Source organism: Oncorhynchus masou, chromosome 9 (assembly GCF_036934945.1).
Source record: "Oncorhynchus masou masou isolate Uvic2021 chromosome 9, UVic_Omas_1.1, whole genome shotgun sequence".
NCBI lineage: Eukaryota > Metazoa > Chordata > Actinopteri > Salmoniformes > Salmonidae > Oncorhynchus > Oncorhynchus masou.
Window position 1 is genome coordinate 15,799,534 of NC_088220.1, and position 66,877 is coordinate 15,866,410.

At 45.1% G+C, this 66,877-nt stretch overlaps 4 protein-coding genes across 8 annotated transcripts in view; 1 reads left to right on the top strand and 3 right to left on the bottom strand.

The window, feature by feature from the left end:
- The first annotated feature begins 10,497 nt into the window (after window positions 1-10,497).
- Window positions 10,498-12,438, top strand: LOC135545562 (insulin-like). Its single transcript, XM_064973254.1, has 2 exons — window positions 10,498-10,693; window positions 12,287-12,438. The coding sequence occupies exons 1-2, from the start codon at window positions 10,498-10,500 to the stop codon at window positions 12,436-12,438; spliced, it is 348 nt and encodes a 115-aa protein (XP_064829326.1).
- Window positions 12,439-12,960: 522 nt separating this feature from the next.
- On the bottom strand, window positions 12,961-32,955 carry hmmr (hyaluronan-mediated motility receptor (RHAMM)). 4 transcript variants are annotated; one of them, XM_064973253.1, is made up of 22 exons: window positions 32,812-32,955; window positions 32,338-32,442; window positions 30,679-30,764; window positions 25,655-25,732; window positions 22,797-22,985; window positions 22,347-22,433; window positions 20,962-21,073; window positions 20,629-20,694; window positions 20,460-20,533; window positions 18,765-18,838; window positions 18,235-18,602; window positions 17,857-17,993; window positions 17,561-17,775; window positions 16,896-17,000; window positions 16,160-16,372; window positions 15,561-16,071; window positions 15,459-15,518; window positions 15,319-15,416; window positions 14,985-15,051; window positions 14,589-14,765; window positions 14,131-14,266; window positions 12,961-13,518 (listed from the first exon to the last, which is right to left on the bottom strand). In XM_064973253.1, the coding sequence occupies exons 1-22, from the start codon at window positions 32,855-32,857 to the stop codon at window positions 13,505-13,507; spliced, it is 3,018 nt and encodes a 1,005-aa protein (XP_064829325.1). In that variant the 5' UTR covers window positions 32,858-32,955; the 3' UTR covers window positions 12,961-13,504. The 4 variants fall into 4 exon arrangements, with proteins under 4 accessions (XP_064829325.1, XP_064829324.1, XP_064829323.1 ...); XM_064973252.1 differs by having other exon boundaries at window positions 15,319-15,518; XM_064973251.1 differs by having other exon boundaries at window positions 15,459-16,071.
- Window positions 32,956-33,506: 551 nt separating this feature from the next.
- Window positions 33,507-60,602, bottom strand: LOC135545563 (cytoplasmic FMR1-interacting protein 2-like). Of its 2 annotated transcripts, none has more exons than XM_064973256.1 (22): window positions 60,502-60,602; window positions 60,070-60,158; window positions 57,883-58,120; window positions 57,522-57,674; window positions 57,252-57,391; window positions 56,725-56,872; window positions 56,411-56,564; window positions 54,530-54,686; window positions 54,227-54,323; window positions 54,041-54,117; window positions 53,824-53,932; window positions 52,414-52,533; window positions 51,881-52,080; window positions 51,568-51,655; window positions 51,303-51,446; window positions 45,050-45,140; window positions 44,067-44,197; window positions 38,198-38,270; window positions 37,997-38,091; window positions 37,530-37,768; window positions 36,191-36,338; window positions 33,507-35,636 (listed from the first exon to the last, which is right to left on the bottom strand). In XM_064973256.1, exons 1-22 carry the CDS (start codon window positions 60,580-60,582, stop codon window positions 35,469-35,471), a joined length of 2,940 nt encoding a protein of 979 aa, XP_064829328.1. In that variant the 5' UTR covers window positions 60,583-60,602; the 3' UTR covers window positions 33,507-35,468. The 2 variants fall into 2 exon arrangements, with proteins under 2 accessions (XP_064829328.1, XP_064829327.1); XM_064973255.1 differs by having other exon boundaries at window positions 44,064-44,197.
- A 1,931-nt stretch (window positions 60,603-62,533) lies between these two features.
- Window positions 62,534-66,877, bottom strand: part of LOC135544955 (cytoplasmic FMR1-interacting protein 2-like) — a 29,140-nt gene continuing 24,796 nt past the window's right edge. Inside the window, exons 4-8 of the mRNA XM_064972643.1 lie at window positions 66,682-66,759; window positions 63,399-63,500; window positions 62,994-63,175; window positions 62,622-62,718; window positions 62,534-62,551 (exon numbers count right to left, since the gene is read on the bottom strand). Of these exons, the coding sequence (XP_064828715.1) occupies window positions 62,534-62,551; window positions 62,622-62,718; window positions 62,994-63,175; window positions 63,399-63,500; window positions 66,682-66,759 (477 nt within the window). The remainder of the gene's footprint in view (window positions 62,552-62,621; window positions 62,719-62,993; window positions 63,176-63,398; window positions 63,501-66,681; window positions 66,760-66,877) is intronic.

Here is a 66,877-nt window from a genome sequence, read left to right on the forward strand (position 1 = left end):
GGAGACTCCCAGTTAGATTGCAAATGTTCCTTTTTTCCAAAAATATTATTTTTGTAGGCGAAATAGCTCCCGTTTGTTCATCATGCTTGGCTGAGAAATCGACCTAAAATGCTACAACTATAACGGCAAACTTTTTTCAAAATTTGCTCCATAATATCGACAGAAACACGGCAAACGTTGTTTAGGATCCATCCTCAAGGTGTTTTTAACAAATATATTCGATAATATATCCGTCGAAACAGTTGGTTTCTCATAAGAAGCGATTGGAAAAATGGCTACCTCAGTATTTTACACAAGGTTTTCTGCGGGAGACACCATGTGACCACATGCCATTTATGGTCCCTTACAGCCATTCTTCAAGGGAAATGCCTAAAAAGACGTCACAATGCTGTAGACACCTTGGTGAAAACGTGGAAAACGTAAGCTCATTCGTAGCTCATTCAAAGCCATATAAGGAGTCATTGGCATGAGGCGGTTTCAAAAAATGCGGCACTTCCTGGTTGGATTTTTATCTGGGTTTCTGTTTGCCTGTAACATCAGTTCTGTGGCACTCACAGACAATATCTTTGCAGTTTTGGAAACGTCAGAGTGTCTTCTTTCCAAAGTTGTTAAAATAGCGCCCCCTAAATCAAACTGGTTAAAGAACCACTCTTGTGGTGCCCCAAATCCTAATGAGTTAATTGTTACATGATTAATTTAACAATTAACAATTAAACATAGTTATTTGATTAGATAAATAACAGTCATCAGATTAATGTAAGTAAAGTCACAACAATCACAGCATCTCTTCCTGTCTCTTTGAACACACACCATCTCTTCCTGTCTTCTTTGAACACACACCATCTCTTCCTGTCTCTTTGAACACACACCATCTCTTCCTTTGTCTCAACACACACCATCTCTTCCTGTCTCTTTGAACACACACCATCTCTTCCTGTCTCTTTGAACACACACCATCTCTTCCTGTCTGAACACACACCATCTCTTCCTGTCTGAACACACACCACCTCTTCCTGTGTCTCAACACACACCATCTCTTCCTGTGTCTCAACACACACCATCTCTTCCTGTCTCTTTGAACACACACCATCTCTTCCTGTCTCTTTGAACACACACCATCTCTTCCTGTGTCTGAACACACACCATCTCTTCCTGTCTCTTGAATACACACCATCTTTTCCTGTCTGAACACACACCATCTCTTCCTGTCTCTTGAATACACACCATCTCTTACTGTCTCTTGAATACACACCATCTCTTCCTGTCTCTTGAATACACACCAACTCTTCCTGTCTCTTTGAACACACACCATCTCTTCCTGTCTGAACACAGACCATCTCTTCCTGTCTCAATACACACCTTATCTTCCTATCTCTTGAATACACACCATCTCTCCCTGTCTCTTTGAACACACACCATCTCTTCCTGTCTTTTTGAACACACACCATCTCTCCCTGTCTCTTTGAACACACACCATCTCTTCCTTTGTCTCAACACAGACCATCTCTTCCTGTCTCTCTGAACACACACCATCTCTTCCTGTCTCTTTGAATACACACCATCTCTTCCCTGTCTCTTTGAACACACACCATCTCTCCCTGTCTCTTTGAACACACACCATCTCTTCCTGTCTCTTTGAACACACACCATCTCTCCCTGTCTCTTTGAACACACACCATCTCTCCCTGTCTCTTTGAACACACACAATCTCTTCCTGTCTCTTTGAACACACCATCTCTCCCTGTCTCTTTGAACACACACCATCTCTTCCTGTCTCTCTGAACACACACCATCTCTTCCTGTCTCTCTGAACACACACCATCTCTTCCTGTCTCTTTGAATACACACCATCTCTTCCTGTCTCTTTGAACACACACCATCTCTTCCTGTCTCTTTGAATACACACCATCTCTTCCTGTGTCTGAACACACACCATCTCTTCCTGTCTCTTGAACACACACAATTTCTTCCTGTGTCTCAACACACACCATCTCTTCCTGTCTCTTTGAACACACACCATCTCTTCCTGTCTCTTTGAACACACACCATCTCTTCCTGTCTCTTTGAACACACACACCATCTCTTCCTGTCTCTTTGAACACACACATCATCTTTTCCTGACTCTTTGAACACACACCATATCTTCCTGTCTGAACACAGACCATCTCTTCCTGTCTCAATACACACCTTATCTTCCTGTCTCTTGCACACACACCATCTCTTCCTGTCTCTTGACTACACACCATCTCTTCCTGTCTCCTGAATACACACCATCTCTTCCTGTCTCTTTGAACACACACCATCTCTTCCTGTCTCCTGAATACACACCATCTCTCCCTGTCTCTTTGAACACACACCATCTCTTCCTGTGTCTCAACACACACCATCTCTTCCTGTGTCTCAACACACACCATCTCTTCCTGTCTCTTGAACACACACCATCTCTGCCTGTCTCTTTGAACACACACCATCTCTGCCTGTCTCTTGAACACACACCATCTCTTCCTGTCTCCTGAATACACACCATCTCTTCCTGTCTCTTTGAATACACACCATCTCTTCCTGTCTCTCTGAACACACACTCTCTCTTTCTTCACTATGAAGAACAACAACTCAAATGAGGGGCACTTTGTGGGCAGATTAAGGACTTCCCAGCTGACTGAACTCCATGTTCCCCCTGTTATCTGCTCAGACAGAGGAGAAGAAAAGAGACAGAGGAGAAGAAAAGAGACAGAACTCCATGTTGCCCCTGTTATCTGCTCAGACAGAGGAAGAAAGAGACAGAACTCCATGTTTCCCCTGTTATCTGCTCAGACAGAGAAGAAAAGAGACAGAACTCCATGTTGCCCCTGTTATCTGCTCAGACAGAGAAGAAAAGAGACAGAACTCCATGTTGCCCCTGTTATCTGCTCAGACAGAGAAGAAAAGAGACAGAACTCCATGTTGCCCCTGTTATCTGCTCAGACAGAGAAGAAAAGAGACAGAACTCCATGTTGCCCCTGTTATCTACTCAGACAGAGGAGAAGAAAAGAGACAGAACTCCATGTTCCCCCTGTTATCTGCTCAGACAGAGGAGAAAAGGGAGAGAAACAGACATTACACAACCCCCACCTTAAAGGCCTGACCAACTTTCCTCCCAACTTCTGTCTGAATGTCTCCGTCTCTTTGTCTGGGTGTCGTTCTGTATTTAATGTACATGTGTCTGTATGTGGTGTACATGTAGGTGTGTTTGAATCTAGAGTGAGGGTGTGTGTGTGTATGTGGTGTACATGTAGGTGTGTTTGAATCTAGAGTGAGGGTGTGTGTGTGTATGTGGTGTGCATGTAGGTGTGTTTGAAGCTAGAGTGAGGGTGTGTGTCTGTCTGAGCCTCTTTCAACACTTGCCAGCATCGGATCCCTCCTTGGTTCCACATTTTACACTCTACCTCTCACTCTGCCAAGGTGCTTTGTCACTGTCTTCCTCCTCCTCCTCTTTTATCCCTCTCTCTAAGAGGCTTGCCTTTCATTATTCCGTTTTATCAGCCACGGGCATACTCATAGCTTGTCCTTCCACAGACGCAATGTATATCCATGCAGTACCTCTCATCGTCCACTAGTGGTCAGTAATTACACTCCATGTAATAGGCATCTACTGTCATAAATACAGATTGCAGTCAAAGCCAAATTCCCTAGCACAGTGGTTATCCCCTGGAGGATCCCCAGCCATGCCAGGTATTTGATCTATTCCAGAGGTAGCACACATTACTCAACTTGTCATCAAGACCTTGACTAGGTGACTAAGGTGAGCTACGTCGGAAAATGTATAACGTCTGGGGGTCCGTGAGGAGAGGTTTAAAAACCACTGCCCTAGGGGCCATTGTAGTAGGTCTACACTACACTAGACCTACACTAGACTACACTACAGACCTACACTACACTACACCTGCCTGTCTATTGTAGACCTACACTACACTACACCTACCTGTCTATTGTAGACCTACACTATACTATACCTACCTGTCTATTGTGACCTACACTACACTACACCTACCTTTCTATTGTGTGTTTGAATCACCTACCTGTCTATTGTAGGCCTACACTACACTACAACTACCTGTCTATTGTAGACCTACACTACACTACATCTACCTGTCTATTGTAGACCTACACTATACTACACCTACCTGCCTATTGTAGGCCTACACTACACTACACTACCTGTATATTGTAGACCTACACTATACTACACCTACCTGTCTATTGTAGGCCTACACTACACTAACCTGTCTATTGTAGACCTACACCACACCTCACTACACCTACCTGTCTATTGTAGTCCTACACTACACCTACCTGTCTATTGTAGACCTACACTATACTATACCTACCTGTCTATTGTAGGCCTACACTACACTACACCTACCTGTCTATTGTAGGCCTACACTACACTACACTACACCTACCTGTCTATTGTAGGCCTGTACATGTACCTGTGTTTGAATACATCTACATGTCTATTGTAGACCTGTACACTACACCTACCTGTCTATTGAAGACCTACACTACACTACACCTACCTGTCTTTGTAACCTCACTACACTACACCTACCTGTCTATTGTAGACCTACACTATACTATACCTACCTGTCTATTGTAGGCATACACTAAGCTACACCTACCTGTCTATTGTAGTAGGTCTACACTACACTACACCTACCTGTCTATTGTAGGCCTACACTATTCTACAACTACCTGTCTATTGTAGACCTACACTACACTACACCTACCTGTCTATTGTAGACCTACAATATACTACACCTACCTGTCTATTGTAGACATACACTACACCTACCTGTCTATTGTAGGCCTACACTATACTACAACTACCTGTCTATTGTAGAACAACACTACACTACACCTACCTGTCTTTTGTAGACCTACACTATACTACACCTACCTGTCTATTGTGACTTTGTCACCTACCTGTCTATTGTAGGCCTACACTCACTACCCCACCTGTCTATTTATCACTATACTACACCTACCTGTCTATTGTAGGCCTACACTACACCTACCTGTCTATTGTAGACCTACTCCACACCTCACTACACCTACCTGCCTATTGTAGGCCTACACTACACCTACCTGCCTATTGTAGGCCTACACTACACCTACCTGTTTATTGTAGGCATACACTATACTACACCTACCTGTCTATTGTAGTACTACACTACACTACACCGACCTGTCTAGTGTAGACCTACACCATACTATACTACACCTACCTGTCTATTGTAGGCCTACACTACACTATACCTACCTGTCTATTGTAGACCTACACTACACTACACCTACCTGTCTATTGTGGTCACTAATAACACACCACCTGTCTATTGTAGGCCTGCACTACACTACACCTACCTGTCATAACCGATACAGTCTATTGTAGACCTACACTACACTACACCTACCTGTCTATTGAAGACCTACACTACACTACACCTACCTGTCTATTGTAGACCTACACTACACTACACCTACCTGTCTATTGTAGACCTACACTATACTATACCTACCTGTCTATTGTAGGCATACACTAAGCTACACCTACCTGTCTATTGTAGTAGGTCTACACTACACTACACCTACCTGTCTATTGTAGGCCTACACTATTCTACAACAACCTGTCTATTGTAGACCTACACTACACTACACCTACCTGTCTATTGTAGACCTACACTATACTACACCTACCTGTCTATTGTAGACCTACACTACACCTACCTGTCTATTGTAGGCCTTCACTACACTACACCTACCTGTCTATTGTAGACCTACACCATACTACACTACACCTACCTGTATATTGTTGGCCTACACTACACTATACCTAACTGTCTATTGTAGACCTACACTACACTACACCTACCTGTCTATTGTAGACCTACACTATACTACACCTACCTGTCTATTGTAGGCCTACACTACACTACACCTAACTGTCTATTGCAGACCTACACTACACTACACTACACCTACCTGTCTATTGAAGACCTACACTACACTACACCTACCTGTCTATTGTAGACCTACACTACACTACACCTGCCTGTCTATTGTAGACCTACACTACACTACACCTACCTGTCTATTGTAGACCTACACTATACTATACCTACCTGTCTATTGTAGACCTACACTACACTACACCTACCTTTCTATTGTAGTAGGTCTACACTACACTACACCTACCTGTCTATTGTAGGCCTACACTACACTACAACTATCTGTCTATTGTAGACCTACACTACACTACACCTACCTGTCTATTGTAGACCTACACTATACTACACATACCTTACTATTGTAGGCCTACACTACACCTACCTGTCTATTGTAGACCTACACCACACCTCACTACACTAACCTGTCTATTGTAGTCCTACACTATACCTACCTGTCTATTGTAGGCCTACACTACACTACACCGACTTGTCTATTGTAGTAGGTCTACACTACACTACACCTACCTGTCTATTGTAGACCTACACTACACTACACCTACCTGTCTATTGTAGACCTACACTATACTACACCTACCTGTCTATTGTAGACGTACACTACACTACACCTACCTGTCTATTGTAGGCCTACACTACACTACACCTACCTGTCTATTGTAGACCTACACTATACTACACCTACCTGTCTATTGTAGACCTACTCCACACCTCACTACACCTACCTGCCTATTGTAGGCCTACACTACACCTACCTGTCTATTGCATACCTACACTATACTACACCTACCTGTCTATTGTAGACCTACACTACACTACACCTACATGTCTATTGTAGACCTACACTACACTACACCTACCTGTCTATTGTAGGCCTACACTACACTACACCTACCTGTCTATTGTAGACCTACACTATACTACACCTACCTGTCTATTGCAGACCTACACTATACTACACCTACCTGTCTATTGTAGACCTACACTACACTACACCTACCTGTCTATTGTAGACCTACACTACACTACACCTACCTGTCTATTGTAGACCTACACTATACTACACCTACCTGTCTATTGTATACCTACACTATACTATACCTACCTGTCTATTGTAGACCTACACTATACTACACCTACCTGTCTATTGTAGACCTACACTACACTACACCTACCTGTCTATTGTAGACCTACACTACACTACACCTACCTGTCTATTGTAGACCTACACTATACTACACCTACCTGTCTATTGTATACCTACACTATACTATACCTACCTGTCTATTGTAGACCTACACTATACTACACCTACCTGTCTATTGTAGACCTACACTACACTACACCTACCTGTCTATTGTAGACCTACACTACACTACACCTACCTGTCTATTGTAGACCTACACTATACTACACCTACCTGTCTATTGTATACCTACACTATACTATACCTACCTGTTTATTGTAGACCTACACTATACTACACCTACCTGTCTATTGTATACCTACACTATACTATACCTACCTGTCTATTGTAGACCTACACTATACTACACCTACCTGTCTATTGTAGACCTACACTATACTACACCTACCTGTCTATTGTATACCTACACTATACTACACCTACCTGTCTATTGTAGAACTACACTACACTATACTACCTGTCTATTGTAGACCTACACTACCACCTACCTGTCTATTGTAGACCTACACTATCTATTGTAGACCTACAGACACCTACCTACACTACACTACACCTACCTGTCTATTGTAGACCTACACTATACTACACCTACCTGTCTATTGTATACCTACACTATACTATACCTACCTGTCTATTGTAGACCTACACTACACTACACCTACCTGTCTATTGTAGACCTACACTATACTACACCTACCTGTCTATTGTATACCTACACTATACTATACCTACCTGTCTATTGTAGACCTACACTATACTACACCTACCTGTCTATTGTAGACCTAGACTATACTACACCTACCTGTCTATTGCAGACCTACACTATACTATACCTACCTGTCTATTGTAGACCTATGTACAGTGTAGATATGTCTCTAGCTTATTGCCCATTTCAGCTTATATCCACTATGTTCATCCTGTGCAAATGACACAAACTTAACTTCTCCTGTAGATCTCTATTGGCTAATGTCCACTGAGAATTTACCCTGGTGTTTTACCAAAAAGGCTCAGATGTTTCCGCACACATGGCCCGGTTCGTGACTCAATAGGCCATGGTCTAAGCGGACCTGCTGTCTTCAGGCCAAGGTGAGGACAATTGGGAATTTTCGGCCGGCCTGTCCATAACAATAACTAACTGTGAACATTGGTTAACACCTTCTACGGCTAACACCTTCTACGGTTAACACCTTCTCACAAAACTGGAGATGATTCAGAGGTTGCTGATTCTGCTCTTCACAAGTGTTAACGCTTACACCTGGAGACACTCAGGTGTTGCTATGCAAAAAGCCCTTAAAAGGCCAGATAGATCTCCCAGTACCTCTTCTAGCAGCTCAACGGCAGCTCAACAGCAGCTCAAAGGGTTTAATGACAGTCAGAAAAATAGCTTTTTCCGCTGATGCTGTCAAACAAAGACCTGGCTGACAGGAAGAGAGGTAGGTATAAAGGACAGAGAGGAGGAAGGTCACGTGTGGCAGAGGCAGGTGTAAAGGACAGAGGAGGAAGGTCACGTGTGGCAGAGGCAGGTGTAAAGGACAGAGAGGAGGAAGGTCACGTGTGGCAGAGGCAGGTGTAAACGACAGAGAGGAGGAAGGTCACGTGTGCTCTACCTGACTGGTAGGTATAAAGGACAGAGAGGAGGAAGGTCACGTGTGGCAGAGGCAGGTGTAAAGGACAGAGGAGGAAGGTCACGTGTGGCAGAGGCAGGTGTAAACGACAGAGAGGAGGAAGGTCACGTGTGCTCTACCTGACTGGTAGGTATAAAGGACAGAGAGGAGGAAGGTCACGTGTGGCAGAGGCAGGTGTAAAGGACAGAGAGGAGGAAGGTCACGTGTGGCAGAGGCAGGTATAAAGGACAGAGAGGAGGAAGGTCACGTGTGGCAGAGGCAGGTATAAAGGACAGAAAGGAGGAAGGTCACGTGTGGCAGAGGCAGGTATAAAGGACAGAGAGGAGGAAGGTCACTTGTGCTCTACCTTGCTGACACGTCACCACCTGCTCTTCTATTTATTTAACTAGGCAAGTTAGATAACAACAAATTCTTACAATGACAGCCTACTGTGGAACAGTGGGTTAACTGCCTTGTTCAGAAGAACAGATTTTTACCTTGTCAGATCAGGGATTTGATCAAGCAACCTTCTGGTTACTGGTCCAACACGCTAACCACTAGGCAACCTGCTCTTCTCACCTCAGCTGGCTGTCTGTTTCAGGTAAGTGGATACATAACAGGGTTGGGCTCAATTACATTTTCATTCCAGTCAATTCAGGATGAACACTGAAATTCCAATTCCAATTGTCTTCCATGCAAAAATTATAATTTGGAAATTAATTTTGGTTTACTTTCGGAATTGATGAATTGAAATGGAATTGACCCCATCCCTGGTTCATAACCTACGGTTTCCTTACGTTTCACTGTCTGTCTGTCTGTCTGTCTGTCTGTCTGTCTGTCTGTCTGTCTGTCTGTCTGTCTGTCTGCCTGCCTGTCTGTCTGCCTGCCTGTCTGTCTGCCTGCCTGTCTGTCACAGAGTATTTATACAGTGTATCCTGATCCTAATCCTGGATTAATCCAGAAAACAAGGAAGGGTTAGATGATGAGCTGATTAGTTGAATCAGGTGTGTTGGTGCTTGAGCTGGAACTAAACCATGCACATCCTTCCTGTCACTGTGATATGGGCATGGACTCCCTCTCTTTCTCCATGTACTCTCACCCAGCTCTCTTTCTGTTTAATGGCTGTGATACTGTGGTCTCTGTCTCCCTCCAGATCTCATATGGCTGTGGTAGTATGGTCTCTGTCTCCCTCCAGATCTCATATGGCTGTGACTATGGTCTCTCTCTCCTTCCAGATCTCATATGGCTGTGATAGTGGTCTCTGTCTCCCTCCAGATCTCATATGGCTGTGATAGTGGTCTCTCTCTCCCTCCAAATCTCATATGGCTGTGATACTGTGGTCTCTCTCTCCCTCCAGATCTCATATGGCTGTGATAGTGGTCTCTCTCTCCCTCCAGATCTCATATGGCTGTGGTAGTGGTCTCTGTCTCCCTCCAGATCTCATATGGCTGTGATAGTGGTCTCTGTCTCCCTCCAGATCTCATATGGCTGTGGTACTATGGTCTCTCTCTCCCTCCAGATCTCATATGGCTGTGATAGTGGTCTCTCTCTCCCTCCAATCTCATATGGCTGTGGTACTATGGTCTCTCTCCCTCCAGATCTCATATGGCTGTGATAGTGGTCTCTCTCTCCCTCCAAATCTCATATGGCTGTGATACTGTGGTCTCTCTCTCCCTCCAGATCTCATATGGCTGTGGTAGTATGGGCCCTGTCTCTTCTGTTACTGTTGGTCCTGTCTTCCCCGGGGGTCTGCTCAGCTCCCAGTGCCCAGCACCTGTGTGGCTCACACCTGGTGGATGCCCTCTACCTGGTCTGTGGGGAACAAGGGTTCTTTTATAACCCCCACAGAATCCCCAGAGACCTACTCCTGCAACACCTTATAGGTGAGACTGAGAACAGGGGGTGATTTGAAGGCTGGCACTATATTCAATATATTTTAAATATGTGATGCTCTTTTATTACAAGCCGACACATTTTGAGAGAGGGTATGTTGTTGAAGGTATATATCTGGATTTTGGCAATGAGAACCTTTATCTACATCCTCAGAGTGGATACCATTTATGTCTGTGTCCAGTATTAAGGAAGTTAGTTAGTTTCTCGAGACAATGCTAAATAGTGTTAGCAAAACAACTGGAAGCCTATGGGTATATGCTAGCATAATTACCTGTAACGTTGAAGTCTGTAGTCCCCCTCTCCCAACCCTCTCTATTCAATTCAATTCAAATGGGCTTTATTGGCATGGGGAACATATGTTTACATTGTCAAAGCAAGTGAAATAGATAAACTAAACTGAAATAAACAATCAAAAATGAACAGTAAACAGGACACACAAGTTTCAAAGGAATAGACAGATTTCAAATGTCATATTATGGCTATGTAGTGTTATAATGATGTGGAAATAGTTTATGTACAAAACAAATATGGGTTGTATTTACAGTGTTTGTTCTTCACTGGTTGCCATTTTCTTGTGGCAAAACACACTGTGGTATTCAACCAATAGATATGGGGGATTCTCAAAATGGGATGTTTTCAAATTCTTTGTGGATCTGTGTAATCTGAGGGAAATATGTGTCTCTAATATGGTCATACATTTGGCAGGTTAGGAAGTGCAACTCAGTTTCCACCTCATGTTTAGGAAGATCAGCTGCTTCCACCTCATTTTGTGGGCAGCGGGCACATAGCCTGTCTTCTCTTGAGAGCCAGTTCTGCCTGCCTCAACAGCAAGGCCATATCTTATCCATATCGTCTGGATTTGGATAATTAGCTGAGTTATTTATAGTTTTTTGTGTGCTCTAGGGCAACGGTGTCTAGATGGAATTTGTATTTGTTGTCCTAGCAACTGAACCTTTTTTGGAACACCATTATTTTTTGTCTTACTGACATTTACTGTCAGGGCCCAGGTTTGACAGAAGGTGCAGCTGTAGGTCCTCCTTGGTTGAAGGACAGAAGCACCAGGTCATCAGCAAACATTAAATATTTCTCTTCAGTCAGTCTCTCTCTGCCATCTGTGAAGAGGGTATACCTTCTCTTGAAGTTTGTCATATACTGTAGCTATCCCCACTGATCTTTTGCTGAGACCGTTCCTAACTACTGACTTTGTGAGATATCAGATTTTAAGACTCGTGAATTCTCCAGATTCCTCATTACATTCTCTCCCAGAGCATGATCTAAGTGGATCTATCACCTCAGTTAAACCCCGTGCTCAGACATCCCATTGCTATGTCTGAAGATAACTTTACTTCAGAGGTAGGAAGCTGAGCTACACCTGTCAGATCTCTCATCTGAAGGACGTGGAGCCTTAAACAAGACTAAACAGATTGTGAAGCTCTGATAACACGCTCATTCAGTCTGTTAAACAGCCAACATTCTAACTGGTATTTTGCGTGAGTGAAGGAGTTTGCTGATCTGCCTTACTTCACAGCTTTTGGGAACTCTCCCCCTCTACATCCCTCCATTTCTCACCCTCTACTTTAAAGGGTTCCTGTCTAGGAAGAGCAGACAGGGTTGGAGGGTGAAGCAGGAACATCCATGGAAGGACCATGAAGACCAGAAGGTGAAAAGAGGCATTGTGGAACAGTGCTGTCATAAGCCATGCAGCTTCAGCCACCTGCAGAGCTACTGCGACTGACTGGAGTCTACTACTCAGTCTACACTCGATTGATAAGAGCACAGACTAGCCTCAAGAGCTACTGGTGGAAGGACATGTCAATGTTGTATAAAACTAAATGTCAAGGGGGACTACAGAAAAAATAAAACATGTGTATGACCAGTAACAGACTGTTGGTATGTTGAAGACAGTGGGTCTTTGTTCCAGTTATGAAGGAAAAGGAAGGAGATAGAAATCATGCTCTCAACTGGCTACAGCAGAATGTGGCTGTTGGGTGTCAGGAGACAGAGGTTTCTGCCCATGTGAATTTACAAACACACCCCATTAAACATGGGGAATATAAATAATATCTAACCATGCCTGATATCAGAATATTTAAGATGGCTCAGGTCTAAATCTGTGGTGTCTGATCAAACGAGTACAGGAGTTCACAGGTATGGGACATTTAACACAACCCATTTCTTTGTGAATGAACAGGCCCGTGTCAGACATGGTATAACAGTAATGTCAACAGGCGTGTATAGAATGACCCCACATCAAAAACACACTCCCTACATTTATTTAGAACAAATCATCCGCTTCTCTCAGTGTGAAGGAAGAGAGAACATGTGGGGCTTTATTTACAAGAGTCAGACTGTTGGAAGGAAGTAAAAAGGTAAACCAGTGAAAAGAGAGAAGTTACATTCCCATCTTCTGGAAATCATGTCTAATCAAACAAAATGTACATTAATACAGCTAAACATGTACAGTGTATTTGCATTATACACAACTGTATGTTATGTTGAACAAAACAAAACATTTTGTGCTTAATATGAATGCTGTAGCAAAAGAATGACGACATGTTTCATGCCGATACTGACAGAATTGCTCTATAGGATGGAAGGAAAGGCCTTTGTAATCCTGTATATGTTTTAGCAGAAACAAACACCCCCCTTGTAGATTCAGCAAGTAGCTTTTCAGAGCATTTGGTATCAAATGACAATTAAATATTACGCAAGACCATGACATCCTCTTGACTCAACAGGAGGCGTCCGGTTCACCCAGGACAGTTGGTGCTTCCTATGAGGGTCTGTCCATTGTTTAACTTTCAACAGCGGTTTCCTAAAAGAGACAGGATTAGAGTTACATGTATTTAATCCTCTGATGAGGGGTACATTTCAGGTTTAAAAAAAGCTTCTGAAGTTTGCAATTTCGACTCAAATTTCAGACTTGATTTTCCCTAACAAAAAAATGTATCAGCCCCAACAAAAATGTCCATTAATTATAATCCACATTTCCCATTGCTGCAGGATTATTTTCCTGCTATAGCAATCTAGCTCAAATTAAGACCCGACATCTGTAGCTAGCTATCTTGAAGCTAGATATACCCTACGCAAACAGGCATTAGTGGACATTTGTCAGTTCTTGGGCAGATTCATCTAGAAAAAGCATTCATAAAATACATGAACACTTCACACATGAGCCAAAAACAGCTGTGTCTGTCACAGGTTGGGCCAAATTGTTGTAAATTCACTACGTGAGCATAGATCAAGACAGGCAGAGTAGAGGTGATGCCATTGAAAGACAACCTAAGCCAACTGCCATGCAGCCAATGTGATTGATATTCATCAGGATATTTTCTGTCAGACAATGTTCATGTGACGGTTTATAGGTCTTTAAAAGTCTGCCAAATGCTGTCAATTACTCGCGAAAAGAACGCTGGTGTGTACTCACCCTGTCTGAGAGGTGCGGCAGCAGGCTGCTCGTTCTCCTTGCTGTCCAGGTGGTTCAAGGCTTTAATGGGGTCAACCCTGCGTTGGGGCTGGCCTCCCTTCTGACGAGACACCTGGGCACGCAGCTTAGACAGCTCCTACACACACACACACACACACTTTAAATATATATAAATATATCCCATTTAGCAGACGCTTTTGTCCAGACAGCTCCTACACACACACACACACACTTTACAATCATGTCAGACTGTAGTACACCCAAAAGCTTTTACCAACACCATTCCCTTCATGGATTTAAAAGAAGTGGATATATGAAAACAATGGCGAAACTTCTACTCTATAATTTAGTGGTAACTAAAGTGTGTGTGTTGCTATAATCATATTTTGTTAACTCCAATCAATATAGCCCATGCTTATACAGTATTTATATCTGTAAACCAGACGGAGGCATCTGACCTGTTTGAGGGAGACGTTCTCATCTTTGAGCTTCACCACGTGTCTGATCTTCTGTTTCTGGTTCTGGTGACCCAGCAGACGAGCGTAGGCGTCCGCGAGCCGGGTCAGCTCCTCCTGGTTTGCCCCATTCTCATTCAGTAGCGCGTCCCGTTCTGCAGCAAACCCATTCAGCTGCTCCTGCAGGGCCAGACCAACCGGAGGAAGAGATGGGGGAACATAGAATTTGAAACAGTAGAATGGGCTCTCCCCCATTTAAGTCAATGATGGGTGTACCCCTTCTATTCATATGGGGAAATATACATGACCATTGGCAGCAACACAGAAGAAAACATCTAAAGAGGAACTACATTTCCCATAATGCGGCAGTGGTGACCCCTTGCCTCTGCTGTGACTGACCTGGAAGGGCTTGACCTTAGTGTAGAGCTCCTCGTACTGTCTCCTCCAGTGTTCTGTCTCTGCATCACTGAGAGAGGAAAGGACAGAGTTGGAACAGTGTATTGAGAGCCTATCCTTTGGTGTTATAATACCATTGTCTTCTACTTGATGATCTGGCCGCGTATTCATAAGGTCTCAGAGTAGGGTGCGGCTCCAGGCTCAGTTCCCCTGTCCATGCAATTGCATTTATTCATTCATCTGAAAGGGGAAACTGATCCAAGAACAGCACTCAGACAGTTCATGAATACAGGCCCTGATCTTCACAGCCCAGCAAGTGATTCCTGGTCCTCCTCACCTCTTGTCCCGAGTTGCCACCAGCTGTCTCTGGAAGTCTCTTCTCTGTTCATCTATCTCCCACTGGAGAGTCACCTTCTCCTGGACAACTGGGTGCACCTGGCTCTGGAGAGAAACCACCTCCTTGACCACCGGGTGCACCTGGCTCTGGAGAGAAACCACCTCCTTGACCACCACATCCACCTGGCTCTGGAGAGTCACCTTCTCCTGGACAACTGGGTGCACCTGGCTCTGGAGAGAAACCTTCTCTTCCATCAGTTCTACCTGGCTCTGGAGACCAGCTCTCTGTTCTTCTGCCTTCATCAGTCGGTTGTGTATTAGTTCTACCTGGTCCTGAAGGCCCCGTTTGTCTATTTCAAACATCTCCACTACCGTTTTCAGTTCATCCCTCTCTTTCTCTACCTCCATGTGGTTCTCTAGACAGGGCAGATCTTTCTTTACCTGATCCTCCATATTCTCCAACTGGTTGTGAAGGCTCAGTTTCTCCTTTTCCACCTCTCCTACCAAGCACTGAAGAGCTAGCTTCTCCTCCTCTAACACCTCCACCTGTCTCTCTAGCCTCCCCACCTCCTCTGACATCCATTGCTTCAAGTCTCTCCTCTGCACCTCCCTCTCTCCTTTCTCCTGCTCCAGTAGCCTTTGAACCTCCTCTTTCTCCATCCTCTCCTCCTGCAGCTGTCTCTGCACCTCCTCCTCAGCCCTCTTCATCTCCTCATCTCTCTGAGCTAGACGAGTCTGTGCCGCCAACAGCATTCTAGAGGGGAGGTGGGGGACCGAGAGAAGGGAGAGCGTCAGAGGTTGCACATTCAATCACCAAATATTGAGAAGCCTTATGAGCTCACCTTGCATACTCCGCTCTTGCTTTCTCCTGAGCCTGCTGGTCAGCTAGATGTTTCTCCTGCTCCCCCTCCATCTCCTCCCTCACTTTCTTCACCTCCACCTCTTTACGCTGATTCACTCTCTCCACCTCTTCTTTCATCTGCTTCGTCACCCTCTCCACCTCTTCCTCCAGCGCTCTACCCCTCTCCTCTGCTCCCTTCAGGGCCTGCCTGGAGCTGGTGGAACAAAATACACATTTTGAAGTCTTAAAGCCGATTTAGGCTTGATCCGGGGATGTGGTGTAGAGGCTCCGTACGACAATTGCAGAGCCTCCGGAGGCCAAATCAAGCTCCGTACTGCAAGGCCATGCATCTCCCGCCTAATAAATTGCAATGCAGAGAGCTCCATATATCTCCGCATTGGCGGTAGGTGGGGGCAGTACGTCCTGTATAAACACAAACTCACTTACTCCAAGACAACAGCTCTACGAAGCGCAAGAAGTTAAGACTGCCCTGAACTGTCATTAACGCTGTACTGACACCGCAGAACCTAATTGACCATAAATCAGCTTTTACAGAGCCATGACTGCTAATACTTTAACCCAAAGTTAAAGGGACAGTTCACTTAAAATTAAGTTTCAGATGTTTTCATCCATCAAAAGTTAAGTTTAGTGAAACAAGAATGAAAGTGGTTTTTTTTTTTCTTTGTGAAAGGGTCCCTTTAAACACATTAATATTGGACAACAGGTCAACTCCGTACCTCTCCAGTTCAGTGGCCAGGTCTCCTATCTTGCTGAGGGAGATGGTGTGTTCCTCCTGCAGGCTCCTCATGGTAGAGTGTACCACCTGCACGTCACTGCTCCTCCTGGATGGAGACAACACACAACGCTGAAAGGAACAGTTTGAGCAAAGGGGAGGTGCAGAATTCCTAATCTTTGTCACATAACAGGGCTCGACATTAACACTTGTCCGCTTCCCCAGGTTAAGAAAAAACATTTTGTCAGGGAAGCAGAATATAGATTTAAGTTGCCCGAATGGACAAGTAAAAAAATTAAATCGCGATATCAAAAATATACTCTGATTATTGGATCAGATTGTCTCCCAATTTCTGTAGACTGCGTCAGAGTAGAATTGTATTGCATTGACAGGCACAAGCTGTCTTCATCAATCCCCGGGGGCGCCGGTCGTCTTCATCAATCCCCGGGGGCGCCGGTCGGCTTCATCAATCCCCCGGGGCGCCGGTCGTCTTCATCAATCCCACTGGCCGGGATGGCCTTGTCCCACAGTCGTCGATTCAGCTAAACCTGTAGCTAAACTCCACGGCAACTCCAGCCAACCAACTTCTCTTATTTGAAACACTATTTCAAAGGATGTTAAAAACATTAATTTTCAGTTTTCAGTTCCGCGTTAAACCTCCAGACTCACCTGTCTAGCAGTGCTCTGGTCTCAGTCAGCTCTCTCTCCAACTCGCTCTTCTCCTGTTGGAGACCCTGTAGGGCCTCCCCTCTCCGCTCATCCTGCAACTCCAGAACCGACAGCACTCCTAGAGCCTCCTCCAACTCATCCTCCAACTGTTTCCTTTCCTCCTCCGTCTCCTCCCTCACCCTCTCCAGCACTGAGGCCAGGGAGGCTGCATGCTCCTGGGGAGAACGAGAGGAGAGTCAGATGTAGGATTTTAATGGGTGCCATATTGGATTCAAGTCATTCCCAACACCACTAACCTTTTCCTGCTTCAGCTCCTCAGCCAGGGAGGTGTGTGTCAGCTCCAGCTGCTCCTGCACCACCTCCTCACTCCTCCTGTTCTCCCGCAGGAGGCTCAGTTCTGCCTTCAGCTCCTCCACTCTCCCCTGGCTACTAACTAAAGACAGATACAGACACTTGATATAGAGCCCACACAGATAAGAGCAACCTAGAAACAATACCCCAAAACCTGACCATTCAGGAAAACTGGAAAAGGGTAAGATCAGAAATTCCTGATAAATCTGCTTAAGATAAACTCCCATTATAGACATTCTTTCAGATCTACAAGGAACCATCAAGAGTCTAGTACTTAAGGGTATGTCAGTAATATAAATTAGGGACTAGGATTGTTTGTGTACCGCTCTCCTCCTCCAGGACCTTGCACTTCTCTTCCAGGTGAGCTACTTTCTCATCCAGCTCCTCCCCTGTCCTCCTCAGCACCTCTTGCAGCCGCACTAGCTCCGCCTCTTGCTGCCGCACTGCAATCTGGGAGTCAGACACTTCCTGGTTGGCCCGTTGCATCTGTACCTCCATCTCTCCCAATGCCTTCTGGGAGGACATCAGCTCCGCCTCTCGCCGCTCCAGAAGCTTCTCCGTCTCCTGCAAAGCATCACGGGAAGCCTGCAGGTCCTGCTGACCTTTCTCTGACTCCTCCTCCTTCTGACGGAGAATGTTCTGAGAGTTTTCGAGCTCCGCGGTGCACTGCTCAAGTTTCTGCTCAAGATGGCTGAGAGAAAAGGACATGGTGTGAGATCAGCTGTTGTTTTGCATGTCAACCAAGACAACTTGGAAACTGATGTCATCAATTTCAATGTGGACAGAAAAATAAACCCTGAATTTCAATGATTCTGAAAGAAGTTGTTCAGGGAGGACATGTGCATTAGCTCACCCCAGTTTCTGCTGCTGAGACTCAGAGATGCTGTTCACCATCTCCATCTTCCCATGAAGCTTCATACGCAGATCCTAAGGAGACACAATAGCATGTTATAACAGCCTCAATTATAACTATTTTCTGTCTACGTTGAAAACCCGATGTAAGCATGATCATGGACCAGTCAAGTAGTTCCTCCATACACATTTCTTCCCTCAGTAAGAAGTATGTTTAACAGGCTCCCGAGTGGCGCAGCATCTGTGTTATAAGCGTCACTACAGACCCTTGTTCGATCCCGGGCTCACAACCGGCCGTGATCAGAAGTCCCATAGGGCAGTGCACAATTGGCCCAGCGTCATCCGGGTTAGGGGAGGGTTTGGCCATCATTGTAAAATAAGAATATGTTCTTAACCGACTTGCATAGTTAAATAAAGGTTAAATAAATGTTTTAAAATGTTAGTATTTCATCTCCTGTTCCCTCCCTCCACACAGCTTTAAGCATCAACCTCTCCTTCCTTCTATCCCTCCCTTAAGCTCTCCCCTCCCCAAAAATTGGAAACATTCCCTTTGAGATTTTTTTTTTACCATTCCTCTCCCTTATCGAATGGTTTGTCCTGTCTGAACTAGTTTCATTTGACTTGCTTTGTGTGTGTGTGTCTCTCCTTACATGTTTCTTCCCTCAGTGACCAGTATATTAGTACCTGGATGTGTGTCTCCTTACATGTTTCTTCCCTCAGTGACCAGTATATTAGTTCCTGGATGTGTGTCTCCTTACATGTTTCTTCCCTCAGTGACCAGTATATTAGTACCTGGATGTGTGTCTCTCCTTACATGTTTCTTCCCTCAGTGACCAGTATTTAGTTCTTCCTTCCCTCAGTGACCAGTATATTAGTTCCTGGATGTGTGTCTCCTTACATGTTTCTTCCCTCAGTGACCAGTATATTAGTTCCTGGATGTGTGTCTCTCCTTACATGTTTCTTCCCTCAGTGACCAGTATATTAGTTCCTGGATGTGTGTCTCTCCTTACATGTTTCTTCCCTCAGTGACCAGTATATTAGTACCTGGATGTGTGTCTCCTTACATGTTTCTTCCCTCAGTGACCAGTATATTAGTTCCTGGATGTGTGTCTCCTTACATGTTTCTTCCCTCAGTGACCAGTATATTAGTTCCTGGATGTGTGTCTCCTTACATGTTTCTTCCCTCAGTGACCAGTATATTAGTTCCTGGATGTGTGTCTCCTTACATGTTTCTTCCCTCAGTGACCAGTATATTAGTTCCTGGATGTGTGTCTCTCCTTACATGTTTCTTCCCTCAGTGACCAGTATATTAGTTCCTGGATGTGTGTCTCCTTACATGTTTCTTCCCTCAGTGACCAGTATATTAGTTCCTGGATGTGTGTCTCTCCTTACATGTTTCTTCCCTCAGTGACCAGTATATTAGTTCCTGGATGTGTGTCTCCTTACATGTTTCTTCCCTCAGTGACCAGTATATTAGTTCCTGGATGTGTGTCTCCTTACATGTTTCTTCCCTCAGTGACCAGTATATTAGTACCTGGATGTTTGTCTCCTTACATGTTTCTTCCCTCAGTGACCAGTATATTAGTACCTGGATGTTTGTCTCCTTACATGTTTCTTCCCTCAGTGACCAGTATATTAGTTCCTGGATGTGTGTCTCCTTACATGTTTCTTCCCTCAGTGACCAGTATATTAGTACCTGGATGTGGTCGTTGGCTTTGTCCAGGTAACCCTGAAGAACATTGACCTCCTCTCTCAGCTCCTGGATCACAGCTGAGAAACAGGGATACAGCACATGGTTAGAATCATGCCATCTAAAGGAGGAATTATACAGAGGATGGGAGAATGGACATAAACACACAACTTACCGTGCAGCGTATCCATATCATTCTCCAGCTCCTCGTTCTGGACTTTGGTGTCATGGTGGAGGTCCTCTGAAAACCAAACATTACATTATTTTTTATTTTTTTTGTCCAACTAAGCCAGGTACTGTATTAGGGGTAAAGTGTCAACACAGACTTGTTTGACTATTTTAATGCATCTCTTAATTTTAAATTGTGTTAATCTTTCTCACCTTTATTAGTTTAGGACTTTGAACTAGATTTTGTTGGTAATAAATGTCCTGTATAAAAAACATTTAATTGATTGATAAGCACTAGGCAGGTTAACGATGAGGTGTCAGTGAGGTCAGGTGGTCTCACCCAGGTCCTTGTTCCTCTCCCTCAGGGAGGTGAGTGTCGCTCTGGCTGCCTCCAGGTCTGTCTCCAGCAACTTCACCTGGCCCTCTGTACTGATCTGGAGGAAACTCAGCTCCTGATAGGACAACAACTGTCAGTCACTCAACCATCCATACTACACCTGCAGGAAACTCAGCTCCTGAACAAAAACACAATATCAGCACACACATTAATAATTTAGAGAGGAGTGTAAGGCAAACACCACTAGATAGACAGGATAGTAAATGGTGTGTGAACAGGGCCACATTCAGTCACCAAACCTTGCAGATAGAAATGTGATGAATAGAGCCAAACCTTGCAGATAGAAATGTGATGAATAGAGCTGTCATGACATTGGCCTGGGGGTAGGTTTATGACAGTCATAAATACATCTTCCCCCCCTTTTCCTCTCTACCCCACTGATGTTACATTTGTAAAAACCTTGGTTAACAGAGATTCTGGGAACATCAGGTGGTGGGAGGAAATTAACTATATTCTGGTAATCCGACCAATTGAACATATGTGGTGGTACTTAATGAATATGATGTCAGTGCGGTTGTCATCTGATACATTCTCATCAATGATAAGATGACAAACTCTACCGTGGAAGGTCTATACATCAGAGTTACCGGATTCACATGGAATTTTTGTTCAAATTAAATGTTTGAATATGAAATTATTTGTGATGGGATGAAATGTGATTTTAGCTTCTAAATGTGAGATTTGAGTTTTCATAAGATAGGGCTCTGCTCAATCAGTAGCCCGCCCCTGTGAAGGGATATGGGCTATAAAACTTTTCAAACACGCCCTCCTCTTCCTTCCTATATAAAGCCTTGATAACAATAGAACTTCCTGTTCCGAAGATGTAGGACGATGGTCCGATGTCAGAATGGTTCAGATAACTACAGAACGAAGCCAACATAAGCACAACTAATTAAACCCAATTTGTATTGCCGATTGTTAGCCAGGTTTCGTGCAGATAACCAAGAATTTACAACTTTCAGATGAGACTGAATTAAGATGACGATTAATATTGACTGCTATTGATGTAAAATATTACTAGGTCTTTAAGAGTTTATTCGGAAGATAACAGCTCTATAAATATTATTTTGTGTTGCACGACTCTAGTTAATTACCTTTAAATGATTAGCTCAATCAGAAAATGGAAATTACGGATAAATTATTTTATAGAATAGGATGTCATATTACTTAATCCGGCATAGCCAAAGACACAACAGAGCCAAACCTGGCAGATAGAAATGTGATGAATAGAGCCAACGTAGTAATTTATTTGACATATTAGTATGTTCTATACAGCATATTTCAATCTGAAAATTTGAACACGTCGGGTAGTGCTGAACGCGCCATACCTTGTCATTGACGTCCAATTTGTTTCTGGCCTCCATCAGCTCCATAGACAGAGACTGGATCCTCTTCTTAGTGGTGTCTGCAGAAACCTGGTGGAACACAACACAATCAGACATTTACAAAACAAGGTACAAACAGAAAATGCGAACATTTCTAATTTAACAAGTTGGGTGGTAGTACCCGATAACAGTATTGTTTTGTCAACTAGACCCAGATAACCCATAACCAGTTTATACCTTTCTAACCCTGCAGTTAAAGACTTTTGCTTTAAGACCATTGGGCCGGTTTCCCCAAGCACAGATTTAGCCTCGTCCAAGACTAAAAAGCATTCTTAAAAATGGAGATTCTCCATTGAAATAGCTTTTAATTTCAGCACTTGGCCAAATCTGTTAGGAAAGCAACTCATTGTGTTGAGCATACCAACGTTTGACTACCATCAAACACCACATTACCTTGTTCTTGAGGAACTCGTTAGTCTTCTTAAGCTCAGCCAGCTGTATCTCCAGGGTGGTGACGTTAGCTGCCAGACCAGTCTTCTCCCTGACCGCAGACAACAGCTTGGCCTCCACCTTCCTCAGCTCCTCCTCCAGGGTTACCAGGCGCCTGTCCTGCTCCCCGCGCTGCTGCACCAGGGACCGGATCTACAGGAGGGAGGGAAGAGACAGGGTGGATCAGTGCATTAGATTGAAGGAAGAAAATAAGGCGTGCAGTAAGGTAGGTCACAGCAGCTGTGATAACCGGAAAACCTTGTGTCCACATTAGAGGTCGACCGATTAATCAGAATGGCCGATTTCAAGTTTGTAACAATCGGAAATATGTATTTTTGGATGCCGATTTTGCATTATTTTTTTTTTTTTTACAACTTTATTTAACGAGTGAAGTCAGTTAAAACCTCTTGGTGTTAGGGGGCAGTATTTTCATTTTTGGAGAAAAAAAAATCCCGTTTTCCCGGGATATTTTGTCAGGAAAAGATGCTAGAATATGCATATAATTGACAGCTTTGGATAGAAAACGCTAACGTTTCCAAACCTGTAAAGATATTGTCTGTGAGTATAACAGAACTGATGTTGCAGGCGAAAGCCTGAGAAAAATCCAATCCGGAAGTGCCCCAGGTTTTGAAAGCGCTGCGCTCCAATGACTCCCTATATGGCTGTGAATGTACCATCAACGAGCTTACGCTGATGTGGAATATTTTTCGGGGTTGTGGTGACCGCAATTTCCGGGCGATTTCGCAGCCAAACGTGAAGAACAAACGGAGCTATTTCACCTACAAAAATAATATTTTGGGGAAAAATGAACTTTGGCTGTCTACCTGGGAGTCTCGTGAGTGAAAACATCCGAAGTTCAAAGGTAAACAATTTAATTTGATTGCTTCTCTAATTTCCATGACAAGTTTGCCTGCTGCTAGCAAGGCATAATGCTATGCTAGGCTATGATAAACTTACACAAATTCTTGTCTCGCGTTGGCTGTAAAGCATATTTTGAAAATCTGAGATGACAGGGTGATTACCAAAAGGCTAAGCTGTGTTCCAATATATTTCACTTGTGATTTTCATGAATAGGAAGATTTTCTAGGAAGATTTATGTCCGTTGCGTTATGCTAATTAGTGTCAGATGATGATAACGGTCCCGTTCACGGGCTGGTCGTCACTCCAGGTTAAGAACACATTCTTAATTTCAATGACAGCCTAGGAACGGTGGGTTAACTGCCTTGTTCAGGGGCAGAACGACAGATTTTTACCTTGTCAGCTCGGGGATTCAATCTTGTAACCTTACGGTTAACTAGTCCAACACTCTAACCACCTGCCTCACGAGGAGCCTGCCTGTTACGCGAATGCAGTAAGAAGCAAAGGTAAATTGCTAGCTAGCATTAAACTTATCTTATAAAAAACAATCAATCATAATCACTAGTTATAACTACACATGGATGATGATATTACTAGTTTATCTAGCGTGTCCTGCATTGCATCTCATCTATGCGCATTCGCAAAAAAGGACTGTTGTTGCTCCAATGTGTCCCTAACCATAAACATCAATGCCTTTCTTAAAATCAATACAAAGTAGTATATATTTTAAACCTGCATATTTAGCTAAAAGAAAGGTTAGCAGGCAATACTAACCAGGTGAAATTGTGTCACTTCATTTGCGTTCATTGTACGCAGAGTCAGGGTATATGCAACAGTTTGGGCAGCCTGGCTCATTGCAAACTAATTTCCCAGAATTTTACGTAATTGTGACATAACATTGAAGGTTTTACAATGTAACAGCAATATTTAGACTTAGGGATGCCATCCGTTAGATAAAATAAGGAACGGTTCCGTATTTCACAGAAATAAACATTTTGTTTTCGAAATGATAGTTTCCGGATTTGACCATAGAAATACGAGCCATAGGTTATTAATATGTTATTATGTTATAATTAAGTCTATGATTTGATAGAGCAGTCTGAGCGGTGGTAGGCAGCAGCAGGCTCGTAAGCATTCATTCAAACCGCACTTACGTGCGTTTTGCCAGCAGCTCTTCGCAATGCTTCAAGCATCGCACTGTTTATGACTTCAAGCCTATCAACTCCCGAGATTAGGCTGGAGTAACTGATGTGAAATTACTAGCTAGTTAGCGGGGTGCGTGCTAATAGCGTTTCAAACGTCACTCGCTCTGAGACTTGAAGTGGTTGTTCCCCTTGCTCTGCATGGGTAACGCTGCTTCGAGGGTGGCTGTTGTTGTGTTCCTGGTTCGAGCCCAGGTAGGAGCAAAGAGGGACGGAAGCTATACTGTTACACTGGCAATACAAAAGTACCTATAAGAACATCCAATAGTCAAAGATATATGAAATACAAATCGTAAAGAGAGAAATAGTCCTATAATAACTACAACGTAAAACCTCTTACCTTGGGATATTGAAGTCTCATGTTAAAAGGAACGACCAGCTTTCATATGTTCTCAAGTTCTGAGCAAGGAACTTAAACATTAGCTTTTTTACATGGCACATATTGCACTTTTACTTTCTTCTCCAACACTTTTTTGTTGTTGCATTATTTAAACCAAATTGAACAGGTTTCATTATTTGAGGCTAAATTGATTTTATTGATGTATTATATTACGTTAAAATAAGTGTTCATTCAGTATTGTTGTAATTGTCATGATTACAAAAAAAATACAAAAATAAAAATCTGCCAATTAATCAGTGTCGCCCTTTTTTTGGTCCTCCAATAAATCGGTATCGGCGCTGAAAATTCATAATCGGTCGACCTCTAGTCCACATCCATGATAAGTCTCTTGTCGCTAATTTTCATTTAACTGGTAACACTACCTCTTTCTCCAGGAGTTTCTGCTGTTTCATCTGCATCGATTGGCCGCTCTTGTCTTTCTTTGACATGGAACCATCAACCTGGGTGAAGGAGGAATGGAAGAATGAATTGCAGAGGGCCATTACATTAAGGTTCAAGGGACAGTTCAGGATTTTGGCAATGAAACCCTTCATTTACTTTCCCCAGAGTCAGATGAACTCATGGATACTATTTTATGTCAATGCATTCAGTTTGAAGGAAGCTGCCAACTAGAATTAGTGCTATTGCTAGTGTTAGCGCAATGACTAAGTCTATGAGATCAGCTAGTATGGGAAAAACTATCAGGCCAGGTGTTCCTGTAGAATTTCAGTCATTGCGCTAACACTAGTTAGCATTGGCTTCCTTCATTAATATTTATTTTTATTTCACCTTTATTTAACCAGGTAGGCTAGTTGAGAACATACTGGACAGACATAACGGGCTCCTCCAAAATCCTGAACTATCCCTTTAAAGCACCAGGGGTGTATCCATTAGTCAGATTCAGTTGCAAAACATTTCGCAACAGAAACGGTTTCCTCAAACAGAAAACGTTTTGCAAGGAAAACAAGAGTTTATATATTCGACAAATTCAAGTAGGTCCCTCCCAGTTTCATCATGTTTGCTGCCATTTAGTTCCTAGAGTAAACTGTCAAATCTGACAAGGTTATCTTGATGATGTGGCTGTGCCAACCAGGGAGGATGTGTTTATTATGTAAACACCAACTTACTAAAACATACGTTTGAATGACACTGAGGGGCAGAGTGGGACAGCTAATGTCGGTTTGCCTGAGGCTGATGCCGTGCAGGTGTACACATGCATATACACACACTCACTCAAATAAGCGCATACAAGAACACACAGACAGTCGTGGCCAAAAGTTGAGAATGACACAAATACTAATTTTCACAAAGTCTGCTGCCTCAGTTTGTATGATGACAATTTGTATATACTCCAGAATGTTATGAAGAGTGATCAGATGAATTGCAATTACTTGTAAAGTCCCTCAATGCCATGCAAATGAACTGAACCCCCCCCCCAAAAAACAACAACATTTCAGCCCTGCCACAAAAGGACCAGCTGACATCATGTCAGCCATTCTCTCGTTAACACAGGTGTGAGTGTTGACGAGGACAAGACTGGAGATCATTCTGTCATGCTGGTTGAGTTCGAATAACAGACTGGAAGCTTCAAAAGGAGGGTGGTGCTTGGAATCATTGTCCTTCCTCTGTCAATAATGGTTACCTGCAAGGAAACACGTGACGTCATCATTGCTTTGCAAAAAAAAGGGCTTCACAGGCAAGGATATTGCTGCCAGTAAGATTGCACCTAAATCAACCATTTATCGGATCATCAAGAACTTCAAGGAGTGCGGTTCAATTGTTGTGAAGAAAGCTTCAGGGCGCCCAAGAAAAGTCCAGCAAGCGCCAGGAACGTCTCCTAAAGTTGATTCAGCTGCGGGACCTAGAAACCACCAGTACAGAGCTTGCTCAGGAATGGCAGCAGGCAGGTGTGAGTGCATCTGCACGCACAGTGAGGCGAAGACTTTGAGGATGGCCTCAAGAAGGGCAGCAAAGAAGCCATTTCTCTCCAGGAAAAACATCAGAGAGACTGATATTCTGCAAAAAGGTACAGGGATTGGACTGCTGAGAACTGGGGCAAAGTCATTTTCTCTGATAAATCCTCTTTCCGATTGTTTGGGGCATCCGGAAAAAAGCTTGTCCGGAGAAGACAAGGTGAGCGCGACCATCAGTACTGTGCCAAGCCAACAGTAAAGCATTCTGGGACCATTCATGTGAGGAGTTGCTTCTCAGCCAAGGGAGTGGGCTCTCACAATTTTGCCTAAGAACACAACCATGGATAAAGAATGGTACCAACACATCCTCCGAGAGCAACTTCTCCCAACCATACAGGAACAGTTTGGTGACGAACAATGCCTTTTCCAGCATGATGGAGCACATTGCCATAAGGAAAAAGTGATAACTAAGTGGCTTGGGGGAAAATATTATTGATATTTTGGGTCCATGGCCAGGAAACTCCCCAGACCTTAATCCCATTGACAACTTGTGGTCAATCCTCAAGAGGCAGGTGGACAAACAAACACCCACAAATTCTGACAAATTCCAAGCATTGATTATGCAAGAATGGGCTGCCATCAGTCAGGATGTGGCCCAGAAGTTAATTGACAACATGCCAGGGCAGATTGCAGAGGTCTTGAAAAAGAAGGGTCAACACTGCAAATATTGACTCTTTGCATCAACTTCATGTAATTGTCAATAAAATCCTATGACACGTATGAAATGCTTGTAATTATACTTCATTATTCCATAGTAACATCTGACAAAAATATCTAAAGACACTGAAGCAGCACTTTGTGATAATTCATATTTGTGTCATTCTCATAACGGTTGGCCACGACTGTACATGTAATAGTGCCAGACATGCATACAAACATATACGGTTGGGATTGCTGTTATGATTTTAGTTGTCCTTGATGTCCTTTTTTTGCAGTGTTGTTAGCTGTTTTCTTCCGTCTTTGTGGGGGGCTTTCTCCTTGAGGAAACCTACTGGGCAAATACTAAGAGCAGATTTCCCATATATTTAACTTCCGGCGCCGACAGAGATGGCCGCCTCACTTTGCGTTCCTAGGAAACTATGCAGGTTTTTTTTTTTACGTGTTATTTCTTACATTGGTACCCCGGGTCATCTTAGGTTTCATTACATACAGTCGAGAAGAATTACTGAATATAAGAACAGCGTCAACTAACCATCAGTACGACCAAGAATATGACTTTCGCGAAGCGGATCCTGTGTTCTGCCTTTCACCCAGGACAACGGAATGGATCCCAGTCGGCGACCCAAAAAAACGACTTCATAAAAGGGGGAAAGGAAGCGGTCTTCTGGTCAGACTCCGGAGACGGGCACATCGTGCACCACTCCCTAGCATTCTTCTTGCCAATGTCCAGTCTCTTTACAACAAGGTTGATGAAATCCGAGCAAGGGTAGCATTCCAGAGGGACATCAGAGACTAACGTTCTTTGCTTCACGGAAACATGGCTCACTGGAGAGACGCTATCGGAGTCGGTGCAGCCAGTTGGTTTCTCCACGCATCGCGCCGACAGAAACAAACATCTTTCTGGTAAGAAGAGGGGCAGGGGGGTATGCTTCATGGTTAACGAGACGTGGTGTGGCCACAACAACATACAGGAACTCAAATCCTTCTGTTCACCTGATTTAGAATTCCTCACAATCAAATGTCGACCGCATAATCTACCAAGGGAATTCTCTTCGATTATAATCACAGCCGTATATATTCCCCCCCAAGCAGACACATCGATGGCTCTGAACAAACTTTTTTTTGACTCTTTGCAAACTGGAATCCATATATCCTGATGCTGCATACACTGTAGCTGGGGATTTTAACAAGGCTAATCTGAAAACAAGACTCCCTAAATTGTATCAGCATATTGATTGCGAAACCAGGGCTGGAAAAACCTTGGATCATTGCTATTCTAACTTCCGCGACGCATATAAGGCCCTGCCGCGCTCTCCTTTCAGAAAAGCAGACCACGAATCCATTTTGTTGATCCCTGCCTACAGACAGAAACTAAAACAAGAAGCTCCCGTGCTGAGGTCTGATTCCACACTCCAAGACTGCTTCCATCACGTGGACTGGGATATGTTTCGTATTGCATCAAACAACAATGATGAATACTCTGATTCGGTGAACGAGTTCATTAGAACGTGCGTTGAAGATGTCGTTCCCATAGCAATGATTAAAACATTCCCAAACCAGAAACCATGGATTGATGGCAGCATTCGCGTGAAACTGAAAGCGCGAACCACTGCTTTTAATCAGGGCAAGGTGACCGGAAACATGACCGAATACAAACAGTGTAGCTATTCCCTCCGCAAGGCAATCAAACAAGCTAAGCGTCAGTATAGAGACAAAGTAGAATCTCAATTCAATGACTCAGACACAAGAGGCATGTGGCAGGGTCTACAGTCAATCACAGATTACAAAAAGAAAACCAGCCCGTCACAGACCACGACGTCTTGCTCCCAGTCAGACTAAATTACTTTTTTGCCCGCTTTGAGGACAATACAGTGCCACTGACATGTCCCGCAACCATAACAAACCAAACCAAAAGCACTCACAAACTTCTACAGATGCACAATCGAGAGCATCCTGTCGGGCTGTATCACCGCCTAGTACGGCAACTGCTCCGCCCACAACCTTAAGGCTCTCCAGAGGGTAGTGAGGTCTGCACAACGCACTACCTGCCCTCCAGGACACCTACACCACCCGATGTCACAGGAAGGCCATAAAGATCATCAAGGACAACAACCACCCGAGCCACTGCCTGTTCACCCCGCTACAATCCAGAAGGCGAGGTCAGTACAGGTGCATCAAAGCTGGGACCGAGAGACTGAAAAACAGCTTCTATCTCAAGGCCATCAGACTGTTAAACAGCCACCACTGACATTGAGTGGCTGCTGCCAACACACTGACTCAACTCCAGCCACTTTAATAATGGGAATTGATGGGAAATGATGTAAAATATATCACATATTACTTGTTGGTTATTACTGCATTGTCGGAACAAGAAGCACAAGCATTTCGCTACACTCGCATTAACATCTGCCAACCATGTGTATGTGACAAATAAAATTTGATTTGATTTTCTTCTCTTTCGGTCACTTACTTGGTTTTTGGTGCATTGGGGGGGGGGTTCTTGGGGGTGGGGAATGGTATGAATTATATATTTTCTTCTTGGGGGGGGGGTCTCAAATGGTTGAGGGACAGTTATTGGGGAACTGTGGGGGGGTTCGCGTTCACGCTTTTCGGCCTGGTGGGAGATCTGTCAACGTGCCCCTGGATGCTTCTGTGTGTCACTCTGAATGGGAGTCTGTTGGGTGACTGGTGTGGTATAGTTGTTGAGCGGCTTCACTGCATGTATATTGTATTTTTTGGATAATCAATAAAATAAAAAATAAACACCAACTTACCAGGCCATCCACAGACATGGTCCTACGCACAGCCACAGGTGACATAGGAACATCTTTAGAAGGAGATGGTGGTGGGATGAAAGGAGCTGAATGGAGAGAAAATTGTGAAATTACAATGGTGTAGAAAGTAAAAACATCTAGGCTGTACACTACCGGTCAAAAGTTTTGGAACGCCTACTCATTCAATGGTTTTTCCTTTATTTGTACTATTTTCTACATTGCAGCACAACAGTACACAGAATCATGTAGTAACCAAACATATTTTATATTTGAGATTCTTCAAATAGCCACCCTTTGCCTTGATGACAGCTTTGCACACTTGGCATTCTCTCAACCAGCTTCACCTGGAATGCTTTTCCAACAGTCTTGAAGGAGTTTACACATATGCTGAACACTTGTTGGCTGCTTTTCCTTCACTCTGAGGTCCGACTCATCCCAAACCATCTCAATTAGGTTGAGGTCAGGCAGTTGTGGAGGCCAGGTTATCTGATGCAGCACTCCATCACTCTCCTTCTTGGTCAAATAGCCCTTACACAGCCTGGAGGTGTGTTGGGTCATTGTCCTGCTGAAAAACAAATGACAGTCCCACTAACCGCAAACCAGATGGGATGGCGTATCGCTGCAGAATGTTGTGGTAACCATGCTGGTTAAGTGTGCCTCCTCCATTCTTTATGATGTTTAACACACATGCAGAGATCATCCGGTCACCCACACTGCATCTCACAAAGACACGGCGGTTGGAGCTGAAAATCGCAAATTTGGACTCTAGACCAGAGGACAAATTTCCACTGGTCTAATGTCCATTGCTCATGTTTCTTGGCACAAGAAGGTCTCTTTTTCTCATTGCTGTCATTTAGTAGTGTTTCTTTGCGGCAATTTGACCATTAAGGCCTGATTCACAGTCTCCTCTGAACAGTTGATGTTGAGATGTGTCTGTTACTTGAACTCTGAAGCATTCATTTGGGCTGCAATTTCTGAGGCTGGTAACTAATGAACTTATCCTCTACAGCAGATGTAACTCTGGGTCTTCCTTTCCTGTGGCGGTCCTCATGAGACAGTTTCATCATAGCGCTTGATGGTTTTTGCGACCGCACTTGAATAAACTTTCAAAGTTCTTGAAATGTAAGTATTGACTGACCTTCATGTCTTAAAGTAATGATGAACTGTCATTCTCTTTGCTTGTTTGAGCTGTTATTGCCATAATATGGACTTGGTCTTCTACCAAATAGGGCTTTCTTCTGTATACCCCACTACATTGTCACAACACAACTGATTGGCTCAAATGCATTAAGGAAAGAAATGACAACATTTAACAAGGCACACCTGTTAATGTAAATGCATTCCAGGTGACAACCTCATGAAGCTGGTTGAGAGAATGCCAAGAGTGTACAAAGCTGTCAAGGCAAAAGGTGACTATTTGAATGATCACAAATAGAAAATATATTGTGATTAATTTAACACTTTTTTGGTTAGTAGTTCTGATGTCTTCATTATTATTCTCCAATGTAGAAAATAGTAGAAATAAAGAAAACCCCTTGAATGACGTGTTCTAAAACTTGACAGGTAGTGTAGATCTACTGTCAAAAGTTTTTTAAGTTATTTGGTATGACAATTATTTTGTTTAGAGTAGAGCTTCAGATGTCTGACAGTTAAACTCACCACCACTGGCTTTGAGCAGTTTGAAGCGCTCTGACCGGTGGAAAGAGGCAGGTCCCTTCACCTCTCCTGGTTTCAGCTCATATGTGCCCGGTGCTGGGGCGCAGCCTGAACAAAACATGATGAAAACACAGGCAGCCCAATTCTCATGTTTTGCTCAATTATTGTCAAAAGTGAGAGAGAAATATCAGAATTGGTCTGCCTGTGTAAAAGCATTGGCGTGACTATCAACATAGGTATCCAATTAACTACCGTAACCGACGTGGACGTTTTGCCCTTTGCTTGGTGGATTGGAGTAACGTTTACGTTAACTAGCTAGTTAGTAAGCAATTATATACAAAATATTGTTGGATAGCTACGTTAGCGCTAATCTAGCTAACGTTTTAGCTAACTAACGTTAGATTAGCTGGCTAAATTACTTAAAGCAGCTAACGTTAATTGGCTAGGTTTGCTCAGCTAAATCATTATTTAACTTACCGATATTTTCATTAAATCGTTTCACTGGAGCTCTTGAAAAAGACATGGCTTAAGTTTGGACCAAATAGTTCACTAGAAAATTAGCAGCTAGTTTAAAAGTTACAGCGACGGACGAAGAGTTCCAACGCACTGATTCAAATTCAAAACTCCAGTATCAACACGTGAGTTGTACGGCAGACCTATCAAAACTAGCAACGTCATAACGTCGAGAAAAGACGACAGAAATTTAACCAATCACAGCAGAGGAAACGAGACTTCCTTCAGCGCCCACTGACTTCTGATACATATCGAATACACTGTGGCTATCTTCAAATGCATACCGAATGTTCAAGTTACAATGTACACGGTCATACATGATTCTTAGTACATTTTCAGTTAACACATTTTTTATTTCATGGAAATACAATTTAATTTCCTTTTGCAGGACCATTCGTTGTACATTTTATATTCTCTTTTACTCCTTTTTTGTATCACAAAACATGATCACTTGTACAACAATATCATGAACAAAAGCCTGTCACAAACGTACCCTTTACAATATATCGCTCTTCTTGTCATGCTAACATGTTGGAAAATGATGCACTGATAACTTTTACTTATCAATAGATTCACTCATTCAATGAACATTAAGGTGTAGTTGTGTGGATAAAGATAATTTAAAAAAGGACAATTGGAACAATTACAGGAAACTAAACTTAATTTTGTTTTTTTTATTCAAACTGAAAATATGGTCGCTCCTTCATAGGTGTAACGATTAACTTTCATTCATAAGAATAAAAAAAACAGCGTCAAAGGACTGATAACACTGCTAAAGAAAAAAAAATCCAACAATATTGAATATATTTAGGAAATTTGCCCTCTCTCGATCTCGAAAAAAAAATCCAATAATATGGAATATTTAATATATTTAGGAAATTGCCCTCTCTCCATCTCTTGTGTGTAATTCGTACCTAAACAGTGAAAATGCAACTGCTTGATTGCTTTAATTCTTCTTCTATAGAGGGAATGAACTGTACAGGAGTTGGATTGGTCGTGTGATACTACCAACATCTTCCATTCACTCTCTGAACAAATCTATCTAATACAGTAAAGTCATCCTGGTCTCTTTTGTTATTTGACAACCAAGAATTATTTCTAACGTTTTTTTTACTCCGGAAAAACAAAACAAAAAAACACACACATGCAGATGAAGATGTTGTCAATAATTTCAAAAATGGTAAACAATATCACTGTATTAAGCACACATACAGAATATAAAAATGTTCAATAAACTGACAAGAAATCAAAAAGTAGGTGAGGATTAGGATTCTCGTCAGTAGAAGAGGAAAGTTATACCAAGGATGAAAAATGTAATTATCAATAATGAATTAAAAACAATAACAATTACAACACTCAACACTTCTCTTTTTAGTTCAACAGTGACATTTCCAACGGAGAATGGAACTGAATAAAAATTATACTCAGAGGCTAAAACCCCCCAAATAAGTGAAAAATAAATAAAGCAACTAAGAAAAGCAGTCACGTGTCCTTGTTATGCAGTCAAGTGTCCTTGTTATGCAGTCACGTGTCCTTGTTATGCAGTCAAGTGTCCTTGTTATGCAGTCAAGTGTCCTTGTTATGCTATTTGAAACAGTAGGGTTGTGTGAGGAGAGAAGAGGTGTGGCTAACTACTCCTATGACACTGGTTTACTAAGCATGGGTATGTCCAAGGAGATGTGGGGCTACATCCAAATGGCACCCTATTCCTTATAGGAGCTTGTCAAAAGTAGTGCACTATATAGGGAATAGGGTGCCATTTGGGACACACACACACGTTAGCCCCTGGGATGAATGAATGGACAGCTTGACTTGTGTGATGATCATATTATGGATGTTATGGGGTGAAATGCCACTGATGACTTTGGTGTAATTAAGTATCATCATAATACTTAGCACCCGTGTGGACTTCATGAAGCAATTCAATAAAATGGAGGTTGGGTTTGCTTTCGTACGTCATCTACGAAATAATAATCTCAGGTGATAGGTCATTTCAGAATCAGATTATTTGTATGCGTTGAGGTTTTGGAGATTATTCCAGCATATCTATCATCTTTTATGTAGGTTGATTGTTGATGCTCACTAAATGGTTTCTCAGAGGTATCTGATAGACTGTTCATTGTGACTAGAGGGGAAGCAGGGCATTACTGCAGATCTGTAACCACTCAGGATTGGCAGTTGTGTATTACTGAGCCCATCCATGTGACATATAGCTCTAGTGACAGGAGAAGGGATGCTGAGTCTGGGTGTGAGAGTCACATGGGTTGGGAACAGAAAAACTAACATCTGAAAACACCCACACCTCTAAAACTAGACTGTGGTTATGGGCCTAAAATATTCAGACTTCAGAAAACTCAGTTCGAGATTTACACTTTTTAACGGTCGCCATGTTGACACGAAAAGTTCCAAGACAGTTGCATTCTGGAATGCAAATTGGAATGTCATTTGTATGGAATATTTGGTGCCAAAATGGTGTACAGTCAGACAGACCTCTGGAATCTTAAGGCTCCGAGAGTCTGAGTACAAGGCCAAAGAGAGGCAGACTGTGTGGTGATGATTTGGGTTGGTGTGTGTGTATTTGTACTGTGTGTGTGTGTGTGTATGTAGCGTGTGTGTTCTTCTCAGCACGTTGTGGCCAGGGACTGGTGTATAGGTGGCTGGAAGCAGCGGACATGCTCCACGGTGGAACTATCGGTCTCCACAGCCTTCATGTACTTGTTGAGGATGGCAAAGATCTCATTGTTCAGGATCTGGTACTTCCTGATGCGGTCAGCCATCTTCTTCAGTGGCTATAGATAGAGAGAGAGATAGAGAGATAGAGAGATAGATAGATAGAGAGATAGATAGATAGATAGATAGATAGATAGATAGATAGATAGATAGAGAGATAGAGAGATAGAGAGATAGAGAGATAGAGAGATAGAGAGATAGAGAGATATAGAGAGAGAGAGAGAGAGAGAGAGAGAGAGAGAGAGATAGATAGATAGATAGATAGATAGATAGATAGATAGATAGAGAGGGAGATAGAGAGATAGAGAGAGATAGATAGATAGATAGATAGATAGATAGATAGATAGATAGATAGATAGATAGATAGATAGATAGATAGATAGATAGATAGATAGAGAGATGGGGTTTGAATCCAATGATAAAATTAAAATCACAGACTAGGATTGTAGTAGCCAAGGACTCGCCACCATAAAGATGGTGAGCTTCCTCTTCTCATATAAAAAAAAATAGCCAGCAGTTGACATATCTCTTAATCCATTCTGTCATCTTACTTCTGTGTTAGCATGCTGGTTAAAACAAAGTAGATGTGTGCATGGCATCAGTGGGTACCCACCACGTTCTTGATGATCTCGTCCTTGCTGTCCTGCCTCTGCACCTTGAGCAGGTGGTAGCAGAAGTCAAACAGGTCGAAGCGGCGCTGCTGACCCAACAGCACGATGATGGAACAGCCTGCCCAGTTCAGCCCGTCACCAAAACACTGCCTGCAGAGGATACATACAGAAACTTAATAAGTACTTTGTATTTGTAGAAAACACTTTACAAATCAAGCTCAGTTGATTGGATAGTGATTGCTTTATCTACTACTGTGCATGTGCACTAAACAGCACTGAGAGGACTACAGTAACACACTCCTTACTGTGTGAGTACGCTGCCATGCCCCCTACAGTAACACACTGCTTACTGTGTGAGTACGCTGCCATGCCCCCTACAGTAACACACTGCTTACTGTGTGAATACGCTGCCATGCCCCCTACAGTAACACACTGCTTACTGTGTGAGTACGCTGCCATGCTCCCTACAGTAACACACTCCTTACTGTGTGAGTACGCTGCCATGCCCCCTACAGTAACACACTGCTTACTGTGTGAGTACGCTGCCATGCCCCCTATAGTAACTCACTCCCTACTTGTGAGTACGCTGCCATGCCCCCTACAGTAACACACTCCTTACTGTGTGTGTGAGTACGCTGCCATGCCCCCTACAGTAAGTCACTCCTTACGGTCTGTGTGAGTACGCTGCCATGCCCCCTACAGTAAGTCACTCCTTACTGTGTGTGTGAGTACGCTGCCATGCCCCCTACAGTAACACACTCCTTACTGTGTGTGTGAGTACGCTGCCATGCCCCCTATAGTAACTCACTCCCTACTGTGTGAGTACGCTGCCATGCCCCCTACAGTAACTCACTCCTTACTGTGTGTGTGAGTACGCTGCCATGCCCTCTACAGTAACTCACTCCTTACTGTGTGTGTGAGTACGCTGCCATGCCCTCTACAGTAACTCACTCCTTACTGTGTGTGTGAGTACGCTGCCATGCCCCCTACAGTAAGTCACTCCTTACTGTGTGAGTACGCTGCCATGCCCTCTACAGTAACTCACTCCTTACTGTGTGTGTGAGTACGCTGCCATGCCCTCTACAGTAACTCACTCCTTACTGTGTGTGTGAGTACGCTGCCATGCCCTCTACAGTAACTCACTCCTTACTGTGTGTGTGAGTACGCTGCCATGCCTTCTACAATAACTCACTCCTTACTGTGTGTGTGAGTACGCTGCCATGCCTTCTACAATAACTCACTCCTTACTGTGTGTGTGAGTACGCTGCCATGCCTTCTACAATAACTCACTCCTTACTGTGTGTGTGTGAGTACGCTGCCATGCCCTCTACAGTAACTCACTCTGCGGTGAACTCGTGAGTGCCGACGGGTATGCAGTAAACAAACTGCATGGCGCTCCAGAGGCGGTGGAATTCCATACACTCGTCCACATGCATCACGCCATTGGTGGGAGGCGGGCCTCGCCACACGGCGTCCTGCAGGAAACTACGGATCCTTGTAAGGATCACCTCGAACATGGACAGGCCACAGCAAAGACGCTCCTTGGTCAACAGATCCCCCTCACGGGCTATAGCTATTTGCTGAAAAAGAGGAGGAAAGGAAACATTAGGAGAGGAAGGAAGGAGAACAGGGAGTAAGGTGGAGCAGATAAAATTGGGAACGTTTAATTGTTTTGGAACTTTGGTGCCAATATGGCTGCCCTTACAAATTTCTATATTTCAAACCAAGATTGTGGAAACTGTCTGTGGGTCAGGACAGAGAGCCAGGTGATGAGGTGTGGATGGTGATGACAAGCAGGTAGAGCTCACCTGAGGGGTCCCCAGCCTCTCGATGAGGGGCACCAGATGGAGTGGAGCATACTTAGCCTCCAGCCTCTTCATCCTGACTTCCAGACGCTCCCCCTCTACACACACACACATCCGTCAGATATGCATAATATTGACCTCCTTTTCCCACCCATCCACCTTGTTCTCAATCAGGATCCACACGCCTGGACCTGTATCACATACCTTTGATGTAGACCCTGGGGAGGATGTTCTGGAAGGGGGCTGCATGAAGCAGGTCACACACCTCCTCCTGGGACTGGGATGAGAGAGAGGTGATATTGAACACCAGCCCAAATCTCTCCTGTATACTACATGGGGTAGTTAGTGGTGATGGGAGGGAGGTGTTATACTCATTAGTAATGATTGGAGTCAGAGGTACATACGCTGTGAGAATGTACAGGAGGACGTGCCACTAAATACAGGAGGCTGCGCCACTATGTACAGGAGGCTGCGCCACTATGTACAGGAGGCTGCGCCACTAAGTACAGGAGGCTGCGCCACTATGTACAGGAGGCTGCGCCACTAAGTACAGGAGGCTGCGCCACTAAGTACAGGAGGCTGCGCCACTATGTACAGGAGGCTGCGCCACTATGTGCAGGAGGCTGCGCCACTATGTACAGGAGGCTGCGCCACTAAGTACAGGAGGCTGCGCCACTAAGTACAGGAGGCTGCGCCACTATGTACAGGAGGCTGCGCCACTATGTACAGGAGGCTGCGCCACTATGTACAGGAGGCTGCGCCACTAAGTACAGGAGGCTGCGCCACTAAGTACAGGAGGCTGCGCCACTAAGTACAGGAGGCTGCGCCACTAAGTACAGGAGGCTGCGCCACTATGTACAGGAGGCTGCGCCACTATGTACAGGAGGCTGCGCCACTAAGTACAGGAGGCTGCGCCACTAAGTACAGGAGGATGTGTAGTACAGTATATCACACTGGACTGACGTGTCATAGGTCTGGTCTAACCTCTGGTCACCTCACCCCTCAGTCATACTACAGGCTACTGTCACTCAGGTCTGGTCAACCAATAGGAATGGCTGGAATATGGAACTAAACGCATGGTTAAACTGGTGTTAGAACCAATAGAACAAAGAGAATCAGAAAACAACAAGAGATCCAGATCAGGAAAAGCTCCACTAAAAAGCTATGGAAGACAGAATGATCTGCATGCTGTGATCAGCCAGTACAAACACACACTATATACACTATATATAGACACACAAGGCAGTCAGAGAATGAGACAGACCAGAGGGTATGAGGATGTAAAGAGTGACAGGCATTGAGAGAGAAGCCAGTGTGGACAGAGAGTATAGAGGCAGAAGTTGAGCACATACTTAACAGAAACACACCCAGAAACACACATGGGAGCCAAGGACATGAAGAGATACTCTAAGATAGTCACTTTTTATTATGCATTTATTTCAAATTATGGTATTTCAAATTATAGAATAATGATTCTATTCTTGGATGTTCTTTACTTTCTTAAAACATTTTTTAATCTCAATTCTTGGCTTTCATGGCCCTCCGGAGGTTAAACTTTGGGTGTCAGGGTAAGATGTTGAATAGAAAAGCAGAGAAACACGGCAGCCCAAAACAACAGCAGAGAGAGAGAGAGAGAGAGAGATCAGTCAGGAACCAATAGAGAGAGAGAGATCAGTCAGGGTGTGTGTTTGTTACCAAAGACAAGAGCTCTTACCACCTGTAGTAGTTGCCAGCGTGAAATAAAGAATAGAGTTGCAATTCAGATACAGTCAATATCAACATTTCTGGAGGGTGAAAGTTTATTGAGACTGCGATAGAAACAGATATATTCAAACAGACAGAAAACCAAAGGAGAAATCGCCTGACAAGTAACAGTCAATATTTCTGAGCTTGCAAAGGTGACACTGAGAGAGAAAGAATTAGAGAAGAAAAAGTGGGAACGGGAGGAATAGAAGAGAGGAAAAGAGAGGGGAGAAGAGAGAGGTGATGGAGAGTAGGATAGGGGGAGAGGAGAGAGGTGATGAGAGTAGGATAGGGGGAGAGGAGAGAGGTGATGAGAGTAGGATAGGGGGAGAGGAGAGAGGTGATGAGAGTAGGATAGGGGGAGAGGAGAGTCAGTAGGATAGGGGAGAGTAGGATAGGGGGAGAGGAGAGAGGATGGTAGAGTTCAAAGAGAGGAGAGGGGAGAGGAGGGATGAGAGTAGGATAGGGGGAGAGGAGGATGGAGAGGAGTAGGATGAGAGGAGAGGTGATGAGGAGTAGGATAGGGGAAAGAGGAGAGAGATGAGGTAGGATAGGGGGAGAGAGGAGAGGGGAGAGAGGTGAGAGGGGATCAGGGGGAGAGGCAGAGGTGATGAGAGTAGGATAGGGGGAGAGGAGAGAGGTGATGAGAGTAGGATAGGGGGAGAGGAGAGAGGTGATGAGAGTAGGATAGGGGGAGAGGAGAGAGGTGATGAGAGTAGGATAGGGGGAGAGGAGAGAGAGGAGAGAGGTGATGAGAGTAGGGGGAGAGGAGAGAGGAGAGAGAGGGAGAGAGGTTGTGAGAGTAGGATAAGAGGAGAGAGGTGATGAGAGTAGGATAGGGGGAGAGGGAGAGAGGTGAAAGTAATAGGGGGAGAGAGGAGATGATGACAGTAGTAGGGAGAGGAGAGAGGTGATGAGAGTAGGATAGGGGGAGAGGAGAGAGGTGATGAGAGTAGGATAGGGGGAGAGGAGAGAGAGGAGACAGAGTAGGATAGGGGGAGAGGAGAGGAGGAGAGGGTGGAGAGAGAAGTAGGATAGGGGGAGAGAGGAGTAGAGAGGGGAGAGGAGAGAGGTGATGAGAGTAGGATAGGGGGAGGGAGAGGAGAGAGGTGAGTGAGAGTAGGATAGGGGGAGGGAGAGGAGGAGAGGTGATGAGAGGATAGGGGGAGAGGAGAGGGGAGAGGGATAGAGAGGAGGGAGAGAGAGGTGATGAGAGTAGGATAGGGGGAGAGGAGAGAGGAGAGGGTGGAGAGGGGAGAGGTGATGAGAGTAGGATAGGGGGAGAGGAGAGAGGTGATGAGAGTAGGATAGGGGGAGAGGAGAGAGGTGATGAGAGTAGGATAGGGGGAGAGGAGAGGGAGAGAGAGGATAGGGGGAGAGGGAGAGGTGATGAGAGTAGGATAGGGGGAGAGGAGAGAGAGGTGATGAGAGTAGGATAGGGGAGAGAGGAGAGAGGTGATGAGAGTAGGATAGGGGAGAGGAGAGAGGTGGTGGATGATGAGAGTAGGATAGAGGGGAGAGGTGATGAGAGAGGGATAGGGGGAGAGGAGAGAGGTGATGAGAGTAGGATAGGGGGAGAGAAGAGGAGAGAGAGTAGAGAGGTGATGAGAGTAGGATAGGGGGAGAGGAGAGAGGTGATGAGAGTAGGATAGGGGGAGAGGAGAGAGGTGATGAGAGTAGGATAGGGGGAGAGGAGAGAGGTGATGAGAGTAGGATAGGGGGAGAGGAGAGAGAGGAGAGAGGTGATGAGAGTAGGATAGGGGGAGAGGAGAGAGAGGAGAGAGGGTGGAGAGGAGAGAGGTGATGAGAGTAGGATAGGGGGAGAGGAGAGAGGTGATGAGAGTAGGATAGGGGGAGAGGAGAGAGGTGATGAGAGTAGGATAGGGGGAGAGGAGAGAGGTGATGAGAGTAGGATAGGGGGAGAGGAGAGAGGTGATGAGAGTAGGATAGGGGGAGAGGAGAGAGGATGAGAGTAGGATAGGGGGAGAGAAGAGAGGGAGAGAGGGATGGGGGAGAGGAGAGAGGTGATGAGAGTAGGATAGGGGGAGAGGAGAGAGTGATGAGAGTAGGATAGGGGAGAGGAGGAGAGAGGTGGATGAGGGGGAGGAGGGGAGAGATAGGGGAGAGAGGTGATGAGAGTAGGATAGGGGGAGAGGAGAGAGGTGATGAGAGTAGGATAGGGGGAGAGAGGAGAGAGGTGATGAGAGTAGGATAGGGGGAGGGGAGAGGAGAGAGGGAGAGAGGTGATGAGAGTAGGATAGGGGGAGAGGAGGAGAGAGGGGGAGAGGTGATGAGAGTAGGATAGGGGGAGAGGAGAGGTGATGAGAGTAGGATAGGGGGAGAGGGAGAGGTGATGAGAGTAGGATAGGGGGAGAGGAGAGGTGATGAGAGTAGGATAGGGGGAGAGGAGAGAGGTGATGAGAGTAGGATAGGGGGAGAGGAGAGAGAGGAGAGGAGAGAGGTGATGAGAGTAGGAGAGGAGGAGGTGATGAGAGTAGGATAGGGGAGAGGAGAGAGGGGATGAGAGTAGGATAGGGGGAGAGGAGATGAGGAGGAGAGGAGAGAGAGAGGAGATGAGAGTAGGATAGGGGGAGAGGAGAGAGAGGATAGGGGGAGAGGAGAGAGGGGATGAGTAGGATAGGGAGGGGAGAGGAGGAGAGAGGAGAGGATAGGGGGAGGAGAGAGGGGAGAGGAGAGAGGTGATGAGAGTAGGATAGGGGGAGAGGAGGAGAGAGGTGATGAGAGTAGGATAGGGGGAGAGGAGAGAGGTGATGAGAGTAGGATAGGGGAGAGGAGAGGGGGAGAGGAGAGAGGTGATGAGAGTAGGATAGGGGGAGAGGAGAGAGAGGAGAGAGAGGGGAGAGGAGATGAGAGTAGGATAGGGGGAGAGGAGAGAGGGAGAGGAGAGAGGTGATGAGAGAGTAGGATAGGGGGAGAGGAGAGAGAGAGAGAGAGAGAGGAGAGAGGTGATGAGGTAGGATAGGGGGAGGAGAGAGAGAGGGGAGAGGTGATGAGAGTAGGATAGGGGGAGAGGAGAGAGGTGATGAGAGTAGGATAGGGGGAGAGGAGAGAGGTGATGAGAGTAGGATAGGGGGAGAGGAGAGAGGTGATGAGAGTAGGATAGGGGGAGAGAAGAGAGAGGAGAGAGGGTGGAGAGGAGAGAGGTGATGAGAGTAGGATAGGGGGAGAGGAGAGAGGTGATGAGAGTAGGATAGGGGGAGAGGAGAGAGGTGATGAGAGTAGGATAGGGGGAGAGGAGAGAGGTGATGAGGGGGAGTGAGGATAGGGGGAGAGGAGAGAGGTGGGGATGAGAGTAGGATAGGGGGAGAGGAGAGGGTGATGAGAGTAGGATAGGGGGAGAGGAGAGAGGTGATGAGAGTAGGATAGGGGAGAGAGGAGAGAGGTGATGAGAGTTGGAGAGGAGAGAGGTGATGAGAGTAGGATAGGGGGAGAGGAGAGAGAGGTGATGAGAGGGAGAGGATAGGGGGAGAGGGAGAGGTGATGAGAGTAGGATTAGGGGAGAGGAGAGAGAGGAGAGGAGAGAGGTGATGAGAGTAGGATAGGGGTGAGAGGAGAGAGGAGGAGGATGAGAGAGGATAGGGGATGAGAGTAGGATAGGGGGAGAGGAGATGAGAGTAGAGAGGGGGATGATGAGAGTGATGCCAGGGATAAGGGGAGAGGAGAGAGAGGAGAGAGGTGATGAGAGTAGGATAGGGGGAGAGGAGAGAGAGGGGAGAGGAGAGAGGTGATGAGAGTAGGATAGGGGGAGGAGGGAAGGGGGAGAGAGGTGATGAGAGTAGGATAGGGGATAGGAGAGAGGTGATGAGAGTAGGATAGGGGGAGAGGAGAGAGAGGAGAGAGGTGATGAGAGTAGGATAGGGGAGAGGAGAGAGAGGAGAGGGTGATGAGAGTAGGATAGGGGGAGAGGAGAGAGAGGAGAGAGGTGATGAGAGTAGGATAGGGGGAGAGGAGAGAGTAGTGAGGATAGGGGGAGAGGAGAGGGGAGGGTGATGAGAGTAGGATAGGGGATGAGAGGATAAGGGGATAGGAGAGTCTTCTGGAGATGAGAGTAGGATAGGGGGAGAGGAGAGAGGTGATGAGAGTAGGATAGGGGGAGAGGAGAGAGAGAGTAGGATAGGGGAGAGGAGAGAGGTGATGAGAGTAGGATAGGGGGAGAGGAGAGAGAGGGGAGAGGAAAGAGAAGGGAAGATGAAAGGAGAAAGAGAAAGAAGGGATACAGGTGAAGCAGGAGAGGATGGGGGAAGGAGGGGAGGACAGAACAGAGGAGAGGAAGGGATAGAGGTGAATAAGGAGAAGAAGAGGGACTCACCAGAGCTTGTTCGATGAGCAGACAGAAGAGGATGGCGTTCCCCACCTCTCTGAGACTCTGGAAGACATCTGTCTTCAGCTCTGCGTACTCTATAATGTCCTTCAGCTGGTGGTGGAAGAACTCCAGGATACCTGGCAGGGAAGGACAATCAATCAATGTATTTTAGATTTTAGAAAGCCCTTTTTACATCAGCACTGTTCCAGAAACCCAGCCTATAACCCCAAAAAGCAAGCAATGTAGATGTAGAAGCACGGTGGCTATGAAAAACTCCCTAGAAAGGCAGGAACTTAGGAAAAACCTAGAGAGGAACCAGGCTCTGAGGGGTGGCCTGTCCTTTTCTGGCTGTGTCCGGAGGAGATTTAAGAGGATATGGCTATTATGGCCAGAACACAGTTAAAAGTTACATCTACAAAGTTAAAATAGTTCAATGTTAAAATAACAGATCCAGATCTGATCCCATGGAGTTAAATAGTAAGAAACGGACTGTCCTTGACTGATAAACACACAGCAGTCTGATGATGGGATCTCTGAACATCCAGGTATGGTGGGATTATCAACTGTGTCATGGTGATTATGACGATGTCTGTTCCGTCACTAAACTCTCTGTCTGTCTGTCTGTCTGTCTGTCTGTCTGTCTGTCTTGTGCAGCAGCTGAACCAGGAGCTACAGCTCTAGGAGGATCAGGAAGTGCTGACAGAGATCAGGCATACAAGAAGTACAGCCTGTTACAGTACAGAACACCACTAATCTACCTAGCCTATAATCCCTGCTCATAGAGAAACATGCTAATCAAGCATATCTCATCTGATCTGTCAGAGGACTATAATATGATGGGACAACAAGAGGAAGTGTTATTGTCTGGGACTGACCGGGTTTCAAACCTGGGTTGTCTGTTCGAGTCATGCCTGTGTTAGCCCTCTGAGCTAAAGCCTAGACATTTGCTGTGGGATCACTGAACTACCTCTCCTCTACAATGAACCAACCTGGGGATCCGTACTCGTGGCGCGGCAGGCGACAGATCTTAGGCATCACCTCGATCAGAGTCTTCACATACTGCAGGATAGTGCCCTGCAACTAAGTAGGGCAGAGAAGAGGGGGAGGAAGTATCAGAGTCTTCACATACTGCAGGATAGTGCCCTGCAACTAAGTAGAGAAGAGAAGAGGGGGAGGAAGTATCAGAGGGAGAGGCAGTATCAGAGGGAGAGGCAGTATCAGAGGGAGAGGAAGTATCAGAGGGGGAGGAAGTATCAGAGGGAGAGGAAGTATCAGAGGGAGAGGAAGTATCAGAGGGAGAGGCAGTATCAGAGGGAGAGGAAGTATCAGAGGGAGAGGAAGTATCAGAGGATGAGGCAGTATCAGAGGGGAGTATCAGAGGGAGAGGAAGTATCAGAGGGAGAGAGGAGGCAGTATCAGAGGGAGAGGAAGTATCAGAGGGAGAGGCAGTATCAGAGGGAGAGGAAGTATCAGAGGGAGAGGCAGTATCAGAGGGTGAGGAAGTATCAGAGGGAGAGGCAGTATCAGAGGGTGAGGAACTATCAGAGGGAGAGGAAGTATCAGAGGGTGAGGCAGTATCAGAGGGTGAGGAAGTATCAGAGGGAGAGGCAGTATCAGAGGGTGAGGAACTATCAGAGGGAGAGGAAGTATCAGAGGGTGAGGCAGTATCAGAGGGGGAGGAAGTATCAGAGGGAGAGGCAGTATCAGAGGGAGAGGCAGTATCAGAGGGTGAGGCAGTATCAGAGGGAGAGGAAGTATCAGAGGGAGAGGCAGTATCAGAGGGAGAGGCAGTATCAGAGGGAGAGGCAGTATCAGAGGGTGAGGCAGTATCAGAGGGAGAGGAAGTATCAGAGGGAGAGGCAGTATCAGAGGGTGAGGCAGTATCAGAGGGAGAGGAAGTATCAGAGGGAGAGGAAGTATCAGAGGGAGAGGCAGTATCAGAGGGAGAGGAAGTATCAGAGGGAGAGGAAGTATCAGAGGGAGAGGAAGTATCAGAGGGAGAGGAAGTATCAGAGGGGGAGGAAGTATCAGAGGGAGAGGCAGTATCAGAGGGTGAGGAAGTATCAGAGGGAGAGGAAGTATCAGAGGGAGAGGAAGTATCAGAGGGTGAGGCAGTATCAGAGGGTGAGGAAGTATCAGAGGGAGAGGCAGTATCAGAGGGTGAGGAACTATCAGAGGGAGAGGAACTATCAGAGGGAGAGGCAGTATCAGAGGAAGAGGGGGAGGAAGTATCAGAGGGAGAGGAAGTATCAGAGGGAGAGGAGGTATCATAGGGAGAGGAAGTATCAGAGGGAGAGGAGGTATCAGAGGGAGAGGAGGTATCAGAGGGAGAGGAGGTATCATAGGGAGAGGAAGTATCAGAGGGAGAGGAGGTATCATAGGGAGAGGAAGTATCAGAGGGTGAGGAACTATCAGAGGGAGAGGAACTATCAGAGGGAGAGGCAGTATCAGAGGAAGAGGGGGAGGAAGTATCAGAGGGAGAGGAAGTATCAGAGGGAGAGGAAGTATCAGAGGGAGAGGAAGTATCAGAGGGAGAGGAAGTATCAGAGGGAGAGGAAGTATCAGAGGGAGAGGAAGTATCAGAGGGGAAGAAGTATTAGAGGCAGAGGAATTATCAGAGGGAGAGGAACTATCAGAGGGAGAGAACTATCAGAGGGAAGTATCAGAGGGAAAGGGGGAGGAAGTATCAGAGGGAGAGGAAGTATCAGAGGGAGAGGAAGTATCAGAGGGAGAGGAAGTATCAGAGGGAGAGGAAGTATCAGAGGGAGAGGAAGTATCAGAGGGGGAGGAAGTATCAGAGGGAGAGGAAGTATCAGAGGGAGAGGAAGTATCAGAGGGAGAGGAAGTATCAGAGGGAGAGGAAGTATCAGAGGGAGAGGAAGTATCAGAGGGAGAGGCAGTATCAGAGGGAGAGGAAGTATCAGAGGGAGAGGAAGTATCAGAGGGAGAGGAACTATCAGAGGGAGAGGAAGTATCAGAGGGAGAGGCAGTATCAGAGGAAGAGGGGGAGGAAGTATCAGAGGGAGAGGAAGTATCAGAGGGAGAGGAAGTATCAGAGGGTGAGGAACTATCAGAGGGAGAGGCAGTATCAGAGGGAGAGGCAGTATCAGAGGGAGAGGCAGTATCAGAGGGAGAGGCAGTATCAGAGGGAGAGGCAGTATCAGAGGGAGAGGAACTATCAGAGGGAGAGGCAGTATCAGAGGGAGAGGAAGTATCAGAGGGAGAGGAAGTATCAGAGGGAGAGGAACTATCAGAGGGAGAGGAACTATCAGAGGGAGAGGAACTATCAGAGGGAGAGGAAGTATCAGAGGGGAGATCAGAAGTATCAGAGGGAGAGGAAGTATCAGAGGGAGAGGAAGTATCAGAGGAAGAGGGGGAGGAAGTATCAGAGGGAGAGGAAGTATCAGAGGGAGAGGGAGTATCAGAGGGTATCAGAGGAGGAAGTATCAGAGGGAGAGGAAGTATCAGAGGGAGAGGCAGTATCAGAGGGAGAGGAAGTATCAGAGGGAGAGGAAGTATCAGAGGGAGAGGGGGAGGAAGTATCAGAGGGAGAGGCAGTATCAGAGGGAGAGGTAGTATCAGAGGGAGAGGAAGTATCAGAGGGAGGTATCAGAGGGAGAGGAAGTATCAGAGGGAGAGGAAGTATCAGAGGGAGAGGAAGTATCAGAGGGGGAGGAAGTATCAGAGGGAGAGGAAGTATCAGAGGGAGAGGAAGTATCAGAGGGAGAGGAAGTATCAGAGGGGGAGGAAGTATCAGAGGGAGAGGCAGTATCAGAGGGAGAGGAAGAATCAAAGGGAGAGAAGGTATCAGAGGGAGAGGGGGAGGAAGTATCACAGGGGGAGGAAGTATCAGAGGGAGAGGAGGAGGAAGTATCAGAGGGAGAGGAAGTATCAGAGGGAGAGGAAGTATCAGAGGGAGGAAGTATCAGAGGGAGAGGAAGTATCAGGGGAGGAAGTATCAGAGGGAGAAGAAGTATTAGAGGGGAGATCAGGGGGAGGAAGTATCAGAGGGGGAGAAGTATCAGAGGGAGAGGAAGTATCAGAGGGGGAGGAAGTATCAGAGGGAGAGGAAGTATCAGAGGGAGAGGAAGTATCAGAGGGAGGAAGTATCAGAGGGGAAGAAGTATTAGAGGCAGAGGAATTATCAGAGGGATAGGAAGTATCAGAGGGAGAGGAAGTATCAGAGGGAGGAAGTATCAGAGGGGGAGGAAGTATCAGAGGGGGAGGAAGTATCAGAGGGACAGGAAGTATCAGAGGGAGAGGGGGAGGAAGTATCAGAGGGGGAGAAAGTATCAGAGGTAGAGGAAGTATCAGAGGGGGAGGAAGTATCAGAGGGGGAGAAAGTATCAAAGGGGAAGAAGTATTAGAGGCAGAGGAATTATCAGAGGGGGAGGAAGTATCAGAGGGACAGGAAGTATCAGATGGAGAGAAAGTATAAGAGGGGAGGAAGTATCAGAGGGGAGGAAGGGGGAGGAAGTATCAGAGGGACAGGAAGTATCAGAGGGAGAGAAAGTATCAGAGGGGGAGGAAGTATCAGAGGGGGAGGAAGTATCAGAGGGACAGGAAGTATCAGATGGAGAGAAAGTATAAGAGGGGGAGAGGGAAGTATCAGAGGGGGAGGAAGTATCAGAGGGACAGGAAGTATCAGATGGAGAGAAAGTATAAGAGGGGGAGGAAGTATCAGAGGTAGAGGAAGTATCAGAGGGACAGGAAGTATCAGAGGGAGAGGAAGTATCAGAGGGGGAGAAAGTATCAGAGGGAAGAAGTATTAGAGGCAGAGGAATTATCAGAGGGGGAGGAAGTATCAGAGGGACAGGAAGTATCAGAGGAGAGAAGTATAAGAGGGAGGGAGGAAGTATCAGAGGGAGAGGAAGTATCAGAGGGAGGAAGTATCAGAGGGAGGAAGTATCAGAGGGACAGGAAGTATCAGAGGGAGAGAAGTATCAGAGGGAGAGGAAGTATCAGAGGGAGGGAAGTATCAGAGGGAAAGTATCAGAGGGAGAGGAAGTATCAGAGGGGGAGGAGAGGAAGTATCAGAGGGAGAGGAAGTATCAGAGGGGGAGAAAGTATCAGAGGGAGAGAAATTAGTATCAGAGGGATCAGAGGGAGGGAAGTATCAGAGGGAGAGGAAGTATCAGAGGGAAGGAAGTATCAGAGGGAGAGGAATTATCAGAGGGATAGGAAGTATCAGAGGGAGAGATCAGAGGGAGGAAGTATCAGAGGGAGAGGAAGTATCAGAGGGACAGGAAGTATCAGAGGGAGAGGAAGTATCAGAGGGAGAGAGGAAGTATCAGAGGGAGAAAGTATCAGAGGGAGAGGAAGTATCAGAGGGAGAGGAAGTATCAGAGGGAGAGAAAGTATCAAAGGGGAGAGGAAGTATCAGAGGGGAGGAAGTATCAGAGGGACAGGAAGTATCAGATGGAGAGAAAGTATAAGAGGGGGAGGAAGTATAAGAGGGGGAGGAAGTATCAGAGGGACAGGAAGTATCAGATGGAGAGAAAGTATAAGAGGGGGAGGAAGTATAAGAGGGGGAGGAAGTATCAGAGGGACAGGAAGTATCAGATGGAGAGAAAGTATAAGAGGGGGAGGAAGTATAAGAGGGGGAGGAAGTATCAGAGGGACAGGAAGTATCAGATGGAGAGAAAGTATAAGAGGGGGAGGAAGTATCAGAGGTAGAGGAAGTATCAGAGGGACAGGAAGTATCAGAGGGAGAGGAAGTATCAGAGGGGGAGAAAGTATCAGAGGGGAAGAAGTATTAGAGGCAGAGGAATTATCAGAGGGGGAGGAAGTATCAGAGGGACAGGAAGTATCAGATGGAGAGAAAGTATAAGAGGGGGAGGAAGTATCAGAGGGAGAGGAAGTATCAGAGGAAGGAAGTATCAGAGGGGGAGGAAGTATCAGAGGGACAGGAAGTATCAGATGGAGAGAAAGTATAAGAGGGGGAGGAAGTATCAGAGGGAGAGGAAGTATCAGAGGGAGGAAGTATCAGAGGGGGAGGAAGTATCAGAGGGACAGGAAGTATCAGAGGGAGAGAAGGTATCAGAGGGAGAGGAAGTATCAGAGGGAGAGGAAGTATCAGAGGGAGAGGAAGTATCAGAGGGAGAGGAAGTATCAGAGGGGGAGGGAGAGGAAGTATCAGAGGGAGAGGAAGTATCAGAGGGGGAGGGGGAGGAAGTATCAGAGGGGGAGGAAGTATCAGAGGGGGAGAAAGTATCAGAGGGAGAGGAAGTATCAGAGGGGGAGAAAGTATCAGAGGGAGAGAAAGTATCAGAGGGAGAGGAAGTATCAGAGGGAGAGGAAGTATCAGAGGGAGAGGAAGTATCAGGGGAGAGGAACTATCAGAGGGAGAGGAGGTATCAGAGGGAGAGGAGGTATCAGAGGGAGAGGAAGTATCAGAGGGAGAGGAAGTATCAGAGGGAGAGGAAGTATCAGAGGGAGAGGAAGTATCAGGGGAGAGGAAGTATCAGGGGGAGAGGAAGTATCAGAGGGAGAGGCAGTATCAGAGGGAGAGGAAGTATCAGAGGGAGAGGAAGTATCAGAGGGAGAGGAAGTATAAGAGGGAGAGGAAGTATAAGAGGGAGAGGAAGTATCAGAGGGGGAGGGAGAGGCAGTATCAGAGGGAGAGGCAGTATCAGAGGGAGAGGAAGTATCAGAGAGATAGGGGGAGGAAGTATCAGAGGAAGAGGAACTATCAGAGGGAGAGGAAGTATCAGAGGGAGAGGAAGTATCAGAGGGAGAGGAAGTATCAGAGGGAGAGGAAGTATCAGAGGGAGAGGAAGTATCAGAGGGAGAGGAGGTATCAGAGGGAGAGGAAGTATCAGAGGGAGAGGAACTATCAGAGGGAGATGAGGTATCAGAGGGAGAGGAAGTATCAGAGGGAGAGGAAGTATCAGAGGGAGAGGAGTATCAGGGGGAGAGGAAGTATCAGGGGGAGAGGAAGTATCAGAGGGAGAGGCAGTATCAGAGGGAGAGGAAGTATCAGAGGGAGAGGAAGTATCAGAGGGAGAGGAAGTATAAGAGGGAGAGGAAGTATCAGAGGAAGAGGGGGAGGAACTATCAGAGGGAGAGGAAGTATCAGAGGGAGAGGAAGTATCAGAGGGAGAGGAAGTATCAGAGGAAGAGGGGGAGGAACTATCAGAGGGAGAGGATAAAAAGAGAGGAGATTAGTTGGATCAACTTTTTTAACAGAGGCTGCTATGTAGGAGTACATTCAGACAATGAGAGACAAATAGCCCATAATACCAGGCTCTTGACTATCTTGAGCAGTTCCTCCATCACCACGGCGATGCCCTGGTAACCAAGGAGACGACAGATGGTCTTGAAGTGGGGCGGGCCTACGAAGTTCCTGTAGGAGCTATAGATGTGTGAGTAGGCAATGTTCAAAGGCTGGGGGAGGGAGAGGAAACATTACATCAGAAACATGCTCTCAAAAGTGCTCTAAAAATAGGTACACATCTTTCTCATTTCTATAGTTGAATGAAAATAGCAGACAGTACACAGTATATACCTTAGACCCATACAGGTAGTACGGCTGCACGTTGGCCGGCTTGTCTCGCTGAGGCTCCTGGGTAAAGGGGATGGCAGTCCGAACGAAGCTGAGGACACAGGGAATGAGATAGAGTTCAGGGGTCATGAGCAGGAGTCCACTTAGGGAATGACTAAATGGAATATAAATAGCCAACTGCTGAACCTGAGCGATGTTTTGGTAGACCGGCAATCAGCTGCCCAAGAACCATAAACTTGTGAACCAAGACTACCCAAGAACCGTAAACTTGTGAACCAAGACTACCCAAAAACTCCCCCTTCCCCCTACCACTGACCGGTTGGTGGAGCCGTTGTAGCAGTAGTTGGGGAGGAAGTCAAAGTTGAGTTCCCAGAAGACATGGAGCGTGATGCGTCCGTAGGGGGCAGACACATTGTGGTTGGCCTCGCGGAACATGGCGTCGAAGCTGTCCAGGGTCATGTGCTTCGAGAGCAGACGATGAGTCAGTCTGTTGATGTCCATCAACCACTCCAACTCCTGATGGGTTGGGTCGATCGATCAGAGACAGACAGACAGACAGACAGACAGACAGACAGACAGACAGACAGACAGACAGACAGACAGGACAGAGATAATGATAATGAAAAGATAGAACAAAAGCAGGTAATATTGTGGCCAGTGGAGCATAGGGCCAAGAGGACAGGACAGGACCAATGAGAGTGAGCCTGGTGTGTGAAATGTGACTGACAGTATGCTATCTGAGAGTGTACATTTGACGCAGAGCTAGGAGTGTGAAGTAGTGTTGGTTGTATGGTGTGTGGGAAGGTTGAGACCACAGTATACAGTATGCCCCTGCCCTGGTGTTCTCACCACAATGGAGGTGAGGTCTTCACTCTCAAAGCGACTGATGGCCTGGTCCAGAGACTTGTACATGGCTGCTGAGATCCTCTGGGTGACCAGACGGTTCAGATCGATGGAGCGACCTAAGAGCTGGAGAGAGGGAGGACAGGATGAGAGAGAGCGAGAGAGAGGAAGAGAGAGAGAAAGACAGAGAAAGAGAGAAAGAAAGAGAGAAAGAGAGAAAGAAAGAGAAAGAAAAAGAGAGAATGAGAGAGAAAGAGAGAGAAAGAGAGAGAAAGAGAGAGAAAGAGAGAAAGAAAGAGAAAGAGAGAAAGAAAAAGAGAGAGAGAGAGGGAGAGAGCATGAGAGAGAGAGAAAGAAAAAGAGAGAGAGAGAGAACCTTCCTTAACAAAGCCATCACCTACAGAGAGATGAACCTGTAGAAGAGTCCCCTAAGCAAGCTGGTACTGGGGCTGTTCATAAACACAAACAGACCCCACAGAGCCTCAGAACAGCAACACTATTAGACCCAACCAAATCATGAGAAAACAAAAAGATAATTACTTGACACGTTGGAAAGAATTAACAAACAAATTAACAAAAAAACAGAGCAAACTGGAATGGTATTTGGCCCTACACAGAGAGTACACAGTGGCAGAATACCTGACCACTGTGACTGACCCAAAAATTAAGGAAAACTTTGACTATGTACAGACTCAGTGAGCATAGCCTTGCTATTGAGAAAGGCCGCCGTAGCCCACAAAATGAGGTGGAAACTGAGCTGCACTTCCTAACCTCCTGCCCAATGTATGACCATATTAGAGAGACATATTTCCCTCAGATTACACAGATCCACAAAGAATTCGAAAACAAACCCGATTTTGATAAACTCCAATCTCTACTGAGTGAAATACCACAGTGTGCATCACAGCAGCAAGATTTGTGAATTGTTGCCCCAAGAAAAGGGCAACCAGTGAAGAACAAACACCAGTGTAAATAGAGTAAATCTTTCAGTCTAATACTGCCCTTTACTGACTTGTCTAGCTCTTCGTTAGACGCTTGCTTTGTGTAAGTAGTAAATTGTCCTCTCCAAGTTCAGCTGGTATTTAGCCCGAAAGGATTTGAAAAATGTGATGCGGTGCAGAGAATATCAGATCTCATCAATGATTGGAGAAGTGTTTAACACCCCCCACCACGTCCTTATCATATAATATCTTGTCATAAGGGCAACGTGACTGCAAGAGAGACAGGCTGGAATGTCAATTCTCATCAAATCAATAGGAAGTCTGACTGAAATCCGGGACAAATCCTTTTATTGTACATTTGTGGTTGTTGTTAATAAAATGTGGGATATGATTTCTTGGATGCGGGACAAAAAGTGAGACTGTCCCAGATAATCACGGACATGTGGTCACCCAGGGTGGTGTACGACAGACCTACCTGTACGTGTCTCTGTTTGAGCAGGGTCTCATACCGGTTGGAGGGGGGGTAGGGGATGATCACACCATAGTTTTTACACTCTGCCCTGAAACGCTTGTCCAGGAGGACACTGTGGAGCAAAACACACAACAACATCCTTCACTGCTTGATTTAACCCCCTCAACAACATGATTCAGTCTTGTATCTGTTTACTGTGGTGCCTCCAGCCGTCTCTTACCTTCCAGACATGGCTTTGTAGTAGGCAAATATCTGGTCAGCCAGCTTGTAGACAAACTGATCGAAGCACAGGTTCACCTGTAGGAAAAACAGAATCCCTACCTCACTACTCTTGTGGGGATCGGTGATAAATTACTTGTCATTTTATGATTTCTGAGGCGGCCATCTTTGTTTCGTGCTAGTTTACCTCAGCCTCTATCTCATCGTAGAGGAACTGTTTCTTGAACTTGGTCAGAGCGTAGTAGCCACTGTCATTGTAGAGGTCCAGAGGGTACAACACATACCTGGGAGAAACAACAGGCAGGATGGCATCAGCAGGCACAAACACACACAGACTCAGCATGGACACAATGACAACAGAGAGACAACATCTGTCCCTCACCCTCCATCTCTCTCTACTCTTGTCTGTTCTACTCCCTCACCTGCACACACACACACACACACACACACACACACACACACACACACAGTGGTCTAAACAGGGTCTTACTCCATCATGGATGGCTCCTTGGTCTCCAGAATGTGATCTGTGAGAATCCAGGGCATGGACATCTCGATGGGGAACTGGATCCTGCGACCCATGGTCAGCTCCAGGAAGAACTCTCTGAACCACAGCTGAGACAGGTCACAGCAGTGCTGTAGCGCCTCTGGAGGACAGGAAGGGAATAACATGATATTATTATATTATTACTAGAGGAAGAACTCTCTGAACCACAGCTGAGACAGGTCACAGCAGTGTTACAGTGCTACCACAGGATGGGAGGGGAAATTACAACATATTATTATAGTGCTCCGCAGTGGAGGTGTCATAATACCCATAAAACCTAGCGGTCTAACAAGGAAATGGTTCCAATCATTTTTTCACCATTAATTTTGCCCATAGGGAATTTTAGAAACACTTAAAGAAAGTTTTTCGTGTAGGCTCCCCCTGGCGTGAAGTCTTAACCATGTAACTCTCTTGATCAAGGTGACTTTTATCAAGGTGACTTTTATCAATATACTCAGCTCTATTTATTTTCACATTCAAAAGTGCTATTTAGCATCAAAGTAGACATCAAGCAAAACTACAAATCCCTACAAATCCCTGAACCACAGCTTAGACAGGTCACTGCAGTGCTGCAGCACCTCTACAGGACAGGAGGGGAATAACATGACACTAATACAGGACAGGAGGGGAATAACATGACACGAATACAGGACAGGAGGGGAATAACATGACACTAATACAGGACAGGAGGGGAATAACATGACACTAATACAGGACAGGAGGGGAATAACATGACACTAATACAGGACAGGAGGGGAATAACATGACACTAATACAGGACAGGAGGGGAATAACATGACACTAATACAGGACAGGAGGGGAATAACATGACACTAGTACAGGACAGGAGGGGAATAACATGACACTAATACAGGACAGGATAGGAATAACATGATATTATGACAGGAGATAAATAGCAGGATATTATGACAGGAGATAAATAGCATGATATCATAACAGGAGATAAATAGCATGATATTATAACAGGAGATAAATAGCATGATATCATAACAGGAGATAAATAGCATGATATCATAACAGGAGATAAATAGCATGATATTATAACAGGAGATAAATAGCATGATATTATAACAGGAGATAAATAGCATGATATTATAACAGGAAATAAATAGCATGATATTATAACAGGAAATAAATAGCATGATATTATAACAGGAGATAAATAGCATGAAATTATAACAGGAGATAAAAAACATGATATTATAACAGGAAATAAATAGCATGATATTATAACAGGAAATAAATAGCATGATATTATAACAGGAGATAAATAGCATGATATTATAACAGGAGATAAATAGCATGATATTATAACAGGAGATAAATAGCATGAAATTATAACAGGAGATAAATAGCATGAAATTATAACAGGAGATAAATAGCATGAAATTATAACAGGAGATAAATAGCATGATATTATAACAGGAGATAAATAGCATGATATTATAACAGGAGATAAATAGCATGATATTATAACAGGAGATAAATAGCATGATATTATAACAGGAAATAAATAGCATGATATTATAACAGGAGATAAATAGCATGATATTATAACAGGAGATAAATAGCATGAAATTATAACAGGAGATAAATAGCATGATATTATAACAGGAGATAAATAGCATGAAATTATAACAGGAGATAAAAAACATGATATTATGACAGGATGGGAGGTGAAGGAAAGAACAAATAACAAGGTGAGGATGGAGGTGATCAATTGAATGGTTGGTGTGTGTGTGTGTGTGTGTGTGTGTGTGTGTGTGTGTGTGTGTGTGTGTGTGTGTGTGTGTGTGTACATACCGCTGAAGTTGAGCAGGTGTGTGAAGAAGAAGGAGTGTTTGTGGAAGTCTTCTATAGCCAGTACTATGGGTCCATCTAGACTACTGCGTAGAGTCTTCTTAGAACCACTCTTATCAGCTATCAACGACTCCAGCATGGTACGAACCATGTACAGCTTGATAGGGAACGAGAGAGAGAGAAAAGTCTAAATAGTCCATTCCCTTACAAAGTCCCTGCACTTGGTCCTGTCCCTACAGCCTCCATCCCCGAGTCACATCAGTCTCTTCCTAATTCCCCTAGCCCTCTGTTACCCTTCTCTCTCTACCCTGGTGTACCTGTGTGCTCGAGGGTCCCACAGCTCTTCGGGGCACCTTGATGTCGAACCCTCCCTTGGGGTCCTTCTCCCCCCTGAGACAAGGGTCATTGGGAGGCTCCCGAGCCCCCTCCCAGTCACAAATGGTCTTACGGATCGCCTGCAGGACACTAGAGAGAGACAGAAGGTTATCAGAGAATCAGCAATATAGAGAATGACTATCGGTATGTCCCAAATTGCACCCTATTCCCTATATAGTGCACTACTTTTGACCAGGGCCCATAGCACTACTTTTGACCAGGGCCATAGGTATAGGGGGCCATTTAGGAAGCAGCCTAGCTAACGATGGAAGGTCCATGGTTCTACTGTATCTAGCAAACAGTGAAAATTGTGCCGTACGCACACTTGAGCCTTTGAGGGGACTTGAGCCTTTTTCCAAGGTGTTTTTCATCAAGACCAGATAACAAGATGCTACAGTACCTCTTAAGAGGTTCTCTTGTCTGAAATATGTTAACAGTTGAACAAGAATGAGTGCAGCCAGTATGGTACCTGATGAGAACGTTCTTCTTCTTGCGTACGGCCTGACGTAGAGGCTCTCTGAGGGTCATCTGGGCAAAGTCCTGCAGGGCTGCATAGATGGTGTTCCTTATGGCCTGGTTGAATACGCTCTCCATACGACCCATCAACACCTACAACGCAGATACCATCATCAACACCAAAGTAGACCCACGGTGGTGAAACAATGCTATGTTACTATTCTGTAAGCGTCCCAACGATGTCATGACCTAGCTGTCTGTTGGTACAGTGTGTGTTTCTGACCTGCAGTCCCTTGATCATGGCGATGACCTCGACCAGGGCAAACTTCTCCTCTGAGGTGTAGTTGTAACGTGTAGCTCTCTCATACTCCTCCGCTGTGCCAGGACAGTCCTTGTTACAGAACTTATCTGTCGGGTGGACCAGCTTCCACGAGTACTGAGAGAGAGAATATGGTGTCAGAGTAAACTGAAAATCACAGGACCTGGTAGAAATATAATGACTTAATTCATTAAAATAAAGAAATAAAAATATATGGAACCAAGCGCGGACTACACACGTCCCCTTCTTAACATAAACCGCACACACACACACACACACACACACACACACACACACACACACACACCCCCGTTCCCCTACTCACCACTTCCATGACGTGTGTGCTCCACTTGGACAGCAGCTGTAACCCTCTGAGTGCCAGGTCAAACAGTTCCCTGTACTCCTCGTCTGACTTGTGACTGTCCAGGCCTGACCCGGTCACTACCTCACTGTTACTGTAGCGAGCCAGCTCAGAGATGAACCGGATGTGGTCATCACGAATCTGAACCATCTGCTCACACAGGTTGTACTGGGGAGAGATGGAGCTCTGGGTACACGTCCACCTGTAGGAGAGAGGTCAGAGGTCAGGGTTCACACAGGTTGTACTGGGGAGAGATGGAACTCTGGGTACACGTCCACCTGTAGGAGAGAGGTCAGAGGTCAGGGTTCACACAGGTTGTACTGGGGTGATATGGAGCTCTGGGTACACGTCCACCTGTAGGAGAGAGGTCAGAGGTCAGGGTTCACAGGTTGTACTGGGGAGAGATGGAGCTCTGGGTACACATCCACCTGTAGGAGAGAGGTCAGAGGTCAGGGGTTGTACTGGGGAGAGATGGAGCTCTGGGTACACGTCCACCTGTAGGAGAGAGGTCAGAGGTCACACAGGTTGTACTGGGGAGAGATGGAGCTCTGGGTACTCGTCCACCTGTAGGAGAGAGGTCAGGGTTCACACAGGTTGTACTGGGGGAGGTGAAGCTCTGGGTACACATCCACCTATAGGAGAGTCAGGGGACAGGAGAGGGCTGAGTATATGCTGATTTTTGCTATTTCCTTTCAATATGTATCCAATTAAGACCTAGACAACCAGGTGTGGAGAGTTCCTAACTAACCAATTAAGAACTAACCAGGTGTGGAGAGTTCCTAACTAACCAATAAAGACCTAACCAGGTGTGAGAAGTTCCTAACTAACCAATTAAGACCTAGACAACCAGGTCTGGGGAGTTCCTAACTAACCAATTAAGACCTAGACAACCAGGGGTGGGGAGTTCCTAACTAACCAATTAAGACCTAGACAACCAGGTGTGGAGAGTTCCTAACTAACCAATTAAGACCTAGACAACCAGGGGTGGGGAGTTCCTAACTAACCAATTAAGACCTAGACAACCAGGTGTGGAGAGTTCCTAACTCACCAATTAAGACCTAGACAACCAGGGGTGGGGAGTTCCTAACTAACCAATTAAGACCTAGACAACCAGGTGTGGAGAGTTCCTAACTAACCAATTAAGACCTAGACAACCAGGTGTGGGGAGTTCCTAACTAACCAATTAAGACCTAGACAACCAGGTGTGGAGAGTTCCTAACAAACCAATTAAGACCTAGACAACCAGGTGTGGAGAGTTCCTAACTAACCAATTAAGACCTAGACAACCAGGTGTGGGGAGTTCCTAACTAACCAATTAAGACCTAGACAACCAGGTGTGGGGAGTTCCTAACTAACCAATTAAGACCTAGGCAACCAGGTGTGGAGAGTTCCTAACAAACCAATTAAGACCTAGACAACCAGGTGTGGAGAGTTCCTAACTAACCAATTAAGACCTAGACAACCAGGTGTGGGGAGTTCCTAACTAACCAATTAAGACCTAGGCAACCAGGTGTGGAGAGTTCCTAACAAACCAATTAAGACCTAGACAACCAGGTGTGGGGAGTTCCTAACTAACCAATTAAGGGACTGGGGTTGAGTTTGACACCTGTGGGGTAGGAGCTGGGGTTGAGTTTGACACATGTGGGGTAGAGGCTGGGGTTGAGTTAGACACCTGTGGGGTAGAGGCTGGGGTTGAGTTTGACACCTGTGGGGTAGAGGTTGGGGTTGAGGTAGACACCTGTGGGGTAGAGGCTGGGGTTGAGTTTGACACCTGTGGGGTAGAGGCTGGGGTTGAGTTTGACACCTGTGGGGTAGAGGCTGGGGTTGAGTTTGACACCTGTGGGGTAGAGGCTGGGGTTGAGTTTGACACCTGTGGGGTAGAGGCTGGGGTTGAGTTTGACACCTGTGGGGTAGAGGCTGGGGTTGAGTTAGACACCTGTGGGGTAGAGGCTGGGTTTGAGTTAGACACCTGTGGGGTAGAGGCTGGGGTTGAGTTTGACACCTGTGGGGTAGAGGCTGGGGTTGAGTTTGACACCTGTGGGGTAGAGGCTGGGGTTGAGTTTGACACCTGTGGGGTAGAGGCTGTGGTTCAAGACTTGTTAGGTCTGAGTTTTCAGAGTTTGTCAGTTTAAAGATGGCTGATGTTCTTACTTGGACTTGTTCTCCTCGTAGTGGGCGCTGGTCTCTATGTAACGTGATAGTTCTATCTGCATATCTCCAAACAGAGGCACCACCTGCAGCTGAGGCATCAAACAGACAGAGACAGACAGAGAGAGACAGACAGAGACAGACAGAGACAAAGATAGACAGACAGAGACAGACAGAGAGACAGAGACAGACAGAGATAGACAGAGACAGACAGACAGAGACAGACAGAGATAGACAGAGATAGACAGACAGACAGAGACAGAGACAGACAGACAGACAGAGACAGACAGACAGAGCTTCAGTCAGGATGTGTGATCCAATAATAACATACTGGTGTTAAAGTACTGACATGGCCACAAGGAAAAGTTAGATGGCTGCTTTGGTGTGGAGAGCGCACACACACACACACACACACACATACACACACACACCAACCTTGAAGAACTTGTCGATCTTTCCCAGGTTGATCCTCTTCTTGGCGTCTAGTTTGTAGATGTTACTGACGTTACCGTCCATCAGATAGAGACCAAAACCCATCACCTGACACACACACACAGAGAGTGGGATATTACACAAACCCATCACCTGACATACACACACAGAGTGGGATATTACACAAACCCATCACCTGACACACACACACACAGAGTGGGATATTACACAAACCCATCACCTGACACACACACACACAGAGAGTGGGATATTACACAAACCCATCACCTGACACACACACAGAGAGTGGGATATTACACAAACCCATCACCTGACACACACACAGAGTGGGATATTACACAAACCCATCACCTGACACACACACACAGAGAGTGGGATATTACACAAACCCATCACCTGACACACACACACAGAGTGGGATATTACACAAACCCATCACCTGACACACACACACAGAGTGGGATATTACACAAACCCATCACCTGACACACACACACAGAGTGGGATATTACACAAACCCATCACCTGACAGGTAGTTAAGATCTAGACAGAGACAGGTATCTAGAGAAAGGCAGGAAGTTAAGATCTAGACAGAGACAGGTATCTAAAGCAAGGCAGGTAGTTAAGATCCAGACAGAGACAGGTATCTAGAGAAAGGCAGGTCGTTAAGATCCAGACAGAGACAGGTATCTAGAGAAAGGCAGGTAAGACAGAGAGCTAGATGAGGCTCTTACCTTGAGCAGCACAGTGTTTACTCACCTGACAGGTACATTTAAGATCTCAGAGTAATCAACACTGATGTTAAGATCAATGACAGGTCTCTAAAGCAACTCAGGTAGTTAAGATCCAGACAGAATCAGGTATCCAACTGCTGCTGCAGACACAGACAGAGAAATATACACACTATTAATGCTGCTGAGACACTACAGAGAAATATTACACACTGTTACAGCTGCTGCAGACACTAAGACAGAGAGAAATATACACAATATTACTGCTGCTGTCAGGTACATTTTGTTCTCAGAGAAATATACACACTGATTAATGCTGCTAACAACTCTCATAGCCAGGAATCACACTGTTAACTGCTGCTGCAGACACTACAGAGAAATATACACAATATTACTGCTGCTGCAGACACTACAGAGAAATATACACACTATTACTGCTGCTGCAGACACTACAGAGAGAAATATACACAATATTACTGCTGCTACAGACACTACAGAGAAATATACACACTATTAATGCTGCAGCAGACACTACAGAGAGAAATATACACAATATTACTGCTGCTGCAGACACTACAGATAAATATACACACTATTAATGCTGCTGCAGACACTACAGAGAAATATACACACTGTTACTGCTGCTGCAGACACTACAGAGAGAAATATACACACTATTAATGCTGCTGCAGACACTACAGAGAAATATACACACTGTTACTGCTGCTGCAGACACTACAGAGAAATATACACACTATTACTGCTGCTGCAGACACTACAGAGAAATATACACACTATTAATGCTGCTGCAGACACTACAGAGAAATATACACACTGTTACTGCTGCTGCAGACACTACAGAGAGAAATATACACAATATTACTGCTGCTGCAGACACTACAGAGAAATATACACACTATTAATGCTGCTGCAGACACTACAGAGAAATATACACACTGTTACTGCTGCTGCAGACACTACAGAGAGAAATATACACACTATTAATGCTGCTGCAGACACTACAGAGAAATATACACACTGTTACTGCTGCTGCAGACACTACAGAGAAATATACACACTATTAATGCTGCTGCAGACACTACAGAGAAATATACACACTATTACTGCTGCTGCAGACACTACAGAGAAATATACACACTATTACTGCTGCTGCAGACACTACAGAGAAATATACACACTTTTACTACTGCAGCAGACACTACAGAGAGAAATATACACAATATTACTGCTGCTGCAGACACTACATAGAAATATACACACTATTACTGCTGCTGCAGACACTACAGAGAGAAATATACACACTATTACTGCTGCTGCACAACACACACACACACACACACAAACACACACCTGAGTAATCCTGTTGTGATTGGCTAGAAACATAGAGAGGTTCTGTGACTCCTGGATGGACTGAGGGTCGGCCATCTTCCTCAGGAACTGAGCTGCCCTGCAGACACAAATATTACCACATATCTAATTCTGTAGCCACACCTCACAGATTCTGTTAACCTGAGTCAATTGGGTACATCTCAATAGTGGGGTAAATTAGCCCTTCATTCTGTCCCTTTTGCTTTATTTAAACTGATGTGAAGGAACTAGACAGGTGAAATCAAATGCCTGTGTTTTCAGGATCAGTGCAGGTGAAGGAAAGGTGATAGGGAGAGGAAGCCACTGCAGGCTATTGAGATGCATCCCCACATTGTGTCTGTCTTCCCTCCGTACCTTTTATAGGCCGAGTGGTCGTTCTTGACGCTGCACTTCATGTTCTTGAGTTCGTCGAGCACAGCGAACATGTTGATGAACTTGCCCAGGGTGAGGAGGTAGGCTTCAGAGACGAAGTCTTTCCTCCGCTCAGCGTGGCAGAGACGCTTCACCTCCCCGCAGAAACGCTCGATGGCCTTACGCTGCAGGGGAGGACAGGGGAAAGGAAGACGACAGAGAGAAGAGAGGTTCTCAGACATATATAGGACTCATTTGTTCATTCATTCATTATTTAATTCAAGGGACAAGGATATGATTGACTGACAGAGTTCCAATTCAAATACGATACATTCATTACGTTGTTCATTCATTTGATTGATTGATTGATTGATTCATTCATTCATCCATCAATCACTGGTCTCTCACCTGAAAGTACATGAACTTCATGAGCTTGGTGACCTCTGGTTCCAGCACCTCCACAGTCTTCTCATAGATCTCCACCCTGTTGGGCTGCTCATTACACTTCACCTGGAGAACACAGGGGGGCGCCGTCACACAGCCTGCTCACTGGAACCACTCACTGGGCTCTCCCGCATTTTATTTTACACATCACAGATCACAGTGTCCCGAGCCAGTATCATAGTTCTAGGATCAGATGCCCGTACTAGAGCTGGGACGATAAACTGAAAACGATCAACGATACGATCACTAATCACAGGCATTTTGCTGATATTGTTCATTACGATAAGTAGTCTATACCAGAGAAAAGTTTCAATTAAATAAGTTTGCTAAAATGGGTGATTATAAATGAGACAATTGATGGCTACAACCATCAAATGAGTAGTAGCAGTTTAAAGGAAAAACTGTGGTGCACATTACTGTTATAAACTGTGAAGCACATTACTGTTATAAACTGTGGTGCACATTACTGTTATAAACTGTGAAGCACATTACTGTTATAAACTGTGGAGCACATTACTGTTATAAACTGTGGTGCACATTACTGTTATAAACTGTGTTATATAAACTGTGAAGCACATTACTGTTATAAACTGTGAAGCACATTACTGTTATAAACTGTGAAGCACATTACTGTTATAAACTGTGGAGCACATTACTGTTATAAACTGTGGTGCACATTACTGTTATAAACTGTGGTGCACATTACTGTTATAAACTGTGGTGCACATTACTGTTATAAACTGTGGAGCACATTACTGTTATAAACTGTGGAGCACATTACTGTTATAAACTGTGGAGCACATTACTGTTATAAACTGTGGAGCACATTACTGTTATAAACTGTGGAGCACATTACTGTTATAAACTGTGGTGCACATTACTGTTATAAACTGTGGTGCACATTACTGTTATAAACTGTGGAGCACATTACTGTTATAAACTGTGGTGCACATTACTGTTATAAACTGTGGTGCACATTACTGTTATAAACTGTGGAGCACATTACTGTTATAAACTGTGGTGCACATTACTGTTATAAACTGTGGTGCACATTACTGTTATAAACTGTGGTGCACATTACTGTTATAAACTGTGGTGCACATTACTGTTATAAACTGTGGTGCACATTACTGTTATAAACTGTGGTGCACATTACTGTTATAAACTGTGGTGCACATTACTGTTATAAACTGTGGTGCACATTACTGTTATAAACTGTGGTGCACATTACTGTTATAAACTGTGAAGCACATTACTGTTATAAACTGTGGTGCACATTACTGTTATAAACTGTGGAGCACATTACTGTTATAAACTGTGGTGCACATTACTGTTATAAACATATTGTTCTATTTATCATTATCGCATCAATTCATAATCACTCAGCTCTACCCACATGGGCCAGTACACTACATAAGGAATAGGATGGTATTTGGGAAGCAAACAAACAATGTGGTCCTGAGGCTACAAATTCAGCTCTAATACATCACTACACTATCAACAGTCTGCAGCACCCGGCCTCACCCTTCTAGAATCTGAAGTCAAATGTCTACTGTTTGCTGATGATCTGGTGTTTCTGTCCCCAACCAAGGAGGGCCAACAGCAGCACCTAGATCTTCTGCACAGATTCTGTCAGACCTGGGCCCTGACAGTAAATCTCAGTAAGACAAAAATAATGGTGTTCCAAAAAAGGTTCAGTTGCTAGGACCACAAATACAAATTCCATCTAGACACCGTTGCCCTAGAGCACACAAAAAACTATAAATAACTCGGCCTAAACATCAGCGCCACAGGTAACTTCCACAGAGCTGTGAATGATCTGAGAGACAAGGCAAGAAGGGCCTTCTATGCCATCAAAAGCAAAAATGTAACATTGTCACGACTTCTACCGAAGTCGGTCCCTCTCCTTGTTCGGGCGGTGTCGAAGGTCGACGTCACCGACCTTCTAGCCATCACTGATCCATTTATCATTTTCCATTGGTTTTGTCTTGTCTTCCTTCACACCTGGTTCCAATCCCATCAATGACATGTTGTGTATTTACCCCTCTGTTTCCCCTCATGTCCTGGTCGGAGATTGTTTAGTTTGTATGTGATGTTCTATTTAGTGTTGGTGTGCGACGGGTTTTGTACCCACTTTGTTATTTTGTTCATCTTGGTTGTTTTGTCAGCATTTATTAAATAACTCTGTTTATACCAAGTTCGTTCTCCTGCGCCTGACTTCCCTGCCACCAACACGCACCCCTTTTAGACATACAAATTAGGATCTGGCTACTTGAATCAGTCATAGAACCCATTACCCTGATTCGGAGTCCGCTCACCAACCAAGAGTTCACAAAATGGGACAAACACCAAATTGAGACTCTGCATGCAGAATTCTGCTAAAAATATCCTCAGTGTACAACGTAGAACACCAAATAATGCATGCAGAGCAGAATTAGGCCGATACCCGCTAATGGTCAAAATCCAGAAAAGTGCAGTTAAATTCTACAACCACCAAAAAGGAAGCGATTCCCAAACCTTCCATAACAAAGCCATCACCTACAGAGAGATGAACCTGGAAAAGAGTCCCTAAGCAAGCTGGTCCTGGGGCTCTGTTCACAAACATAAACAAACCCCACAGGGCAGCAACACAATTACACCCAACCAAAACATGAGAAAACAATCTGAGAATTAACAAAAAAAACAGAGCAAACTAGAATGCTATTTGGCCCTACACAGAGAGAACACAGTGGCAGAATACCTGACCACTGTGACTGACCCTAAACAGAGAGTACACAGTGGCAGAATACCTGACCACTGTGACTGACCCTAAACAGAGAGAACACAGTGGCAGAATACCTGACCACTGTGACTGATGCAAACTTAAGGAAAGGACTCAGCGAGCATGGCCATGCTATTGAGAGAGGCCGCCATAGCCTCTGCCTATGTGCACACTGACCACAAAATGAGGTGGAAACTGAGCTGCACTTCCTAACCTCCTGCCAAATGTATGACCATAATAGAGACACATATTTCCATCAGATTACACAGACCCACAAAGAATTTGAAAACAATCCCTTTTCTACTTTAACTATTTGCACATAACATGACATTTGAAATGTCTTTATTCTTTTGTGAGTGTAATGTTTACTGTTCATTTTATATTTTTTATTTAACTTCTGTTTATTAATCTATTTCACTTGCTTTGACAATGTCATCATATGTTTCCCATGTCAATTAAGCCCTTGGAATTGAAAGAGAGAGTTACCTGTGGTATAGCTCTTGAGCAGCTTCTCCAGGTGTAAAGCATGACAGCGTACTCATGGCCCTCCTCAAGCATCTCATTCTGGGGAGAGAGAACAGACAGAGGGGTTATATCTATGCCTATTTATAAATGATGTGGCTAACTGGATGGATAAAAGGCTAGATTGACAGGTCAATGAAGAGAGCAGCACAAAGGCTTT

What these genes read in the sequence shown, in the direction of transcription:
- LOC135545562 (XM_064973254.1), top strand. Translation starts at nt 10,498, where the DNA reads ATGGCTGTGGTAGTATGGGCCCTGTCTCTTCTGTTACTGTTGGTCCTG. An exon ending in ACTCCTGCAACACCTTATAG is followed by an intron (nt 10,694 to 12,286) that starts GTGAGACTGAGA and finishes TCTACTTTAAAG; the next exon opens with GGTTCCTGTCTAGGAAGAGC.
- hmmr (XM_064973250.1), bottom strand. Translation starts at nt 32,857, where the DNA reads ATGTCTTTTTCAAGAGCTCCAGTGAAACGATTTAATGAAAATATCG. An exon ending in ACGAGTTCCTCAAGAACAAG is followed by an intron (nt 22,434 to 22,796) that starts GTAATGTGGTGT and finishes GTGTTCCACCAG; the next exon opens with GTTTCTGCAGACACCACTAA. An exon ending in GGTCCTGGAGGAGGAGAGCG is followed by an intron (nt 17,994 to 18,234) that starts GTACACAAACAA and finishes ATCTGTCTTTAG; the next exon opens with TTAGTAGCCAGGGGAGAGTG.
- LOC135545563 (XM_064973255.1), bottom strand. Translation starts at nt 60,582, where the DNA reads ATGGACGGTAACGTCAGTAACATCTACAAACTAGACGCCAAGAAGAGG. An exon ending in CCACGAGTACGGATCCCCAG is followed by an intron (nt 44,198 to 45,049) that starts GTTGGTTCATTG and finishes CTTCCCTGCCAG; the next exon opens with GTATCCTGGAGTTCTTCCAC. An exon ending in CCCCAGGGTCTACATCAAAG is followed by an intron (nt 38,092 to 38,197) that starts GTATGTGATACA and finishes GTGTGTGTGTAG; the next exon opens with AGGGGGAGCGTCTGGAAGTC.